The sequence below is a fragment of the Zootoca vivipara genome, chromosome 5, assembly GCF_965207765.1.
Source record: "Zootoca vivipara chromosome 5, rZooViv2.hap1.1, whole genome shotgun sequence".
Taxonomy (NCBI): domain Eukaryota; kingdom Metazoa; phylum Chordata; class Lepidosauria; order Squamata; family Lacertidae; genus Zootoca; species Zootoca vivipara.
Genome location: NC_142588.1, coordinates 90,993,431 through 91,065,519, shown reverse-complemented (window position 1 = coordinate 91,065,519; position 72,089 = coordinate 90,993,431). Strand labels below are relative to the sequence as shown.

The window sequence follows — 72,089 nt, the reverse complement described above, 5'->3', positions numbered from 1 at the left end:
AGCAACTTGGATACATTTGGGTGTAGGCATGAGCAGAGTTGCCAAGAAGCTCACACTCATAAGTTGATATGTGTTGCACAGGGGAAATGTTGGGTTTGCAAGCAAGGGGGAGTCTAAACTGCATGCAGAGTGTCAAGGATTAAGGATCGCTAATAACAATGTCAGCAGCTTTCTCCCCTAACAGAGCAACTGCAGCTACGACATGCAAACAATGGGAAATTGAGCAACCCAAAAGACTGAGTTTAAAAAACCTGAAGCAAGATAAGATAAGATATCTTTATTGTCATTGTCCCCTTGTGGGAACAACGAAATTACTCGGTTGCTACATCCACTCAGATAAAGCATTCCGCATAATCCAAAATTACAAAACCTAATTAAAAACAGTAAATATAATACAAATTACAAGTAAAATAAGATGACTTCAAAGTCCAGGCTTTCCATTTAAGGCCAAAATCGCTCTAGAGAAGAAACTGTTCCTGAGACGGCTCGTTCTTGCCTGCATAGTTCTATATCTCCGTCCTGATGGCAGGAGCTGAAACAAATGGTGACCAGGGTGCGTTGGATCTCTTGATATGTCTAGTGCTTTTCTATGGCACCTGGTGGTATAGATTTGTTCTAAGGTGGAGAGTGAGCAGCCAATAATGCTCTCTGCTGTTTTAATAATTCTACAACACCTGATTCTTAGGGCCTTGCTGGAGGCAAGAGCTTGTTTGAGCAAGACAAAGGCTGCACGCGTAGGCCTTCAAGAAAACTGCTACAACGCAAGGGCAGCTGGAGTAAAAGGGGAAAGACTTGAGTTTCTAGTCCCTGTTCACCAGCTTTCACAAGAGCATAATGTAAAAGCAACATATAACAGCAAGTTCATACATAAACCTTTAAACCAGGCATCCCCAAACTGTGGCCCTCCAGATGTTTTGGACTACAATTCCCATCTTCCCCGACCATTGGTCCTGTTAGCTAGGGATCATGGGAGTTGTAGGCCAAAACATCTGGAGGGCCACAGTTTGGGGATGCCTGCTTTAAACAATAGCTTTACTGTGAGTCTAGAGTTGATCAAGTTCAATTCCAAGTGTGCCATAAAGGCTGACCTCAGTGCTGCAAAAAGGGCAGGTGCCACCTTGAGATGCTCCTGCCACAACTTGTTCTTCCAAACAGCTTCAAGATCCATTGCCAGTTGCAAGGCCTCCTGGTTGGCGAGGCTCTCCACCTTCTACCCTGGCAAACTGAACTGAAACCAAGTGTGCACATTGAACTTTGGGACAAAGGCTGGGGGCAAGGGAAACTGTGACGGGGGAGACAACTTCTGTCAGCAGACCTTGCAGCTTGGGTGAATTAGATTGAAGGAATTACTTAAAGTTTTTTTGTAATTCAAAGCCTTTATTCATGCAGGAATTACTTACAGGATGAGTGGGGGTGAGAGAAAAAAAGCAGCAGGAGAATAGCAAAACAAAATGGCTCAGCTTTTAGGGGCAAAGTTAACTTAGACCAGGCATCCCCAAACTGCGGCCCTCCAGATGTTTCGGCCTACAATTCCCATCTTCTTCGATCACTGGTCCTGTTAGCTAGGGATCATGGGAGTTGTAGGCCAAAACATCTGGAGGGCCACAGTTTGGGGATCCCTGACTTAGACAAACAGCTGGATAGATAGTTGCACTAACAGTGCCCTCATGTGGTTTGAAGCAACACATGCATTAGCTAGAAGTTCAGTGAGAAGGAAAAATATTTGCTCTTCTCCTACAGCTTCTTCTCTCTGTAATACCTTCCATGTCCTTGGTCATACCCAGTTGTTCACAACAACCTTGGGCTCACTCCTCCTCCGGAGCAGGTTTCTGTTGCTGCTCTTTCCACTTCCACTCTTCCAGTGTCCATCTTCCTGGTCCTGCTCTTTCTCATTGGCTGCTAGGAAAGCTGTTTCTACAGCTGAGCACCCTTTGCTTCCCTCTTTATGTTTAACTGAAATACTTTTTAAAAATATGACTTGTTTCAGTGGGCATTTTGAGTGATTTTGGGGTTTACAGGTAATTTTATCAGATTTTAAGGTGCATCCTTTGGGTATCCTTCTGAACATCACTTAAACTATGATATTAAGTGGAAGTAAATGAATCAAATACAGTGGTATCTTGCTAGACGAATGCCTCACAAGACGAATTTTTTGCAAGATGAATGCGTTTTGTGATTTCAATGGAGACTCGCAAGATGAAATTTCCTATGGCGCGCTTCGCAAGACAATTTTTTTCGTCCCATAGGGTGCCTCGCAAGACAATTTTTTAAAATTCGTCTTGCGAGGCACCCTATGGGAAACTGCACTTCAATGCGTTCCTATGGGAGCTGCTTCGCAAAATGAATTTTTTGCTATACGAAGCGACTTGCAGGACAAATTAAATTCGTCTTGCGAGGAACCATTGTACAGTGGTACCTCGGTTTACAAACACAATTGGTTCTGGACGTCTGTACTTAACCTGAAGCGCACTTAAGGTGAAGCGAACTTTCCCATTGAAAGTAATGGAAAGTGGATTAATCCATTCCAGACAGGTCCGCGGAGTACTTAAACTGAAAGTACTTAAACCGAGGTATAACTGTAAGTAAGAAAGTGTCGCTGAAATGAATGCAAAAAGAGCCTTGGACCTGGGTCAGACGCCGCACATCTAGTCCTTTTAGAAAGAGTGGGGGGTTTTAATGCGTTCCACCCCCTTAGTTTTGATTATTATTATTATTATTATTATTACTACTACTACTACTACTACAAAGATACAGCAGCGCTCCAAAGGCATAATAAAGTATTAACTCACACAAATATTCCCTTTACAAAGTATATATTAATACTTTCTTTTGCTCTGTGCTTTCTAGGCATAGGTCTTACATTCCCAGGTCCAGGTCTGAGCGGATTTTGTGTTGTTCTTTTGTCCTGGCAGACGAAAGCGGTCCAAAAGTGGTCCAGGCACTTTCCTGCATTTTACTGCTGAATCAGAGCAAACAGCAGGGGGGGGAACAAACCCCTGAAAATCCTATAGCTGTTTGCTCCCACTCAGTGGTAAAGTACAGGGATTCCCTGGGAAAGTGCCTGGACCCCCCCCAAAAAACCCCCCACACTCAAGCACTGCTTTAAAACCCAGACTTGTGTCTAGAAACGCTGCACAAAAGGAAGTGCAGATGAACCCTTAAATGAGCCAGACACTTGCATGTATACATGGGTGACCATGTGCTTTGATATTTGTATAAAAAATTAAAAATTCTGGGGCCCTGCGCCTTCAATTCTTCATTCCTTTTACCCCCCCCCCCCAAAAATGTGAAAATGCATTAAGTGAGAGGATGCCTTTCTGCTTGGCAAATCGGGTCCTCCCTAAACAGAGGGCACGCGTTGCAGTGGGACCCGGCAATCAGGCCTTGTGTTGTGGGTGGGACATTGGAGCGGCCACAACACCCTGTTGGTGGTCCCTTGAACCCGGGAGCAATTGGGCTAGCGGGATGCCAATCAAAGCAGTTCGAGGGACCACTACTTAACCGAATGCACATGCCCTGAGCTTCTCTTTCGGGCTCTTTGCATCAGAAGACCCGCCCACCTTTCCCTAAATTTATGGCTTGCACGCATGACCTTGCTATGCTGTCGTGTGTTGCCTGTCATTGGGAAAGGGACACAGCAGGAATTTTCCCCACTTGGCTGATTGGCTGGTGCCACTTGGGTTTCGCCTGCCACGTAGCAAATCGTCACAACTTGTAAGGTTGCGGATAGGCCATCCCTATGCGTTGGGTATTCCTTTAAGAAGGAATCCACAGATTCATGGTTGGTCTTCCCCAAGCGGGGTTGTGCCCTGGGCCTGAGTTCAGGGCACATCTGGGTGGAGGGATGGCACACACCCCTGTCTGCCTCTGTCCCAGGTGTACACCTAAGGCTGACTTATGGTTGGTGCCCAGAGTCAGCACTGCCTGCAGGGAGTGGCCTAAATTCTGCCAAAAACCAAACCAAAATTTGAGTCCTGTCTGAATTTATTTCTAGGCCTGGTTAAAGGGTCTCCACAGGCAAATGCCTGTAACAAGGCTGAAATGAGATTTTAAACACACACACATACAGTCCCATGGCATCCACTGCTGTGAGGTACTCAGTGAACAGTGATGTGGAAACACAAAAGTCATGAGGCCAGTGTTTTCCATTTGTCTACCGCTAAGCCAGGATTGTGTAAGAGTCTGCCTCCAGGCAGGACATGATCCTTAATTGCCACCCCTTCGAGTACCCCTCCCCACACTTGAAACTCCCAGTTGTTCTGCTTAGCCCTGCCAAAGCAACAGTTTACATAAGAGCGGCTGTTTACAAAAGGGATTTTCATTTCTCCTCCTCAACCAATTCCAGTCCCTGTTTTGCAGAGTGAATGAGGGCAATTTCTTCAGGCCCAGCTTTAACCCACACACTATCAGGGTAGTTCAGTTGCTTAGAGGTGCTGATAACATCAAGCTTGCATTTGGGACAGCTGCAGGGAGTTGGAAGAGACGATCCTCAGGATCGCTTCCAACTCTATGATTCTACAACACACACAGCAACTGTGGGAAACTCAGTCCAAGCAGCAGGAAGCAGGAGGGAAAAGGCATCAGGGCCTTTATTTGAACTGCAAATTCCTTCAGTCCTGGAACACCACAAGAGAGAAGTGCAGAGCCAAGAATTCTCTCCCTTCTATACAACTGCAAAGAATATACACAGAGAGATGCACCCCTATTTTCAGAGATGGATATTGCCCTTTTACTCATACAATTGCAAGTGGTCTTACAGCAAAAAGCAAGGGGTGAACCCTGGAGAGACCTGGTCTTAAAACCATGGAGAGACCTGGTCTGAATAGAGATATTGGATTCTTATCTCATTATACATGATAAAACTATTTTTAGCCATCTCACCCCTTGCTTTTTCCTGTAAGACCAATTGCAGTCGTTAACAGTCGTCAACAGGTTTACCACACCTACCAGCCAATCACCCATTACCACCACCCTTCTGAGTAATACCCCTCCCCACCCTCTGACTATACATAAGGGTCTGGTGACTTGTGTTTCAGTGTATCTGAAGAATGTGCATGCACATGAAAGCTCATACCAATGACAAACTTAGTTGGTCTCTAAGTTGCTACTGGAAGGAATTTTTTTATTTCCTTTAGGCAATTAATTCTTTCTCGGTGGGGTTCGCCAAATCATGAAATAGCAAATATAACCAATACAAAAGTATAGCAGCTGTTCACCTCATTCATCAAAACGATTCTTTTTGAAGTCCAAAACTTGGCCTCCAATGACTGTGTAGTTTAGCAGATATTTCTTTTAACTCTCTCCGTCCAGAACATGCCTTTTTTTTTGTCAAATCTTTTAATTTTTAGGAAACATGGATTCCTGGCTGATGAGACTGACTTTGGAGAGTTGCCAGATTCGTGCCTTGGACATCACCCAGAGTCCCTGCCTCTGCATCTTGTTACAGAGCGCAGATAACAGACTATCTGCAGGTGGCTCATCCCCCCCCCCTTCCTGGGAGGGGGGTCAGGGTTAGTTACCCTCATTTAACCCTGAATTACTGGCACGACTGCCTATCTGATCTCTTGGGAGGCCGCCATATCTCATCGCCGGAAGCCCGGAGGGAGATTAGATCTTACAGCATGGTCATCTCAAACAGGGGCTTCTTCCTGATGGGAGCCAATGTAGATGTTTTAAGACCAGTATTATGTGGTCCCGTCAGCCACTCCCAGTCACCAGTTTGGCAGCCGCATTTTGGATTAGTTGTCGTTTCCGAATCACCTTCAAAGGTAGCCGCATGTAGAGCGCTTTGCAGCGGGAGATTACCAGTACAAAGCTGATTCCTGTGTTCCTTGATCGTGACGCATTCTCATAGAATGGCAGAGTTGGAAGGTGTCCTTGGGGTCATCTAGTCTGACCTTCTGCCACAGAGGAATCTCAACTAGATCAGACATGACAGGTGGCCATCCAACCTCTGCTTAAAAACCTCCAAGAAAGGACATCCACAATCTCCTGAGGGCATCCATTCTCCTCCAGAAAGCTCCTACCGACATTTAGTTGGAATCTCCTTTCTAGTAACTTGGATCCATTGTTTTGGATCCTGTTCTTCTATGCCTGTGAAAGGCTACCTGGGATTTTGCCTCTTGCCCTGCATTTCCTCCATCTCCAATGGCAGAACATGAACCCACCCACCCAAGAGAAGAGCAGCCACTTCCACAAAAACCCTCCCTCTCTCTAAGGCCCAGGACTGAAGAGAAGCAGGAGGTGAGGCTGCCCAACTGCTTTCACAGCTCATGAAGGAGGTGGACCAACTGCACCAAGTGTAGGGATAGGTGAGTGCTCTCTGCCACCTGCCTCAGAATCCAAAGACGAAGCTGGCCAAACAACGACCAACAAGTCCACACCCAGTAAGACATCAGACTCCACCAGTTCACAGGGGCCTTGACCAGTGGTGAGGACCCATCTTCCAGCACATCCATGCGCTTCTATGTCCTATTTTTCAGCAGAACTGCTTTATCAGCCCCTACTTCTTTGAAAACATCTAGCATGGCCTTGGGGGCAAAATCTCAATACATAAAGCCTTTGACTTCTCCCTCTAGCTCCAAGTAACACTCCATAGCGTAAAAAAGGAAACTGCCTCTAGCGCCCCTGCCCCGCCCCCAGCTTTCAAAGGATTCTTTTTCCTGGCAAACTCCAAAGGTCACTCATGGCAGTCATGATGGGTATCAATCAACAGGTGGGGCTGTTTGAATGGGTGCTGGTCCTTACTCCCAATGCTGCGCCTACCCAGCTTATCTTGTGCTCAGATCAGGGGGAAATTCAACAGGTGCTGCTTAAGGGGTAGTGACACATTTTAAAGGTTGCATCTGTGAATGTGGGGATGGGTTGAGCGGAGGGTGGGAAAGAAAGCCCTCCTGTTCTCCAGAGGCGGGCAGAGTTCCCAGCTCAGCACACCGCAAAAACAGGGCGGTACTGGAAGTGCGTCATGCAGTTACATGGGTAAACAACATGTGCTAGTCATTTGAGCAGGAATAAAAATGGGAGGGGGAGGGGGAGGGGAGGAATAAAAGAAAAAAGACAAAGCCCTCCATGCTTTGTTTGCTCACGCGCTCTGCGGGGAAGGCTCTTTGCTGCTCAAAATCTGCCTTCTCTGCAGAATCATTCCAGTCCCAGAGCTGCATTCAGCAGGAGCACCTGACAGGGTTGAAACTACACAGATGGGAGACGAAGCCACTTTTTGAAAAACATAATTTCCGGCGGAGAGATTCCAAAAACAAAAGCAACACAGGGAAGAGATGGGCCAGCCCAGAGGCCGCTCGTGCACAACCTCAACCGCTGTGCACAGTGAGGAGGAGAAGCCAGCTGCCTGCACTTTGCACTCCATCGGAAGGCAGAGTGCAGGGGCCGGTGTTTAGGGGGCAGGGGAGTTTGTGTGTTTTCCTACACATACAATAGTGGGTTATGTGCACACTATGCATATAAAGCACATTTCCTGCTGCCAAAGAATCCTGAAGCATGTTAAGAGTGCTGGGAATTGTAGCTCCGTGAATGGCAAACTATGGTTTCTGAGATTCAGGGGTTTGTGTGATTTAGATGTTTGGTTGTGTACACCGCTGTGGGTTCCCCCATATACATAAATAGAAACCTTTTGTTCTTCAGGTCTGTCTCCACTAAGGACCATTGTGAGAGCAACATGCCCCCCCCCAGTGTACATAACGGCACCCACATTTTAGAGCCATCATTGCAACCTTCTTGCATAGATGTAAAAAACCATTGACAAGGGAGGCGGCTTTTACAAAGCGAAAGGCAAAAGGGAAAAGAATCCTGAGCAGCTATTTCATTGCCATACCTTGAGGCATTTCTTAATAGTTGGCATTAAGGTGGCAATTATGCAAAAGGAGATTTTGTCAACAATTACCCCTCACCCAGTGAATCAAAGTAAGTATTACCGGTAGGTGTTTTTTGGAACAAAATGGAATTTTTTTTACATACACACGATGAGGGTTACAGCTTAATTGCCCCAGGAAGTGTTGATTCAATTTTACAGAGGTATCATTGAAACTGTTCTCTGTAATTCTATCACTGCCTGTTATGGCACAGCCTCCAAGATGGACAATAAAAGGCTCCAACAAGCAGTAAGAATTGCAGAAAAGGTAATTGGTGCTAGTTTGCCTTCAATGGAGTCACTTCATGCTATCCGAACTAGGAAGAGAGCAAAGCGAATTGTAGCAGATCTGTTGCACCCCGGTCACAATCTGTTTGATTTACTTCTATCTGGACGTCACTACAGGACTCTATACACAACGGCTAGGCACAGGAACAGTTTTTTTCCCTTGCACCATCAAATTGTTAAATTCGTAGTTGTGTAGCGTAAGAGGAGGCCAGTTATGGGTGGGGTTCCTTTGTTCTGTTATTGTATTGTGCAACAGTGTTTGTATAAAGTATGTTTACACAGTAGCGTAGCAAGGGGGCGGGGGGGCAGGCCGCCCAAGGCTCCACTCAGGGGGGCTCTACTCGGGGGGTGCCCCTCCCCTCCCCTCCCCTCCGCCCGCGCGCATAGTACGGACATACACGGTCTGTGCCAGCTGCCCCGTGAGCGGCACCCCATTATAGGCTGCTGCTCCCGCACGGCAGCCCATAACGGGCCACTGTGTGCTAGCGGCAGCCCATTATGGGCCGCCGTGCACCAGCAGCAGCGTGTACTGACTGCACATGTGCAGCATCCCGTGTGTGCGCACTCCATGCACCGTTTGTCCTGACACGTGCGTCGTGCATTGTGACATCACAATGCATGCATCACGCCGCCCCGCCCCCAGGGGGCGCCTCTGCATTTGCCGCCCTGGGCAGCCAAGCGGCTCAGTTCGCCACTGCGTTTACATTGCAATGTAGCCGACGCAAAATTCCAAGTATGCTGGTACTTGGCCAATAAGTTGTTGTTGTTGTTGTTGTTGTTGTTGTTGTTGTTAATGGTTTCTCTGATGAGGCACAACACTTTCAAACAAACACTCTTTACAGAGATAGCTAAGTACTTCTTTAAAATTCCCACTTTAAACCTGTCTCTGGATAGACTAATTCCTCCTAGAATGGCTATTGGTCTTACATTACCAGTGAAACACTCTCTATCTTCACCTCAGGGAAACAATCTGGGTTGCCTTGCCTGCTAATCCCTAATTCGGTCCTAACCACACTCTAAACTGAACCCTATCTAGGCATTTTCCAAGCCCTAAATGTTGGCTTGGAGCAAAGGTCCAAAATCATTGTCCCTTCCCAGCCAATAAACACAAAGGGGCTGTGGTTGGAAAGGTAAGAAAAGTTTATTCTGGCTGCAGCCCAGAGTCCCAGTCTGGATCACTCCAAAAGAACCAGGCCACAAACAAAGCGGGACCAAACATTTATATACTTGTAGCAAACACCCAAACGTGTTAGGAAGGAAAGCCTGTGATCAAGGCATGCTTGAATCACATTCTTCTACTTGGCTTCAGAACTGTTTCTACAGACTCAAAAGCTTAGCAGGCTGAAGTCAGCTGTGTATGTGATGTGATCAGTTCAGAGTCTTGGCACCTCTGAATTATAACATTCAGGTATTGCATAATTATAACATTCAGGTATGTCCCAGGACATTCTATACAAGATCTCAAAGCAGCTGTTTTATTACAGAAAAAATTCAGAAACAGACTGGAAAGAGAAGTTGCTGAATTGCAACTCATTACCAAGTTTAAAACCATGGAGACACCTGGTATAAACAGAGACATAGGATTCTTTTTTAATATATAATAATTTTTATTAGTTTTTATAGAAACAAGACAGACAAAACATACAAAATAAACTCTGTCCCTTCATTTTCCCTCCACCCCCAAGATCACTTCTGCCACAGTGGTACCCATGGGCATTGAGAAACAAAGGGGTCCATTTTAAGCTGGGTTTGACCTCCCCCCTCCCTCCTCCACCCCCATCCCCCCCCTGCCACTGAGAGGACAGAGGCGGAGGTTCTCTGAGGTTTGGTTTTTTTTTCCCCAGCTAATTCTTCAACATAACAATCTACTTAACAAAAAAACAACAAAAGAAAAAAAGAAAGAAAAAACAAGAAAAAAGAAAAAAGAAAAAATTATAAGTTCTCAAATCTTATTTTCTTAACAATATGTTTGTGGCTTCCTCGATTCTCTTCCTCCTGGTTTCCCTGACTTCTTTGATTGATTATGGCGGGTTTTCTATTCTAATTAAAAATCTTATTCTTATCATAATAACTTAATCCTCCTCCGTCTTCATGCTGCTCCCCCCCCGAGTCCCCTCCTGCCACGAGGATAACCCGAGGGGCTCAGCACTCTAAAGGTTCCATTTTTGTGTCTGGGTTTCCTTCTACCCCTCCCTCTCCCCTCAGAGCACCCCCTGCCACTGGGTGCAAAGAGTAAAGAGAGGGAGACAGGCAGCTCTCTACCCAAACACCTCTCTTAACACAAAAAATATTAGAAACAAAACTCTAAAATATTTCCTCAACCATTCTTCTAATCCCTCCAGAAAACTCCTAACCCTAAACTTATAAGACACTCTCCTTCCCCCCTCCCAATGTCTTTCCCCCCAATTGGATCAACATTTCCTTTAGCTAGCCAAGATTTCAGAAACCGTTATTCACCAGCCAGGAAAAAAAACCTTTAACTAAAGTTTTCACCCCACACCAATTCTTTCCCACTTCCAATTCCAGGCCTTTATTCCCCCCTCTCTCTGCCTTTCCCTTCCCTCACTAACACCACTCCACATTTCAGTCCCTCCAGGGTCCTCATTTCCATCAATCTTTATTTCACTTTGCTTCTCCTTGTCGGCCTCGTCTCCTTGTTCAAATCTTTGTTTTTCATCATCCAACACATATTTTTTTTGGTCCAAATCAGTCTCCAAATTATCATGAAATTGTTGCTCCTCACACACAGTCTCAAAATGAAAATTGTCCTCTAAATCTTGGTCTTGCACCTCAATCTCCGTTACTGTTGGATTCAAATATTGCCGTTCCTTGTAAATGTCTTCCCATATTTGTAGATAGTTCAACACAGCCTCCTGGAAGGCTCGAGAAAACTTTGTTTTCATACTTCACTTAACCACAGGCAGACAGGAGATAAGGGCCAAAGGGTACTGGAAAATTCCTCTCTACCACGTTGTCGGCGCCATCTTGGCTGATCTTCTCCTTTGTCTTTAACTTCATCACAAATCAAATTTGAATTCCAATTAAATTACTTCTGAATCATCTTCAACCAGTTTTTACAATCCACAACAATAAAATTGATTTTCTTAGTCTTTTAGCAGTTTGACAGCTTTTGATAGCTGTCAAGGCACCTTCCCCCTTATTAATGCTGAACCACCAGGGGCTGGGAAGGTTTGAAAAAGTCTTTCTTTCTCTCGGGTCCACAATCTGGAAAACTTTTCCCCTTTCAGCTTGAGAATATTTAATGCGCCTCCCGATTAGCCATTTGGAAGAGATCGGCTTCCGTTATTTTGGAATCTCTTCCTATCTTCAAAATTGATATTTTAAAAGTCCAAATAAAGATTTGACTTACTTTATAGAAATCTTTTGTTTTCTTAGAAGAATCTGCCGCTTGCAGGCTAAGGACTCGGAGCTTCACTTCAAGGAGGTAAGATGATACCCAAAAAATGGCTCCCGCGACTCCACTCCGCTGGCTCTCGATCGCTCTACGGAGCTCTCGGGCAGCGGAGGAATCGCGTCTGGAGCAAACAGCTGGGCGGCTATGTCACCGGGACTCTCTACCCGGTGTTTTTTCGGGGAGTCCGCTCGCTCTGCGGACTCCCCCCCCCCTCCACGAAGCCAGGGACTTCGTAGCGCGAAGTCCCTGCGTCCTATTCCACCGGCGCGATGGACCGGAAGCCAGAGACATAGGATTCTTATCTCATTATACATGATCAAGCTTTCTTTAGCACCTCAGCCCTTGCTCCCCCCCCCCCGGCAAGACCAATTGCAGTCATTAACAGTCGTTAACAGTCATCAACAGGTTTACCACTCCTATCAGCCCATCACCCATTCCCATCACCCCCCCACCCTCTGAATATATATAAGGGTCTGGTTACTTCTGTTTCAGTGTATCTGAAGAAGTGTGCATGCACACGAAAGCTCATACCAAAATAAAAACTTACCGGTAGTTGGTCTTTAAGGTGCTACTGAAGGAATTTTTAAATTATGTTCTGTGTAAGCAGAGTGACATCAGCATGTCAGCATAAGGGTAATCTGTAATCTTTAAGAGAACTTGGTATCTTCCCTGCATTCCTGCACAGCCTCTCCTGCTAGCTGCTAATAGTGGAGTCTAAAGCTATTATTCTTAGGAACTGTCACAAAGCTGTGAAAGGAATGTAAAACACTCCCAACACCTTCTAGCACCTCTACCTTCCCCTCAGGGAAACAATCTGGATTGCCCTGCCTACAAACCCCTAATTCAGCCCAAGCCAGGCTCCAAACTGAACCCTATCTAGGTACGTTCCAAGCCCTAAATTAGTTTTTCTCAACCTTTTTTGGGCCACGGCACACTTATTCCGTGAAAAAAATCACGAGGCACACCACCATTAAAAAAGTTTAAAAATTTAACTCTGTGCCGCCCTATATTATAATTATGACTGTAAGAAACACTTGCCAAATATTGCTTTCCGGCGGGTCAGTGTTGTGAATTGGCGGCCGCCAGGCTCGTTTGCATTGAGCTTTGGGAAAGAGGAGGAGAAATATTGCTTTCCGGCGGGTCAGAGTTGATAATTGGCGGCCGCCAGGCACGTGACAATGCAAATCGCCCTTCTCGTCGCCGCACGTCGCGGCACACCAGCCAGCGTCTCGCGGCACACTAGTGTGCCGCGGAACAGCGGTTGAGAAACGCTGCCCTAAATAACACCAAATAACAGACAAGCTCCACCTGATCTCTCATTGACAGTCCAGTCTTATCTGACAGCTAAACTGTAAAGTTATCATTTTTTACTCCCTGCTATCTCCTGATTATGGGATGCGGGTGGTGCTGTGGTCTAAACCACTGAGCCTAGGACTTGCCGATCAGAAGGTCGGTGGTTCAAATCCCCACGACGGGGTGAGCTCCCGTTGTTCGGTCCCAGCTCCTGCCCACCTAGCAGTTCGAAAGCACGTCAAAGTGCAAGTAGATAAACAGGTACCACTCCAGCGGGAAGGTAAACAGCGTTTCCATGCACTGCTCTGGTTCGCCAGAAGCGGCTTAGCCGTGCTGGCCACATGACCCAGAAGCTGTCTGCGGACAAACGCCAGCTCCCTTGGCCTATAGAGTGAGATGAGCGCTGCAACCCCAGAGTCGTTCATGACTGGACCTAACGGTCAGGGGTACCTTTACCTTTACCTCCTGATTGGATGACAGTCCACCCAACCCTGATTGGTTTCTGGGCTGCCAGGAGGCTGACCCAGGATCTGTCCATCACAGGGGACAAGACAGACCTGACCAATTTATGCACGTTCATAAATTGAAGGGCAGGGTGGGGCGGGGGTGGAGCAGGCTTGTGCATGCTCTGCCATCACACATGGTGACCTGGAACACAATCCCCACACAAACTGGGGGTTGCCTGTAGTACAACCCCATTGCTAAATTACTCCTGAGGATTGGAATCATCAGTTCCTTTGTGGCTGCTGTTTGTAGACTCCACTTCATTGACCCACACAGGTGGTCCAAAAGAGTATCATGGTTGATAATATTGAAGGCCATTGGGAAGCCCAGGGGAGGCAGACATGGAGTCAGAGGCACTTTCAGTCCACAATCAAGCCCAAGAACCAAATATTGATGGCATTTTTTGATGGCATGATGGAATGGCTGAATTCACAGAGGAGCAGTGCGAGGCACCAGCTAGGGAACTCCCAAGGGATGAATGTGGGTTTTATGAGGTTATATCCACGTCTTCAGTCCCTCTTCTGCCCCAACTGGGCTAACAGGACGACTGGAGCACCTTCTGCTTCAATAAACAATGGATACTGCGGCAGAGGTTTTTAATCCTCTTTATTACTTCAAGCTATTTACAGAATATATACATAGGCTGTGTGAAAGTTACAAACAGCTCTCACTGCAAACACACAGCATAACAGAGAGCCAGAGTACTCACAACAGCTACAGAGCAATATAGCAATACCACACCTTACTAAATTAGCTGAGTCAGGAAGGCAATTGAGTGAAGGAACAGTTCCCGCCCACTTCTCTCTCTGGAGACTTTTTGATTCTCACATTGGGAGGGGTGAAAATGCTAACAATGAAGGCTCAGAGCCCAGGGATTGGTCGTGGGACAATGATGAGTGATCAGAGCTGAAGAGGTTACAGGGTTTAGTGAGCAGGGAGAGTCTGTGGCAGATGTAGAAGCCTTCACAAATAAAGGAAGAAGAATAAAGAAGATTCAGAAACTAAGTCATGAACAGGAGAACTAATTTTTATAAGGAGTAAAATTATTCAGGCGTGTTACTCTTCCACTTCCAGTAGGGATCACCAACCTTTTTAGGTCCATGAACACATTTGGAATTTTGAATGAGTGATGTTGGCAGCACGTATAAGAAATGGAAGAAAGGGTAAATCACAAAGGAGTAGTGTACATGAGTAGCCAACAGTTGCAGGGGGGAAGTCAGGCTGGCAAAAGCTTAAAATGAGCTTGGACTTGTAAGAGAGGTTAAAAATAATTTTAAAAGGTTTATTTGCCTATGTCCGAAGTAAGAGAAAGAACAAGCAAGTACTGTAGTGGGGAACATGGAGAAATGCTATTGGGTGACAGAGAAAAGGCGGAACTACTCAACATCTACTTTGCCTCTGTATAAACCCAAAATTTAAGTGATGCCCAATCTGGTGATATAAAAATAAATGATGTAAGGAGGGAGCTGCAGCCCAAGATAGGAAAAGAAGGGTCTCTAAGGTGCTACTGGAAGGATTTTTTAAATTTTGTTTTGACTACGTCAGACCAACATGGCTACGTACCTGTAACTAGAACTATGGAAGGCACCACATTGAGCCACATGAAATGGAAGTCCATCAACCTCACCAAGAAACTTGCACAGGTACAGACTGACATTTTCTTTCTGACTAAATGCAAGAACCTGGACATTATACCTAAGGGTCTTAGAATTAATAAACCTCTACAATCCAGTTACAGGTAGGTAGCCATGTTGTTCTGAGTCAAAGCAAAATAAAAAAATTCCTTCAGTAGCACCTTAAAGACCAACTAAGTTTTTATTTTGGTATGAGCTTTCGTGTGCTTTCACACTTCGTCATGAAGTGTGCATGCACACGAAAGCTCATACCAAAATAAAAACTTAGTTGGTCTTTAAGGTGCTACTGAAGGAATTTTTTTATTTTGCCTCTACAATCCACTTATCCTACTGAATGTGCAAGGAAACTATGCCACACTTTCTCCAATAAGCTGCTGAAACATCTGATCGGCGTTCTGTACTCTAAACAGAAGCTAATAAAGGAGGAACTCTCTGTACTGGGCAACTCTTTCAGGAATCACCCAACCTGGCAAGAGTTCCACAAGGAAAAACAAACCATTTATACTCTCAACGGGAGTTACTGAAAAAACAGAAAAACAAAAAACTCTCTAACCTTTCCAACCTATAGGCTACTAATCAAAACAACAAGATCAACAATATTGTCAGTCTCTTGCAGCAAACATGCAGCCTAGCTGAGGAATCAGTCCTTTCACATGGACTATCATTCTGCCCTGCCAAATCCCCACACATGATTCAGTTCTTGGAAGCATTTTTCCACTGTTTACGCCTGAAGGAGTACTTTCAACACACACAAGAACAAAACAAACCGGCCAAACCCTACGCCAAAGGATAAATGGACATAAATCTGACATCAGGAATCACAAGACAGAAAAACCAGTAGGAGAACACTTCAATCCCCCAGGGCATTCTATACAAGATCTCAAAGTAGCTGTCTTATTACAAAAGAATTTCAGAAATAGACTGGAAAGGGAAGTTGCTGAATTGCAACTTATTACCAAACTTACAACCATTAAGAGACCTGGTCTGAATAGAGACAGTGGATTCTTATCTCATTATCTATATCTATATATATATAAATGTAAAAATCTTGAAATTGACTGCCGCTATGTTCTCCGTAACCGCTTGACCGATCGTCCTGAAATTTTGACACAGCGATCCAGGCCACTCTCCGAGGGTTGTACGGGACATGAAAAACCTCAAATCACACACCTCGACAGGATTTGACCCGCTTTCCCACCAAGTCAAACAGCACCCTCAAGTGGAATTCCTCCCACAGTACACCCCCTCCCTTCCTGTGAAATCTAAGCCACACCCACAAACCAAATGACATCATCATCAACCAAGCAACTTAAACACCAAGGCGGCCATTATCAGACCAACCACTAAGCTTTTGTTTTATGTAGGCCCCTGACAGGCCCCGGGGGGGGGGGGAACCCACAACAACGCACATGGGGGCAAGGGGTTTTTACTTTACCATTTAGCACCACTACCCCCACCAAAAAAACCCCCACCAAAAAACCAACATTGCCAAGTGGAGGTTGGGGCCTGCCCGGGGGGGGGGGAGGTGATGGCACAGGCCGCAGCACAGCTTTTGATTTATGTAGGCCCCTGCACGGCAAGGGCTTTTTACTTTACCATTTAGCAACACTACCCCCCCAATCCATTTTACTTTACCATTTAGCAACACTACCCCCCAAATCCACAAGACAACAAAAATAAATACCAACCTTCAAAACGTCATGAGATACGCCGGTCATGGAGGGGGGGGGACACAAACTGAATAGATCATGGATCGGAACACGTGGGGGCAGTCACAGGGATTAGGCACAACAATGCGCCACACCCACAAACCCCGCCTCTGCCACGAGAGGCCAAGACTCCATTTTACAGACTGGGCCTCAGATCTACAGCCCTTTAAATACTATCCCAAATGGAGCCCTGGGTGGGAGGTGGGGGGAGGAGGAGCCCAAATACGTCATGGGCTGACGTAGGGGGGGTAGATAACCCACAGCAATGCAGTTGGGGGCATGGCAAGGGGTTTTTACTTTACAATTTAGCACCACTACCCACCCCCCAAATCCACAAGACAAAAATAAATACCATCCTCCAGTCATGGAGGGGGGGGGGGAACAAACTGAATAGATCATGGATCGGGACACATGGGGGCAGTCACAGGGATTAGGCACAACAACGCATCACACCCACAAACCCCGCCTCCAAAAATAAGACACCGTCTTATACTTATTCCTAAAATAACCCCACATTGGCTTATTTTCACTTTATAATTTAGTGGGCGTTGTGTCACATGCGAGGTTCCGGCGGCCATTTTAAGTAAGGGCAGTCGTGCCCCTTTTAACTTAGGCTTTACCATGTTTCTCCAAAAATAAGACACTGTCATATATTTATTTTTCCTTTTAGAAACCCCCACATTGGCTTATTTTCAGGGGATGTCTTATTTTTTATTACGCGTCCAGCCTTGCCTCTTCCTTGGGGCCCTCCAGAACTGCGCCTATAACTATGTCTTATTTTGCGGGTATGGCTTATATTGCGCAAATGCTTAGGAAATCCTGCTATGGCTTATTTTATGGGTATGTCTTATTTTAGGAGAAACAACTGATTGTAAGCCTCTGTGTCTTTTTTAAAAATAACCCAACAACCATGCACTTTCTCTCCCCAGTTTAAGTCCTCAGATATTTGCAGTGGCCACCCCCCACCCCATTTACAATCCCCTACCTTCCCCTTGCCACTTCCTGGGTTTTTTATGGAACTGAACAACTCGGGTGCTTCAGAACGCGCCTACTGTTGCCAGGCCCTTACAGGGCCCGAGCCAGGTAGATAATGTGGCCCTGTTTTTAACCCTTTTGTTACTTTTTTCATTTTAATGATTGTGAATATGCTGACCGAGGCCCTCTTTAGATTCGGAGGCCCGCGCCAAGTGGCCCATATGACCCCCCCTCCTTCTGTCTGGGCCTGTCTGTTGCTACGGGGCTATGGGGCTTCACTATTTGACACCCCCCCCCCGGGTTGGGATTCTTTAAGTAGTTCTCTGGGTCCCAGGGCGCATCATCACCCCCGATCCTTAATCTAAATATATAGAAATGTTCATGATGTGTGCGCAGGGGCCAATGTATGGAGACACAGGGGGGAGGGGACAACAGAGGGCTCAGACAAAAGTAAATACTGGGAAATGCAACCCAGAAACTGACAGCTCCTTCTCCAAGGCTGGGGGCCAATGTAGGAAGATACCGGGGGTAGGGGCCAACACTGCCCAGGGACAACAGAGGGTTCAGACAAAAGTGCATTCTGGGAAGTAGAACCCGGAACCTAACAGTTCCTTTTCGAAGGGTGGGGGCCAAGGTATGGAGATACAGGGGGAGGGGCCAACACTCCCCAGGGACAACAGAGGGAAGGGTATCCTACCGAAACACAGGGATGAGCTGGGGTGGAGGGAGGAGGGGCAGGATACGTCATGGATCGGGACAGGGTGGGGGGGATCACAGGAAAGAACCACAGCAACGTGTGGCCTGGTCAGCTAGTATATGATACAGTGGTACCTCGGTTTATGAACACAATTGGTTCTGGAAGTCTGTTCATAAACTGAAGCGTTCATAAACTGAAGCGAACTTTCCCATTGAAAGTAATGGAAAGTGGATTAATCTGTTCCAGACAGTCCGCGGAGTACTTAAACTGAAGCGTTCATAAACTGAAGCGAACTTTCCCATTGAAAGTAATGGAAAGTGGATTAATCCGTTCCAGACGGGTCCGCGGAGTACTTAAACTGAAGTGTTCATAAACTGAAGCATGGGTGTAATTGGTTCCGGAAGTCTGTTCATAAACTGAAGCGTTCATAAACTGAAGTGAACTTTCCCATTGAAAGTAATGGAAAATGAATTAATCCGTTCCAGATGGGTCCGCGGCGTTCATAAACCGAAAATTCATAAACCGAGGTGTTCATGAACCGAGGTTCCACTGTAAAGTTATTTTTAGCCATCTCACCCCTTGCTTTTTCCTGAAAGACCAATTGCAGTCGTTAACAGTCGTCAACAGGTTTACCACACCTATCACCCAATGACCCATTCCCACCGCCCTTCTGAGTAATACCCCTCCCCACCCTCTCACTATATATAAGGGTCTGGTGACTTCTGTTTCAGTGTATCTAAAGATGTGTGCATGCTCACGAAAGCTCGTACCAATGACAAACTTAATGTACGTATATGTGAGTTTTGTACATGTACATGTGAATTTTGTACAATAAACTACGAAATTCATTGTTTGTTTCAATGAATTCGCACAAGGCTGTAAGGTTCTGTTTAAGAAGGAAGAACCAGATATACAAATATAGGGTGTGGGACACCTGACTTACTAGCAGTACATGTGAAAGGGATCTAGGGGCTTTGGTGGACCACAAGCTTAACATGAGTCAACTGTGTGATGCAGTAGCAAAAAAAAGCTAATGCTATTCTAGGCTGCATCAACAGAAATATAGTGTCCAGATCAAGGGAAGTAGTAGTATCACTCTATTCTGCCTTAGTCAGACCACACCTGGAGTTGTTGTTATTGTTGTTGTTTAGTCATTTAGTCGTGTCCGACTCTTCGTGACCCCATGGACAGAGCACGCCAGGCACACCTGTCTTCCACTGCCTCCTGCAGTTTGGTCAAACTCATGTTTGTAACTTCAAGAACACTGTCCAACCAACTTGTCCTCTGCCGTCCCCTTCTCCTTGTGCCCTCCATCTTTCCCAACATCAGAGTCTTTTCCAGGAATTCTTCTCTTCTCATGAGGTGACCAAAATATTGGAGCCTCAGCTTCAGGATCTGTCCTTCCAGTGAGCACTCAGGGCTGATTTCCTTAAGAATGGATAGGTCTGATTTTCTTGCAGTCCATGGGACTCTCAAGAGTCTCCTCCAGCACCATAATTCAAAAGCATCAATTCTTCAGCGATCAGCCTTCTTTATGGTCCAGCTCTCAACATCCTTGTCAACATCCTTCTTAAATTGTGGTGCCCAGAATTGGACACAGCACTCCAGGTGTCCAGCTCCTTCATGGATCACTGCCTTGTCGTGGCAAAGAGGCTTGAATAACTCAGAGAAGCTATGAGCTATGCCGTGCAGGGCCACTAAAGATGGACAGATCATAAAATCATAGAATCAAAGAATCATTGAGTTGGAAGAGACCACAAGGGCCATCCAGTCCAACCCCCTGCCAAGCAGGAAACACCATCAAAGCATTCTTGACATATGCCTGTCAAGCCTCTGCTTAAAGACCTCCAAAGAAGGAGACTCCACCACACTCCTTGGCAGCAAATTCCACTGCCGAACAGCTCTTACTGTTAGGAAGTTCTTCCTAATGTTTAGGTGGAATCTTCTTTCTTGTAGTTTGAATCCATTGCTCCGTGTCCGCTTCTCTGGAGCAGCAGAAAACAATCTTTCTCCCTCCTCTATATGACATCCTTTTATATATTTGAACATTGCTATCATATCACCCCTTAACCTTCTCTTCTCTAGGCTAAACATACCCAGCTCCCTAAGCCGTTCCTCATTTCCAGGCCTTTGACCATTTTGGTTGCCCTCTTCTGGACACGTTCCAGCTTGTCTGTATCTTTCTTGAACTGTGGTGCCCAGAACTGGACACAGTACTCCAGGTGAGGTCTGACCAGAGCAGAATACAGTGGTACTATTACTTCCCTTGATCTAGATGCTATACTCCTATTGATGCAGCCCAGAATTCCATTGGCTTTTTTAGCTGCTGCATCACACTGTTGACTCATGTCAAGTTTGTGGTCTACCAAGACTCCTAGATCCTTTTCACATGTACTGCTCTCAAGCCAGGTGTCTCCCATCCTGTATTTGTGCCTTTCATTTTTTGCCCAAGTGTAGTACTTTACATTTCTGTACTTTCTGTGCTTTAGCTTTTCTGACTTTGTCTAGTGGAGAGTTTTGACTAAGCGTGATCCACCTGGAGCAGGAACTGGCAAGCCACTCCAGTATCCCTGCCAAGAAAACTCCATGGACAAAGACAATGAGCTGGACACCTAGAGTACTGTGTCCAATTCTCGGCACCACAATTTAAGAAGGATGTTGACAAGCTGGACCGTGTGCACAGGAGGGCCACCAAGATGATCAAGGGTCTGGAAACCAAGCCTTATGAGGAGCCTTTGAAGGTGCTGGGTATGTTTAGCCTGTAAAAGAGGAGACAGAGAGGAGATATGTTAGCCATCTTCAAATATCTCAAAGGGCTGTTGCATGGAGGAGCATGTTTGTTTTCTCCTGCTCTGGAAGGTAGGGCTCAAACCAATGGCTTCAAGTTGCAAGAAAGGAGATTCCGACTAAACATTTGGAAAACCTTTCTGACAGTAAGAGCTGTTCAGCAGTGGAACAGACTCCCATGAGAGTGGTGGGCTCTCCTTCCTCGGAGGTTTTTAAACAGAGGTTGGATGGCCATCTGTCATGGATGCGTTAGCTGAGATTCCTGCATTGCAAGGGGTTGGAGTAGATGAACCTTGGGGTCCCTTCCTAGATTCTATGATTCTATGTGCTTGGATCACTCCCCACTCTCCCAGATGACACCCCCCCAAAAAAAAATCCCAAAAAGAATCAGAAAGTGAGAATGTGCACATGCACACCTTGCTTTCCCCCCAAAGGGTCTGAGAAAAGTTGGATCCAGTACACGTAGAGCAGAAAGACTGCCGCTCTTCAAACTTTCTTCTTCAGTTCTATGCACTTTTCAAGGGAGAACAGAGTTAACCACCTCACCATGACCTCACGACCAAGGAGGCTGCAAGAGGGGGAGGGGTGGAAGGGGTCAGGCTTTTCATTGCACCCATGGACAATGCTGGACTTCCAGGATCAGACGCTGCATGCTTTTCAGCACCCAATACTAGGGAGCAAAAAGTGGACGAGGGCTATTGCCTTCATGTCCTGCTGAGGGCTCCCCAGGGACATTTTGCACTAGAAAGGATTTTGGTGTGATGCTGCGGGGCTTTTCTCATATTCATTTTTATTTCATGAACATTCAGTACGAAATTCTTTTCCAAATATATCAAAACAAAACCAAGGTGATGTCTCTGCTTTTTAAGATGCTGTCTAGGTTTGTAATTGCTTTTCTCCCAAGAAGCAGGTGTCTTTTAATTTCGTGACTGCTGTCACCATCTGCAGTGATCAAGGAGCCCAAGAAAGTAAAATCTCTCACTACCTCCATTTCTTTCCCTTCTATTTGCCAGGAGGTGATGGGACCAGTGGCCATGATCTTGGTTTTTTTGATGTTGAGCTTCAGACCATATTTTGTGCTCTCCTCTTTCACTCTCATTAAAAGGTTCTTTAATTCCTCCTCACTTTCTGCCATCAAGGTTGTGTCATCTGCATATCTGAGGTTGTTGATATTTCTTCCGGCAATCTTAATTCCGGCTTGGGATTCATCTAGTCCAGCCTTTTGCATGATGAATTCTGCATATAAGTTAAATAAGCAGGGAGACAATATACAACCTTGTCGTACTCCTTTCCCAATTTTGAACCAATCAGTTGTTCCATATCCAGTTCTAACTGTAGCTTCTTGTCCCACATAGAGATTTTTCAGGAGACAGATGAGGTGATCAGGCACTCCCATTTCTTTAAGAACTTGCCATAGTTTGCTGTGGTCGACACAGTCAAAGGCTTTTGCATAGTCAATGAAGCAGAAATAGACATTTTTTTCTGGAACTCTCTAGCTTTCTCCATAATCCAGCGCATGTTTGCTTTTTGGTCTCTGGTTCCTCTGCCCCTTCGAAATCCAGCTTGCACTTCTGGGAGTTCTCGGTCCACATACTGCCTAAGCCTGCCTTTTAGAATTTTAAGCATAACCTTGCTAGCGTGTGAAATTAGCGCAATTGTACAGTAATTGCAGCATTCTTTGGCACTGCCCTTCTTTGGAATTGGGATGTAGACTGATCTTCTCCAATCCTCTGGCCATTGCTGAGTTTTCCAAACTTGCTGGCATATTGGGTGTAGCACCTTAACAGCATCATCTTTTAAAATTTTAAATAGTTCAGCTGGAATATCATCACTTCCACTGGCCTTGTTATTAGCAGTGCTTTCTAAAGCCCATTTGACTTCACTCTCCAAGATGTCTGGCTCAAGGTCAGCAACCACACTACCTGAGGTGTACGAGACCTCCATATCTTTCTGGTATAATTCCTCTGTGTATTCTTGCCACCTCTTATTGATGTCTTCTGCTTCCTTACCACTTTTGTCCTTTATTATGGTAATCTTTGTACAAAATGTTCCTTTCATATCTCCAATTTTCTTGAACAGATCTCTGGTTTCCCCCAATCTCTGGTTTTCCTCAATCTCTGGTTTTCCTCTATTTCTTTGCATTGCTCGTTTAAGAGGTCCCTCTTGTCTCTCCTTGCTATTTTTTGATAATCTGCATTCAGTTTCCTATATCTTTCCATATCTCCTTTGCATTTTGCTTGCCTCCTCTCTCCCGCTATTTTAAGGCCTCGTTGGACAGCCATTTTGCTTTCTTGCATTTCCTTTTCCTTGGGATGTTTTTCGTTGCTGCCTCCTGTATAATGTTACGAGCCTCTATTGATAGTTCTTCAGGAACTCTGTCCACTAAATCTAAATCCTTAAACCTGTTCCTCACTTTCACTGTGTATTCATAAGGGATTTATTTAGATTGTGTCTTACTACCCCAGTGGTTTTTCCTACTTTCTTCAGTTTAAGCTGGAATTTTGCTATAAGAAGCTGATGATCTGAGCCACAATCTGCTCCAGGTCTTGTTTTTGCTGACTATATAGAGCTTCTAGATATTTGGCTGCAGAGAATATATTCAATCTGATTTCGATGTTGCCCATCTGGTGATGTCCATGTGTAGAGTCGTCTCTTGTGTTGTTGGACAAGAGTGTTCGTGATGACCAGCTTGTTCTCTTGACAGAACTCTATTAGCCTTTCCCCTGCCTTTTGAACTCCAAGGCCAAACTTGCCAGTTGTTCCTTTTGTAGCCTTATTTGCTAACAAGGGTCCTTAAGGTGTGCCCAGGCAAGGACAGAGACAGTCAATAACGACTCTGAGGGTTGAATCCAGAGAAAGAATTTAATTCTTAAATTTAAGAGACCCTTGGTGATCAGCTTCACGACAAGAGTAAAGAAACACAAATTTACAAAGATTCTTATATACTTCTTGGGCTCCTTCCCCCCTCTGTAAGTAAATGCGCACGCAAGGGGATCATAAGTTACAAATACATATATGGATCTTCCTGTGTCCGGTCCTTCTTGTAAACACTTGTTGACTCAACAAAGCCTTCAATAAGGCTAATCTATGCATCAAGCTAGCAACTTCCAGCGTCAGGCTGGAAGTGCATCCGCTGATAATAAGCCTCTCTCTGCCCCTCATTCTGTGTTCCAGACAAGGCCAGCTTATTCAGCCTTGATAGCAAGCTGTCTCACTGTTGAATGTTTTCAATGCACTTTGACCTACTTTGGTACAGAGACGCAGAGGCACTGAGAGGCACTTGCCAGTTGGCACTGAGAGGCACTAAGAGGCACTAAGAGGCACTTGCCAGTTGTTCCTTTTATCTCTTGATTTCCTACTTTAGCATTCCAATCCCCTGTAATGATGTCATTTCTAGAAGGTGTTGTAATTCTTCATAGAATTGGTCAATTTCAGTTTCTTCAGCACCAGTAGTTGGTGCATAAACTTGGATTACTGTGATGTTAAAAGGTCTGCCTTGGATTCGTAACGAGATCATTCTGTCATTTGTGATATTGCATCCCATTACAGCTTTCGTCACTCTTTTGTTGACTATGAGGGCCACTCCATTTCTTCTACGGGATTATTGCCCACAGTAGTAGATATGATAGTCATCTGAACTGAATTCGCCCATTCCCTTCCATTTTAGTTCACTGATGCCCAGGATGTCAATATTTATTCTTGTCATCTCATTTTTGACATCCAGCTTACCTCCATCCATGGTTCTTACATGCCAGGTTCCTATGCAATATTTTTCTTTACAGCATCGGACTTTCCTTTTGCTTCCAGGCATATCCACAACTGAGCGACCATTCGGCTTTGGCCCAGCCGCTTCATCAGCTCTGAATCTACTTGTACTTGTCCTCCGCTCTTCCTCAGTAGCATGTTGGGCGCCTTCCAACCTGAGGGGCTCATCTTCCAGCGTCATAACTTTTATATGCCTGTTGTCTTTGTCCATGGAGTTTTCATGGCAGGGATACTGGAGTGGCTTGCTAGTTCCTTCTCCAGGTGGATCACGTTTAGCCAAAACTCTCCACTATGACCTGTCCATCTTGAGTGGCCCTGCATGGCATAGCTCATAGCTTCTCTGAGTTATTCAAGCCCCTTCGCCACGACAAGGCATTGATCCATGAAGGGGACCATTTCACATAGAAAAATAAAAAGTAATCACATATCAGAGGTTTGCCCCCCGCCCTTTGACTGTCCGTTATTCTACTGTTGGGGTCTAATTGCAAATTGTGGATTTCCAAAGGTCAGAGCACAGTTCCGATAAGTATTCCATGAAATCATCCAAAAGATAAGGTTTTCATGATATCCTGCACCTAATTAGTTTCCACACAATTTATACTTCCATTCTCGCTTGCCATAAATTAACGGATCTTATGAGGGCGTTTGCCAAGTCCCCCCCCCCTTCAGTTCAATGTAATATACCAAATAAATCCAGTTTATCTTCTTCCAGACAGTCTTTTGGGCATCTCAGTGGCTGGCTATTTAGAAGATTACATTCTCCCTCCTAACTCCCTCGCCAATGCAGCTTCCAGGAATGCCGAACTCTCTCGGGGGCTTTGCATCCAGTCCCTCCCCCCCGCCCCGGGTCAGTGGGCAGCTGCGGATGAGGCAGTGTCTTCCCATACCCCTGGGAAGATTTAGGGAGGCTGATTACTCCCATCTCATCCTCTAATTACCCCGTGAGAATTGGAGCGCTGGAATTTTCGGCCATCTCCGTGGCGCCACAAGCGGAACTCCTGCACCAGAGAGGATTTTGGTGTGATCCAGTGGGCCTTTCTCAAATCCATTTTTTATTTAATGAACATTTGGTACAAAATTATTTCCCAAATATTTGTATCACAAAATCAGTCTTAAGATAGCCTGGGGTAGAATTGCAATTCATATTAATCAAACACCCTCTCATTGGCGTGGACACATATAAGACTGATTATAGTGTTCGATTGTGTTACGTGACTTGCAATCACATTCCAAGGCTACTTGCAAATAATGTCACAACACTTGTTGCTCATTTGTTTTTAATAACTGAGCATATAAAAACAGGGAGTACTCCTGATGTCTTTAATGAAAGCAAAAACTCCTAAGAGAAAGAGAGTTGAACCTGACCAGGCAACCTAGAAAGAATTAAGGAGAAAGAGACAGCAAGAGAAGGATGGAGATATGGGCATTTTTGATTGCTCTGCTGGTGGTTCTTCTGATTATGCTCTACCTGAAACAGCTCCAGTCAAATAGGCATTACCCTCCAGGACCTCTCCAGCTTCCTCTCATTGGAGCCATATGGTTGTTTGGATTCAAGATTCATGAAAATGCTCTCATTCAGGTACTTATTTCTTAGTGATAATTCAGTCTGATTTCAGCAATTGTTTTACCTATTTCCTCCAACAGTTGTGATATTTAACCTTAAACAATACGTGGGTTAACATGGTAAATGCCATAAGCCTCCTTTATCAGCAGCTGTAAGCAATACAAATAATAGTAATAATATAAAGGATATTATTATTAATACTGCAAAGCACAAAACCATATAAAAGTTGAAAATATGCATTAAAAATTACTGATCAAAAATATTTATTGTATACTGTTAAACTGAGGAAGGAGGAGAGAACACCTTCAAAGGAAGAATGGTTTATTAAAATCTTGGAATGTGCAGAGATGGCTAAAATTGATAAAATATACAAATTTAGAATCCTTTAAAGAAGACTGGAAACCCTTTTCAGTCTATATAAAAAGTTATTTCCCATATGCAAAGAACACAGCGGGATTTGAAGTGTAAGAAAACAGCAGAAAATATAAAGAAATATGTTAGAAAGGATGAAATCAGATAAGATGGAACTTTAAAATGCAATTTTATGTAATTCAAGTTATAAACATTGATGTTGGGTGACAGAAGTCATTTGTTTTGTTGAATTGGAGTGTAATTGTTGAATGACAAATGTAACTCTCTATATGGGAAAAATAAAATAAAATATTATTACAAAAAAAAAAAAACCGACCACATACAGGTAGGTCCACAGCATTCATTCATGGCAGCCTCTCAACAGATACTACGGTAACTGTTGGAGATTCATTCCCCGTGTCTGCAGTCATGGGATTGTTGTCTATCACATGACGGTGTATGTTTTCATTCCACAGAGTGGGATGTGACGGAGACAGGATGGTTGTGTTACTGTGTTCCGTGAAATGGGATTATTGTCCTTTGTTTTTTCTCTTTGCTGTCTGATGCTAGAGAGAGAGGGAGCCATGTTGCAGTGCTCCGTGTGTAATAAAGTAGATTACAAAACAAAACAACAACAACACGAACTGGTGTTCGCAGTTCGCATAACAGAACTCAGCAGCTCAGCATTTGGCTACAGACTGGATTAATGAACCGTTCAACAAGTAACGTGAGTCCAAACACGGACGGCAATCCCGTGCCACCACAACGGTGAGGGTAGCACATAGGAAAATATTTAAAAATGTTCAAGGCCACTTGTCAAAGCTGAACTAGTTAGTTGGTTGAAATGTTCTTCAATGGGTCTTGAGCTAGAAACACAAAGCCGTGTACATGGATCAATCACGGGAAGGCCAATCAAAGCCACGACCCTGATGAGAATATCGCAGGTAGGCGAAAGAAAGAAGACCTGTTTTCCGGATATATTACAGGTTTTGCTACACGCTTCATCAGTCCAAAGAGCCAATCATATAAAACAGTTTACTTATGACCAGTCCCTAATGTTAAGAGATATAGAGAAAATTGAATGGAAGAAACAGTATAAATCCTATAGTTCTAGTTACAGGTAGGTAGCCGTGTTGGTCTGAGTCGAAGCAAAATAAAAAAATTCCTCCAGTAGCACCTTAAAGACCAACTAAGTTTTTATTTTGGTATGAGCTTTCGTGTGCATCCGTGAAAGGACGGATTCCTCAGCTGGGCTGAGTGTTTGCTGTGAAAGATTGACAATGTTGTTGATCTTGTTTTGATTAGTGGCCTGTAGGTTGGAAAGGTTGCAGAGTTTTTTATTTTTCTGGTTCTTCAGTAACTCCAGTTGAGAGTGGTAAATGGTTTGTTTTTACTTGTGGAACTCCTGCCAGGCTGGGTGGTTCCTGATAGAGTTGTCCAGTGCAGAGAGTTCCTCCTTTATTAGCTTCTGTTAATAAAGAAGCTAATAAAGGAGGAACATTCTGCCCTGCCAAATCCCCACACATTATTCAGTTCTGCGGGGACCTGGAAGCATTTTTCCGCCCTTTACGCCTGAAGGAGTATTTTCATCACAGACAAGAACAAGACAAAGTAGAACAAACAACATCCCCACAACACAACACCTCTCAACTTACTGGGGAACAACCATCACCCTCCAAACACATTAATGAACAAAACATTGACCACCAACTACCACCGAAAAGATGTTACACAAAAAGGGACTCCACGTGGACCCCTCCTGATGGACGCAGTGCCACACTAGATCTGTACATCGACTGCTTCCGCCGCAGAATCCAAACGGATGTGACCAGAAAACACCATCGCTTACAACAAAATCTAAACCATGCTGAAAGGAGAGCCATAGAAAATCTCAGGAACAACCGAGACATTACAATTAAGGAGGCGGACAAGGGTGGAGCTGTCGTCATCATGAACAAAACTGATTACATCCAGGAGGCCCACAGACAACTTTCCAATACCGCCTTTTACATGAAATTGGACTCAGACCCCACACAAGCATACAAAAAAGAACTGAACAAGATTGTTTAAGGAGCTACCCCTACACATCCAAGAACAGATCCTCACAAACACACCAGCGGAACCTTGACCAGGAACTTTCTATCTTCTACCTAAAATATACAAACCAGGAAATCCAGGACGCCCCATCATCTCAGGTATTGGCACCATTACAGTGGGTGTTTCCGGCTATATGGACTCTGTTCTGAAACCATATGCTATCAGTGCTCCCAGCTACGTACGTGACACCACAGATTTTCTGAGGAAAATACAATCTTTGAACAATCTTCCTAACAATACTATACTAGCCACTATGGATGTGGAATCTCTATACACCAACATCCCACACAATGATGGTTTATAAGCCATAAGGAACACCATTTCAGATAAAACCACAGCGGACTTTGCTACCAAACTCTGCCACTTTGTCCTTACCCACAACCACTTCAAATTTGGTGATGACCTGTTCCTCCAGATCAGCGGCACAGCCATGGGCACCCGCATGGCCCCACAGTATGCCAACATCTTCATGGCAGATTTAGAACAACGTTACCTAAACTCCTACCCACTCAAACCTCTCTTGTACCTACAATACATTGACAATATTTTTATTATCTGGACACACGCTTACCAAGCTTAAAACCACGGAGCCACCTGGGATGAACAGAGATATCGGATTCTTATCTCATTATGCATGATCTAGCTTTCTTTTGTGCCTCATTATGCATGATCTAGCTTTCTTTTGTGCCTTGCTCCCCCCCCCCCCGCAGGACCAATTGCAGTCATCAGCAGTCGTTAACAGCCATCAACAGGTTCACCACTCCTATCAGCCCATCACCCATTCCCACCCCCCACCCTTTGAATATAAATAAGGGTCTGGTTGATTCTGTTTCAGTGTATCTGACCAAGTGTGCATGCACACGAAAGCTCATACCAAAATAAAAACTTAGTTGGTCTTTAAGGTGCTACTGAAGGAATTTTTATAAATCCTATAATTTGTCTAAGGAAGAATATACTATCCTTAAAGAGATAGCTGAGAAAAAACATCTTGTTATCAAACAAGCTGATAAAGGAGGGACTGTTGTGGGTTTAGATAAAGTAGTATATGAACAAGAGGCCTTTGAACAATTGAGTAATCGCAACTATTACCAACCTGTTGATCACAATCCCACTAATGAGGTCAGACGTATGTTTTGATGATAGTTCAGAAGGCATTGACCCTTGGTATTATATCACAGGGGTTCCCAACAAAATTTTCTCGAGGACCCCTCATCGAGCCGCTATTGTGACAAGGACCCCCATTAATTCCTAATCCTAAAATTAAAAAGTGAGAGCCAAATTAAGAGTCTTTTTATATTTTATATTTATACGTTTTTTTACAGTTCTTCCTCTTCATCTGTAGGCCTTTGTCGTTTTAACGAACCACTTTTTAACCAACGGTCCATTTTTAACTACGCGAACTGTAGCTTCCGCGAAAAACAACACTACTGTTTTGCAAAGAGGCAGCGCGCGCCAGGGAGGAAGGAGGGGAATGGAGAAGACAGGGTACCTGCGCAGTAGCGCACAAATGAAGCCGACGCGCGCAAAGCATCTTGGGGAGGTGAGCGTTAGTAGAATGCGTGCACTGCCTCTTTGCAAAACAGTAGTGTTTGTAAAGCGCCACCTAACGGCATACAGCAGAACTACTGCCTCTATCTAATTCTAGTTTTGCACTAGACTCTGCTCATGCAGGAAGCGGCCAAAACAAAAATCTGTTATCATACAAAATATATTTAATTTTTTTTATTCTAATAGCATCTTGCGGACCCCTCTGGCATAGCTCGCGGACCCCTGGGGGTCCCCGGACCACCTGTTGGGAACCACTGTTATATCAGATCAGTTGACTGAATTTCTAGTGCCAGAACATAGTCGTGTGCCTATTTTTTTTATACCCTCCCTAAAATCCAAAAGGGTGTTTTACCCCCTCCTGGTCGCCCCATTATTTCTGGATTTGGGTCCCTCCTTCAGCCTGCTGCTCAATTTTTGAATTCCATTCTAAGTCCCTTAGCTAAGAGAACTACATCTTACATCAAAGATACTCAACATTTTATTTCTGTCATAGAAGGCCTTGATGTTCCCCAGAGTGCCATTTTAGCTACATGGGATGTTGAAGCATTGTACAGTATACCAATGTCCTAATGGACCCTTTACCTTTTATGAGTTTGAACACTAGCTGTGCCTGTGAATATCTCTTTTATCCTGAGTAAACTGCTTCGTATGATTGGGTAAGATATAGTATGGGATAGATGTTTTATAATTTCTTTGGCTTACCACACATTGTAATTGGAGTGTTATTTGTACCATGCAGCTCTTTGGACTGATGAAGCGTGTAGCAAAACCTGTAATATATCCGGAAAACAGGTCTTCTTTCTTTCACCCACCTGCGTTATTCTCATCAGGGTGGTGGCTTTGATTCGGCTTTGTGTTTCCAACTCAAGACCCATTGAATAACATTTCAAATAACTAGTTCAGCTTTGACAAGCGACCTTGAACATTTTTTATATTTTTGAAGAATTTTTTATATTTTGAAGCATTATATTTTTGAAGCATTTTCCTGAGAATGGAGAGCGGCAGAAAGCTATAGTTGGATTTGTGCTACGGCAAGACTTTCCCAGGACTTTAGCTGTGGATTTATTAGCTACTGGGGGAGGAAGAAATTTCCCCAATGCTGCGTAGAAGTAGCAGACATGGACTTTAAGACGATAGGATTCTTCGGTTCTGGTTTCGCTCGTGAGGGAAATGGCTGACCCCTGTTCCATCTCGCCAACCTTCATGGGGAATTTGGCGGCTGCTAGGGGAGTAATAGCAGTCTCCCCACCCCCCAGGTTTTGACGGGGGGCGCTGGCCCGCGGATGCCCCTTAACCCACCCCGACTATTTGAGGGGTGGGGGGGCCTGGGCCGAGCACCCAGGGGGGGCGGAAATCCCGGAGGCCACCCTATGCGAGCGAGATCTCCATGATTAAAGAGGATAATTGGAATTAAATTCATGGACATGCTTCAAAAGAAGGGGGAGAATATACTGCCAAGGAATTTTCAGCTGCTGAGTGTGAGGAGCTGAGGGAGTATTTCATCTTGAAGAAAGATTGATTGGGACAGAACGAAAAGAGAAGTGAACTTTTATTATTATTTTTTGATACTTTAAGAGGCACTTAACACCTTCCCGGACGCTCTGCCCTGGTATTTGGAACAAATGAGAAATGGAAACGAACTGTGTGATTATCGGACTTTATATAATTAGAGAATTGCTATTTAGTATGTTTTTAGAAGCTGTTTGCGTAAAGCTGTTAGTGAAAAAACCTCACCAGTCAGATACGTTGTTGGAGTGTGCCTGGAGCTGTCGGGTGGATTTACGAGGTGTGACGCACATTGAATTTGAACAGCGGTCTGAAGCAAAGTGCAGCTAAAGGGCAAGGAGAGCCATAAATCTGCTAAGAGACTGTGCATAATTTGAACCGGCTGTGCCTTGCCTGGAAAAGCTGTAATTTTGTGATAAATGGACAGTCTGAGAAGTTGGAGAAGAAAGTGGAAAACGATCTGAGTCATGCAAGATGGCGCCTGCTGTGCTTGTCTGTGCTGGACGGCCGACGCATCAGGAGAGGCACTCCAGATAAAGAGAGATTTATGGGGAGGTTGGACTGGATAAAATTCACATAGGAGAACGAACATGTGTTAAATCTCGTTTGATGCTTATCTCAGCAGCTGTGGCAAAATTGAAAGAAAGAAAACATCTAGAGGGAATGTTGGAAAAGATCAGGATAGACTTTGAGAGACTGTTTTTTAAGATTTGGACATTAGAATAAAGACGGCAGTGCAGACAGTTATCTAGAACCCTCAGATTTTGAAGCATTGGGAACTCAATTTTTTTAATGATTCGGCATACTATTTGGTTTAACTGATATGTATTTGTATAATTTGAAATATTGGAAATAATTGATGTGATATAATTGTGTTTTAATTGGAAAATTAATAAATATTTTTTTTTTAAAAAAAGAAGAAGATAGGATTCTTCTGATTCATTCCCTGTGAATTTGGCAATGTGGGGGAGCAGTGCTTTTGTTCCCAAAACTGCAAAAGTGGTTTGATGCTATGCCTGAGACCAACAGCCAGAGTGTGTGTTCGGCAGGAATTTCCTCTGCAACACACTTGGACATTCCAAGATGGCGATGAGCAATCTAGGATGCCAGAGAAGTTCGGAAGGCTGGACTTTGCTCTCTCAAATGCCCACATGAAGTGGGAGGCAATGGTTCCTGAAACCAAAACCTCCGGTCGTGTTTGAAGGCATTTTGGAGGAAAATTGCACTATTTCTTGTTCGGGGGAGAGAACTCTCCAGAACTGAAGGAGAAGAAGGGGAGCTGACTGCAATGTCGTCCCAAGCATCATGGCAAACTGCAGGTGGCACTGCTGAGGTCAAAGCAGTGGAAAGTTTGTCGTGTGAGAAGTTTTGACAGAGTCCAGAGGCAAGGATAAACAACAGCTGCAACGTGTCTGTTATGTACTGAGCTGAATCCTAGAACAATAGGATTCAGAATCAGCGGGAGCTACCCAATCCAACTCCAGGTGGAAGTGAATCCGCAACCTGATTGGCCTGCTGGAGCAGCCAATCAGGCGGCTGGCAGAAGTGAATCTGCTACCTGATTGGCCTGTAGGAGCAGCCAATCAGGCTGCAGGCAAAAGTCAATCCACAATATAATTGGCCCACAGGTGTAGCCCTGAAGTAGCCAATCACGCAAGGCCCATTGTGTAAATAATGTATATAAGCAGATGGTTTTGGGAAAAGAGCCATTCGTCTTCTCTTCTCCTCCTTGATGACTATGAGCTGAATAAAGAGCATGAAATTCACTCTTGACTCCGAGTATATTTCACTGGCGACGAAGGTGGGATCCTGCTGAGCTGACCGCCACCACGCACTGCACCGCAGCACCGCCACCTGCTGCACCGCTGCATCGCACCGTGCATCCAGGCTTCAGCTCCAGGACCCAAGGAACCCAGAATGGCAACCGACAGCAGCTTCTCGCCATTCAAACCAGCATCAGGAGACTGGGAAGGGTACGCCGCCCGTTTCAACTTCCTCCTGCAAGCGAAAGAAGTCACCAACGATGCCATGAAGAGGGCGACATTCTTCAGCGTCTGTGGAGAGGAGACGTTCGAAATCGCCCGGGCTCTCCTTGCACCTAGAGATGTCGCTACCGTCTCTTACAAAACAATAATGGAACGGCTGAAGGAGCACTTCTCACCACAGCCCTCGGTGGTAGCTTGCCGAAATGCCTTCTACGCAAAGCGGCAAGCCCCGGGGGAAACCATAACTGGGTTTGTGACCTCCCTCCGCCAAGCCGCCCGGCTATGCAACTTCTCAGAGTTGGAGAACATGCTTCGTGACCGCCTCGTTGGTGGCCTGAGGGATGAGATGTTGCAACGACGCCTCTACGCCAAAAAAGACCTCACGTTCCAGATTGCTCTGGAGGAAGCCCTGGCAACCGAAGCCGCCGAGAGGTCAACGCAAGAGGCACGACCGGCCCCGCCATCCCAACCGAGGGTCTACCACGAAGACCTCACCGACGAATCCGAATCTGACAGGGAGGAAGTACACCGAGTACAGCGGCGCACTCAAGCAGCACACACACCACAGCAGCCTCGACGAGAAGGAGGGAACTGTGCAAGCTGCGGGGAGAACCACGAGAGGAGGACCTGTCGTTTCCGCAACGCAGAGTGCAGGCAGTGCAGAAAATTGGGACACATCGCCCGGGTGTGTCGGGCTCGACTCACCCGTCGACAAGCATCAGATGACCGACCCAGGAGCCCCAGGTCACACGGCACCATGCACCAAGGCAACTCGACGGAGATCACGGACTACCAGGTATTCCAGATGCCCCATCCCAGCACAGAGAAAATTTATATAGAGGTACAGATAGAGGGAGCCCCATGCCGCATGGAGCTGGACATGGGTTCAACTCTATCCATAATCTCGGCCCGAACATTAAGAGAACTGTGCCCTAATGGGGGTCCCAAACTAAGGCCGGCCCCATTCACCCTCCGGGACTTCCAGAAACGTAAGGTCCCTACTATGGGCGTGGGGACCTTCAGGGTGCAATATCGAGGGCGAAAGCAACAATTGGACTTGCTGGTAGTTAATGGCCCCTATGTTAGCTTACTGGGACTGGCATGGTTTGGACCTCTGGGGCTAGCCGTTACCGGGGTGAACCGCACTAGCTTACAAGTGGACGTGGACGCCATATGCAAAGAGTTTCCAGGGGTTTTCGATGGGGCATTGGGACGATATACAGGACCCCCCATTGCCCTACAGCTAGACCCCGCTGTACGACCCATCAGGCACAAGGCCCGCCGGGTCCCGTTTGCCCTGAAACCCCGCATAGACGAGGAATTGGACCGGCTCGTGGAGCAAGGAGTGCTGGAGCCGGTGCCCAACGCCCCCTGGGAAACTCCAATTGTCACACCCGTCAAGCCTAACGGTTCGGTCCGCATCTGTGCAGACTACAAATGCACCATAAACAAGGCTCTCACGGCCCATGCATACCCAGTGCCAGTGGTCAGCCATGTCCTCGCCACCCTGGCTGGGTCAAAAATCTTTGGCAAACTGGACTTGGCCCAAGCGTATCAACAGTTGCCTGTGGACGAAGCCACAGCAGAGGCTCAGACGATTGTGACGCACAGAGGGGCATTCAGAGTAAAGCGGCTGCAATTTGGCGTTAGCGTGGCACCAGGCATATTCCAGAATCTAATGGACTCTCTCCTTAAAGGGATTCCTGGTGTCACCCCCTTCTTCGATGATGTACTGATCGCCGGGCCCACACCAGAGGAATTTGAGGACCGCCTCCGCTCCGTCCTGCACCGTTTCCAGACGGCGGGCCTCAAGGTGAAGCGGGAAAAGTGTTTACTGGGAGTGCCGCAGGTGGACTTTCTGGGATTTAAGGTGGACGCAGAAGGGGTCCATCCAACCGGTGACAAGGTACGGGCCATTTGTGAGGCCCCAGCGCCCAAGAGCAAGCCCGAACTTCAGTCATTCTTGGGACTATTGAACTTTTACCATGCCTTCCTTCCCCATAAGGCAGCGGTAGCGGAGCCCCTACACAGACTCCTAGATAAAAGGGCCCCTTGGGTGTGGGGCCAGCGACAAAGGGCCGCATTCCAGGCAGTCAAGGACTTGCTCGTCTCGAACTCGGTCTTAGCACACTTCGACGAGAGGCTGCCAGTGGTGCTGGCATGCGACGCCTCTCCCTATGGCATCGGCGCTGTCCTGGGACACCAACTCCCGGATGGAAGAGAGGTGCCGGTGGCATACTTCTCCCAGACGCTTGCTGCAGCCGAACGAAACTACTCACAGATTGACAAGGAGGGTCTGGCAATCGTGAAGGGCGTAAAAAAATTCCATGATTTCTTGTACGGGCGGCCCTTTACCATAGTGACTGACCACAAGCCGTTGCTTGGCCTGTTTGCCCCTGAGAAGCAGACCCCCCAAGTGTTGTCTCCACGTGTCCTCAGGTGGTCAATTTTCCTTGCTGGCTACCAGTATGCACTAATCCACCGCCCTGGGAAGGCGATGGGCCACGCAGACGCCCTCAGCAGGCTACCACTACCAGAAACAGGCCCCGACCCAGCGCCTGCGCAAGAGGTTATGACCCTGGAGCTGCTTCCCGACCGACCCATTCAGGCACAAGAAGTTGCGCACCATTCCACAAAAGATAGGGTCATCTCCCGGGTCCTGGACTGGGTGTGGCGAGGATGGCCCAGCAGCAGCCCCGGGCCAGAATTCGCTGGCTACACAAACCGCAAACATGAACTGTCGGCCCACAAGGGGTGCCTGTTATGGGGAAGCAGGGTTGTTGTTCCCCAGCCCCTCCGCAAAAGGGTCCTCACAGCCCTACACGAGACACACCCAGGGGTAGTGAGGATGAAGGCCCTTGCCAGGAGTTATGTGTGGTGGCCGGGGATTGACAGAGAGATAGAGGCCTGGGTCCAACACTGCCAGACCTGCCAAGAATCCCGCCCGGATCCCCCAAGGGCCCCAGTCCAGCCCTGGGAGTCCGCCCGACATCCATGGTCACGCTTGCACGTGGACTTCGCTGGCCCCTTCCAGGGAAAAACATTCTTCATAGTGGTGGATTCCTACACCAAATGGCTGGAGGTCGCACTGGTACCATCCACTTCTACGGCGGCAGCCATCCGGGTACTACGTAAGCTGTTTGCGACCCACGGGCTCCCTGACACCCTCGTCTCGGACAATGGAACCACATTCACGTCAGAGGAGTTCCAGACCTTCACAGCGCAGAACGCCATCCGCCACATCCGCTCAGCACCATTCCACCCTGCCACCAATGGCCAAGCGGAGCGCATGGTGCGGACCACCAAGGACAGCCTCCGCCGCATGACACAAGAGGACTGGGAATACCGCCTTGCCGCATTTCTTCTAGCACAGCACAGCACCCCAAGCACAACGACGGGCCGGAGCCCAGCTGAATTACTAATGGGCCGGCGCCTTGCAACTAGACTGGACCGACTTCACCCCGACAGAGCTCAGGATGAGGTAGTGGTGGGGAAAGGCAGGAACCCCCGGACATTTGTGGCCCAGGACCCAGTGTATGCAAAGAATTTTGGGGCAGGCCCAGCATGGGTACCCGCCACAGTCACCAAGGTGACCGGTCCCGTGTCGTACGAGGTACTAACGGAAGGGGGGCAATGTTGGCGCCGCCACTGCGACCAGATACGGCGCCGATTCCCAGGAGGAACCCGGGAGGAGAGCGGGACAGAGGGGTCCCAAGGGGACAGCAGGGCAGTGAGGCCTGTAGAGCGAGAGGGGTGGGCAGAGGAAGCAGAAGCAGTAGGCACAGAGGGGTGCCCCGAGGCTGGAAGGACACCGGAACCAGAGCTACAACCTAGTGGTTCAGTGGCGCCAGACCAGACAGCCCCGGCACAGCCAGCAGCCTCGGAACACGAGCCAGAACCAGAACCCCTGACCAAGGAACACCCCAGGCCACAACGCACACGGAGGCGGCCAGCAGACCTTGGGGACTACGAATGCAACTTCCCGGGCAGGACTGGAACTTAGAGGGGAGGGGTGTTATGTACTGAGCTGAATCCTAGAACAATAGGATTCAGAATCAGCGGGAGCTACCCAATCCAACTCCAGGTGGAAGTGAATCCGCAACCTGATTGGCCTGCTGGAGCAGCCAATCAGGCGGCTGGCAGAAGTGAATCTGCCACCTGATTGGCCTGTAGGAGCAGCCAATCAGGCTGCAGGCAAAAGTCAATCCACAATATAATTGGCCCACAGGTGTAGCCCTGAAGTAGCCAATCACGCAAGGCACATTGTGTAAATAATGTATATAAGCAGATGGTTTTGGGAAAAGAGCCATTCGTCTTCTCTTCTCCTCCTTGATGACTATGAGCTGAATAAAGAGCATGAAATTCACTCTTGACTCCGAGTATATTTCAGTGTCCAAAGGCACCCCTGGCGAGAAGCAAAGGGAATGTTTGCTAAGAGCACAGATTTGGTGATTGGCTAATCCTGTACAGAGGTACAAGAATCTTTTGTGCTAGATTATGAAGCAAAGGCACACCTTTGTGACAGAAGGAACTGATCCACCAGTTGGGTGGAGACTCCTTGAAGGTGCATAGCACTTGGACCAGTGGAACTGAAAAGCGTTTTGTTGTTTGATGTGTTTTTCATTCCAGGTCGGAATTGCAGTGTGCTGATGGAATTCCAGCTGACGCAGCATGACTGTTCTGTTTCAGGCTGTAAACAGAACGCAACCATCCGGAAGAACGAGAGTGACATTTTACATTATGATGTTTATTGTGTAAATGGCTTGTTCTTGCTGTGTTATAATGTAAACATAGGGGATGGTGTAATGGTTCAAGAGAGATGTAATGTTTTGCCTGTTAACCATATTTTTCATGAAGATTGTAAGCATGAAGCTCCCAGATTGCTTGTGTCTAACACGAAGATGGGCAGGTGTTCCAAATGTGTTTGAAGGCAAAGCAATGGGGGAGACAGTATGGGTATCCTAGAAAGGCACCCTATTGGTGACAATGTTTCTGATGGTAAAGAAACAGAGTCAGTGTCAGAAAAGGTTTCTGATAGGAACTGTGACAAGATAAACCCAGAAAAAGCCAGGGTGCCAATGGATGGGTCTGACATGCGGGTTGAGATGTCACGAGGCAGGGAGCATAGATTCTTTCTGTGGTATAGAAGCTTGTACAGAGTACTGAGTTCTAACACCGAGATGATTTTACTCACAAAAGATGTTGAGTGCAGTGCAGAAGGGGGGGGGAAGAGATAAGGTTATTTTCCAAGACTACCCCACTGCTGGAGGAGACTCTTGAGAGTCCCATGGACTGCAAGAAGATCAAACCTATCCATTATTCAGGGAAATCAGCCCTGAGTGCTCACTGGAAGGACAGATCGTGAAGCTGAGGCTCCAATACTTTGGCCACCTCATGAGAAGAGAAGACTCCCTGGAAAAGACCCTGATGTTGGGAAAGATTGAGGGCACTAGGAGAAGGGGACGACAGAGGACGAGATGGTTGGACAGTGCTCTCGAAGCTACGAACACGAGTTTGACCAAACTGCAGGAGGCAGTGCAAGACAGGAGTGCCTGGTGTGCTATGGTCCATGGGGTCACGAAGAGTCGGACACGACTAAACAACTAAACAACAACCCCACTGCAGAAGGCTCTGATACAGAGTCTGCTGCTGCTGCTAACACTGAGGTGAGTTCCACTGATACAGTGGAGGAGATGTGCCAGATGCACAGATCAGGAGGAGCTACAAAGGATGAAATGCCCACCAGGTATGCTCAGGAGTTTGCTAACACAGCTGTTGCAGATTTAGCTGTGGTTAGCGGCTTGACACAAGTCTTGAAACCTGGAGTCTTGAAAGGGGTACAGGATTTGTCCTCAAGGGATGGGAAACCATGCCCAAAGGCCACATTATAGGAAACCACAAAAATTGTTGAACCTTGTCAATCGTGTTGAAATACACCTGGGTGTTTCCTGGCATTTTGCCAATTCTTGTCAGGACATGTCAGGAATTTTCCTGATGTATGGCAAGCCTACAGTAAATGTTAATCTCCAGGTAATACTCTCACTAAGATTACAAGGCCAAGGCTGTGAAATCAGCTTCAAAGATTCATTTAGAAAGCACCAACTGCATCTGTGACAACTTTTCAAAAAATATAAATTACTCAACCATCAGATATGAACGTATTACCTTTTAAAATGTTGGAATTGGTAATAACCTCTAGCCCAGACAGGTATCTTCTTAATGCTTTGCCATATATATGTATGGTGGCAATGTTCCTGTTGTGGCCCACCGTGGGTCTGAAACCTGACCCAGTGCTCTAGCCCAGCCTATGCCAACCTGGTACCCTCCAGATGTTTTGGACTATGATGCTCATCTGCCCCAACCAGCATGGCCAACAGTCAACAACGATAGGAGTTGCTTGAAAAACCACTATACAATCATTCAGGAAATTAGAGTCTTTTTTATTCTTTGGGCCTACTCTATAGGCCCTCAAGATAGTGGATTTTATCTCTTCCTGATCCAGGCCCCACCAACTAGCAAATTCTTGTGCAATTAAGTCTCTTAAATTTCCTTTTCCCTTCTCCAGTTCCGGCAAATTCCTGATTCGTAGTTGATTCTCCTTATCTCTTAATTCCAAAAAGGCCAACTTTATTTGTGTCTCTTCCTGCAATTTTTCCAGATCTGTTAATTTTGTTGTTTCAATATCTGACACTCTTGCCTGTAATCCAGTGACCTGTGTTTTCACTTCTTGAAGATCTTTTTTCAATACGCCAAATTCTTCTTTAAATTCCTGGAGGCACTTTGTGGTAGCTTTCACTTCTGTGGTCAGACTTTGCAAACTCTGCTTATTTTCCTTCATAAACTCCAAAATTTGTTCTTGAAAAGCCTGATCTCTAGATTCCCGCCGCAGTTGCATTTTTTTATCTGTGCCTGACATTTCCTTATTTGGGGCTTAGCCTTTGTACTCCCAAAATAAGAGCAAAGAGATAAGATATTAAGTCACCACTACCAAAAAAAAATTGAAGTTCTCCAACATTCGATAATTTTATTTAAAGAAACGCCTAAAAAATTTTTGGCCAAGAGAAATAGATATACAGATCTGACAACGATTTTGACAAGGAAAAATATTTTCTTCAAGTGGAAATTTCCAGAGGGCCTGGCATTTAAATATAAACAAAAGGAGCACAAGATCAGATCGGTGGAGGATAAAAGAAGATTCTTGGAAAGGTACGCGGAGGACTTTAAGATACCAATTGGAGGAGGCCAAGACTTGGAAGCAGGGGCAGGACCAGGAGCTTTCGATTTAGATTTGTTTGCAGGAGCAGGACCGGGAACAGGAGCAGGGCCAGGGGAAGGCGAGCCAGCCACAGAGTAAGACAAGATGGCGTTAAGAGTGCTTTCATGGAACGTGAATGGACTAAATTCATGCTTTAAAAGAAGGAAGATATATCATGTGGTAAAAAAGCAGAATTTGGATATAATTTGTTTACAAGAGACTCATGTAATTAGGACTCATAGAAAAATTCTGCAAAATAAATCATTGGGTCAAGAATTCATATCTTCCGACAAAGTTAAGAAAAGAGGAATAGTCATATATGCAAAGGAAAAATATAACCCTAAACTGTTGTTAAAGGATAAAGCAGGAAGATATATTGCAGTGGAAATATCTATGCAAGGCAAAAAGTGTTTGATACTGGGAATATATGCACCAAATGAAGCTAAATCAGAATTTTTTAAAAATATACAAACTGCGTTGCTGGACTATTTGGACTATAAGATTATAATGATGGGGGACTTTAATGGAGCTGTATCAACTATGATGGATAGAACTCAAAGACAAAAGCTATCTAATGATGGTAGGCTTCCAAAGACATTTTTTGATTTAGTGGACAATTTAGATTTAGTAGATGTATGGAGGCTGAGAAATCCATTGGAAAAAGAGTTCACCTTTTTTTCGGACTCGCAAAAGTCAGGAAGTAGGTTGGACTACATATGGATCACAAAGGACTTGTGTCCAAAAGTGACGAAAAGCGAGATATGCCCCAGAACCTATTCAGACCACAACGCTGTATTATTGGAGTTAAAACAACATCTGCAGAGTTCGTTTAGATGGAGAATGAATGATTCTCTGCTGAGAAATGAGCAGATAAATAATAAGGCCCAGAAGACATTGAAGGACTACTTTGAATTAAATTTAAATAAAGGAATGGACATTCGAGTGGTTTGGGATGCTAGCAAAGCAGTAATGAGAGGATTTTTGATCCAGCAGAATGCAATATGGAAAAAGGCGAGAAATGAGAAGAAGGAAAATATTTTGGACAAGTTGAAAGATAAAGAAAAAAAGTTGAGAGACAATCCGAAAAGTCAGGAAATTCAAAAAGAGATAAAAGCCTTGCAAGTACAGTATTCCCAAATAATAAATGAGGAAATTGAATGGAAAATTAGAAGAATGAAGCAAAGATCATTTGAATCGGCTAATAAATGTGGGAAATTGTTGGCCTGGCAATTGAAGAAAAGGCAAAAAGAGAATACTATTATAAAGATTATGGATGAAGGAAAATCTATTGAGAACTCTGCAGAGATAAGGAAATGCTTCACAAAATATTATAAACAGCTGTATAAAAGGGAAAAAGAAGACATAGACGGTATAGAAAAATTTATAAAGGAAAATGGATTACAGAAAATTCCAGTTCAACAAAAGAATCTACTGAATGAGTTGATTACAAGACAAGAGGTTGAAATAGCAATCCAAGAGTTGAAAAATGATAAGGCCCCAGGACCTGATGGACTGACCTCCAAGTACTATAAAACACTAAAAAACTGGTTGATACAGCCATTAATGGAGGTAGCAAATGAGATTTTAGGGGGGGGGGGCAAGGCACCAGAGTCTTGGAAAGACGCTTTTATCTCTCTGATACCAAAACCAGATGTGGATAGGACTCAGGTTAAGAATTATAGACCAATCTCATTATTGAATGTGGATTATAAGATATATGCTAGCATTCTGGCATTGAGACTGAAAAGGGTGTTGAAGGACCTGATACATAAGGACCAGGCAGGATTTTTGCCTGGGAGGCATATGAAGGACAATATAAGAAATATAATAGACATTTTGGAGAGACTGGAAATGAAAATAAACACCAAAGCAATGTTAATTTTTGTGGATGCTGAAAAAGCTTTTGATAATGTTTCTTGGACTTTTATGAAACGAAACCTTGCAAAAATGGAGGTTGGTCAAAACTTTGTTAATGGGATTAATGGTATTTATTCTGAGCAAAGAGCGAAAATTATTGTAAATAATGTGGTTTCAGAAGAGATAAGAATTGAGAAAGGAACAAGACAAGGGTGCCCACTTTCCCCCCTGCTATTTATTTCTGTCTTAGAGGTCTTACTGAATATGATAAGGAGTGATGAAGGTGTTAAAGGAATCACAGTAGGCACAAAACAATACAAGCTAAAAGCCTTTGCAGATGACTTAGTACTAACTCTGCAGAACCCTGAACACAGTGTTGTAAGAGTATTGCAGATAATCCAAGAGTTTGGTAAAGTGGCAGGTTTTAAGTTAAATAAAGGGAAAACTAAAGTATTAGAAAAGAATTTGACGATGCAAGAGAGACAAAGAGTAGAGGACTGCACAGGACTGAAATGTGTGAAAAAGGTGAAATATCTGGGAGTAAATATGACTGAAAAAAATCTGAATCTCTATAAAGATAATTATGAGAAGTTATGGAATGAAATCAAAAGAGATTTGGAGATATGGTCAAGGTTGAAACTGTCCTTAATGGGCAGAATAGCAACGGTTAAAATGAATGTATTGCCAAGAATGTTGTTTTTATTTCAGGCCCTTCCGATAGTGGATAAGTTGAAATGTTTTCAAGAGTGGCAAAAGACATTGTCTAAATTTGTCTGGCAGGGGAAGAAACCCAGAATCAAATACAAACTTTTGACAGATGTAAAAGAAAGGGGAGGATTCTCACTGCCAGACTTAAAGATTTACTTTGAAGCCGCAGCTTTCTGCTGGTTGAAGGAATGGTTTCTGCTAGACAATGATGATGTGTTAGATTTGGAAGGCCATGATAATGCATTTGGGTGGCATGCGTATTTATGGAATGATAAGGTAAAGCTACATAAAGGTTTCAAAAACCATATAATCAGGAAATCATTGTTTAATGTATGGATTAGATACAAAGATTTGTTGGAAAGGAAAACTGCTAGGTGGATTTCGCCACTTGAGGCGAAAAAACCTAAAAGGACAAATATGGATGAGAACAGGCTGAAATACAAAGACATTTTGATGGAGGTGGAAAACCAATTTAAGTTAAGGCCGTATGAACAATTGAAGGATAGGTTAAGTGATTGGTTTCAGTATGTGCAGATAAATGAAGCATTCAAGATAGATAAAAAAATAGGATTTCAATCAGAAAAATCGAAACTAGAAACAGAGTTAATAGAGACAGATAGCAAGAATTTGTCCAGAATGTATAATTTATTGTTAGAATGGCATCTGAAAGATGAGCAAACAAAATCGGTTATGATTGATTGGGCCAAGGATTTGGGTCATAATGTAATGATGTCGGACTGGGAAAAATTGTGGAAGAAGGGAATGAAATTTACGGCATGCACGGCGCTGAAAGAGAATTTAATGAAAATGATGTATAGATGGTATTTGACTCCGGTAAAATTAGCGAAAATGTATCACAAAGGTGATAATAAATGCTGGAAATGTAAAGAAGAAGTTGGTTCACTCTATCATATGTGGTGGACATGCCCCAAGATAAAAGGCTTCTGGGAAATGATTTATAATGAAATGAAAAAGATATATAAAAATACGTTTTTGAAAAAACCAGAGGCCTTTTTACTTGGAATAGTAGGGGAAGAAATCCCCAAAAAAGATGTCAATCTGTTTATGTATGCCACCACAGCTGCGAGGATTTTTATTGCAAAATATTGGAAAAAAGAGGAATTGCCCTCTTTACAGGAATGGCAAATGAAAATGCTGGACTTTATGGAACTGGCAGAGCTGACAGGAAGACTCCGAGATCAAGCAGGGGAAAGAGTGGAGGAAGACTAGAGAAAGTTTAATATATATATAGGGAATTACTTTTGAAAGTTGAAAATTTGAATATCTAGGGAAATACAGAAGTTAAGGCAATAGGGAGATAAGAGGAGTTTATAAGGTTGAAAAATTGATATGCAAATATAAAGACGAGATTAAGAGGAATTAAGGAGATTATAGTATGAAGGAAGTAAAAGAGATGAAATAGAAACTGCTACAGTGACATTCAAAATGAAAATCAGATAGTGGGGAGTTGGGGAAGCCAAAAAGACAATGATTTAAAAAGTTGATTAAAGATGATATGTTTATGTTTCTGTTTGTATTGATGTTTTTTTTTTGTTGTTGTTGTAATGATGTTCTTTGTATTTTTGGTATTTTATGTATTTTTTGTTTGTTATAAAATGTTTAATAAAAAATATTTTTTTAAAAAAAACAATGATAGGAGTTGCAGTTCAAAAGCATCTGATGGGCTACAGTTTCCACATCCCTGCACACACACACACAAATTGTGGCAAGATCATTTTCTGGCACAGAAGGGTTTGTCACTATGAAGTGCCTGTGCTGCTCTGATCCTAGGCAGAGACAACATGGACGGCAAATAGAAGAAGGAGGAGGAGGAGGAGGAGTTTGGATTTGATATCCTGCTTTATCACTACCCGAAGGAGTCTCAAAGCAGCTAACATTCTCCTTTCCCTTCCTCCCCCCCAACACACACTGTGAGTTGAGTGAGGCTGAAAGACTTCAAAGAAATGTGACTAGCCCAAGGTCACCCAGCAGCTGCACGTGGAGGAGCGGAGACGCGAACCCGGTTCCCAAGATTACAAGTCTACCGCTCTTAACCACTACACCACACTACACTAATGGGTTGAGAGGGATGGAGGGAGATAATAGGAAGAGAACTGCACATAGTGAGAAGCTGCAGAGGTGAGGGAGACTGAAGCTCTTGTATTAAGTTGAAATATCCAACTGCGTTTTTTAAACTCATCATTCATCTCCTCTCTTTTGACCCAAATGGTAGCTGGGAAAGCAATATGGAAATATTTTCACCATATGGGTAGGACATGTACCCATTGTAGTACTGTCTGGATTCCAAGCAGTGAAAGAAGCGCTCACTGACTACTCAGAAGAATTAGACGAGCGGCCACAGTCTCCTTTCCTCCTATCTTTGACAAAAGGAAAGGGTAAGTAGTGAATAATAAGAATGTCTACTGGTATTTGCTTGTTCAGACCCAGAGACCTACCCCCCAAATAAAAACAAATTTGACTCAAATTTTAGTTTGGTTTTTGGCAGAATTTAGGCCACAACTTAATTGATTACAAAAAGTGAGTGATTGTCTCCCAAGAAGCAGGCGTCTTTTAATTTCGTGACTGCTGTCACCATCTGCAGTGATCATGGAACCCAAGAAAGTAAAATCTCTCACTGCCTCCATTTCTTCTCCTTCTATTTGCCAGGAGGTGATGGGACCAGTGGCCATGATCTTGGTTTTTTTGATGTTGAGCTTCAGACCATATTTTGCGCTCTCTTCTTTCACCCTCATTAAAAGGTTCTTTAATTCGTCCTCACTTTCTGCCATCAAGGTTGTGTCATCAGCATATCTGAGGTTGTTGATATTTCTTCTGGCAATCTTAATCTTAAGGCTTGGGATTCATCCAGTCCAGCCTTTCGCATGATGAATTCTGCATATGAGTTAAATAAGCAGGGAGACAATGTACAGCCTTGTCGTACTCCTTTCCCAATTTTGAACATCAATTATTCTGCATCCTGTTCTAGCTGTAGCTTCTTGTCCCACATAGAGATTTTTCAGGAGACAGATGAGGTAATCAGGCACTCCCATTTCTTTGCATAGTCAATGAAGCAGAAGTAGATGTTTTTCTGGAACTCTCTAGCTTTTTCCATAATCCAGCACATGTTTGCTACAGTGGTACCTCGACTTACGAACGATATCGACAACCGGTTTTTTCGACTTACGAATGGGGCAAATGACCGCACGCTTACTAATTTCTCGACATCCAAATGGAAACCATGGCGTTTTTAGATAGGGTTTTTTTGACTTACGAATTTTTAGATGGGGTTGCTTAGACTTATGAATTTTTCCATTTCCAATGCATTCCTATGGGAAATCGCGTTTCCAACGGCGCTTTTCAACTTACGAATTTTTCGACCTACGAAGGTGCCTTCGGAACGGATTAAATTCGTAAGTTGAGGCACCACTGTATTTGGTCACTGGTTCCTCTGCCCCTTCAGAATCCAGCTTGCACCTCTGGGAGTTCTCGGTCCACATACTGCTTAAGCCTGCCTTGTAGAATTTTAAGCATAACCTTGCTAGCGTGTGAAATGAGCGCAATTGTGCGGTTGTTGGAGCATTCTTTGGCACTGCCCTTCTTTGGGATTGGGATGTTGTAACGGTCACTCTAAGTCAGGCATGGTATAGAAAGAGTTAACAAGGGATGACAGTTAGAACCTAAGGCCAGCGGGGTCAGAAGGCCTATAAAAGCCCATCCCAGAGAGGAGAGAGGGTGGTTGTTGTTGTTGTTGGTTGTTTGAGTGGAGAGCTGGGAGTTAGAGCTGGGTTGGAGTGGCTGAGAGAGATATCGTGGCTTAGAGTCTGAAGGGAGGCATAGGTGGTTAATTATCAGAAAGGATAGAGTGTTTGAAAGAATCATTAGTAGATTTTAGAGGTAATAGGCTGGTAATATAATTAGAGGTAATAGGCCGGTATAGGAAAAACTGTTAAAGAAGTATTTGATGACTTTACTATATTGAAACCATATGCGTATGTACCTTTAATAAAGAAACCTCTTTTATTCCAAACCTCATCCTTGTCTGGAGTAGTGTACAGTTACCAGTCTGATTACTGGTTGGTGGTAGCGGGATAAAAAGTCGTTTGGCAGGCATCAACAGACCGTGAAATGTCTGGGGGTCCTGCACAAGTCTAGGCGACCGCCACCGATGTAAACTGATCTTCTCCAATCCGCTGCCCACTGCTGAGTTTTCCAAACTTTCTGGCACCCAATCAGATGGGTGGTTTTTTTTATTGAGGTTGAATTCTGCACCATATTCTTGACAAGACCATAGTGCATCAATGGTGGATTTATTCCGCTTTGTTAGTTCTTCTGCAATGCTTCCTGAACACTCCTGCATTATTGCTGTCTGGGGAAACTATATATATTGCAACAAAAGTGGGAGAAAAATAACTTTGTGCATTTGTAGTTTTCAGCAGAAAGTTAAAGGAGTGACAGAATGGAAATGAAACTGCAATCCAGTCAGGGCAAAAGGGAGGCAGACTATGTTTAGGGCACCTTTTCTAGCCCCTGCCCCTTCTCAGGGTGAGCAGAGTAGATCCTAAAAAGGGCTGCTCAGTCATGGATACATCTGCCGAGCTGCTCAACTGCCTCGTTCCTTGAGTCAGAACGACTGAATCTGTATTCACTGCCCATGTGCAGGTTCATGACTAGGGGCTTCCAGATTTCACGATCCTGCCCCCGTTACCATTTGCCGATCACCATGGGACTTTTGGGGTTTGGGTTGGGTTTTTGGAAGACGCCTGTGCGTGAATTTGTTTTATGTGTGTAGATCAGTGTGTACGCTGACCAACGCACAGTCTTCACAGTAGGGCTCTGTTCCGATGGCATGAAGTAGTCACTATCTGCTGCAGCCTTCGTCCGCCTTCACAGCCGTTGTAACATACCGCTTGTTATCATCTGCCTGTTCTGCCATTGAGGACTTCTTGGATCATTCTTTGTCTAGCTCCTTCTCTTTGACCTTACCACCTTGGGTGACCCTGCTGGGAGAACGAGATTCCCGACAGCTTCGCTCACAAGGGTCATAGGAACATGCAAGCCCACTCACCACGACAAGGTGATGATTCAGCAAGTGGGGGTCAAGAATAGTCCTCTTCCAATCCAGTATGATGACTTTATCTCCCCCCCCCCGCAAAATTCCACCCACTCCTCCATGTTTAAAAACAATAAATCCTTCATTTTTATTTAAATAGGAAACTCTCCTCTGTAGTAATTAATAAGAAAAATAATCCATAGTTATTCACGTGTTGTATACTCATTATTTTATACCCAGTTTGATTTATCCCATTTCTTGTAGGGAAATTTATCAAGAGAAAAAGAAAAGCACTTCCATTTCTACCACTTCCATTCTTTCCCCAATAGTATCATCAAAAGCTTGATAGATTTTTCCTCTAAATTTCCTCCAAATTGTACCTAGAATCCTTTCTGCATTGTCTTGTAATTCTCTGCTTAAGAGAGACTAAGCAGCTCTTACATGCAGGGGCATGAACTTCAGTAAACATTGTTTGTTCTGAGATAAAATCTTTTCACATTGATTTCTGTAAGTAATAATTTCTCCTTGATTTTCCATAGGCATTGCATTATCAAATGGTCACACCTGGAGGCAACAGAGAAAGTTTGGTGTAATTACTATGCGGAAGCTGGGCCTGGGGAAGAAAGGCATGGAGCACCAAGTAGCAGAGGAGGCCCATCATCTCGTGGAGGTTTTTGCACGTTCAAAGGGTATGTGATGATGGGTGATGGTGTTGAGCCGGCATATGAAGATATATTTGTGTACTACCGCTGTACATTTTAGAAAGGAATGTGATATGCTTTTCTTGGTTCCTAATGGAGACCCCAGCAGTTTCTCTTGGCCACCATGAAATCCCACTCTCAGTATGAACAGGAGCAGCTGAACTCACATTAGTATAACTTTTTTTTGTAGGACAACCACTTGACCCCTCCATGCCAATCAGTAATTCAGTCTCCAACGTCATATGTGCTGTGGTTTTTGGGCACCGGTTTGATCTTGAAGATGAAAGGTTCCAGAAGCTGATGGAAGCCATGGATTTTATCCTAACATCTTTATATGGCTTTGTTCATGCTGTGAGTAGTTATTTCCATTTCTACTAAGCCAAACAGGTCTCCTAAGAGCCTTAATACCACAAATCAGTATTCTGGAATGCATTCTGATAGAGGGTAGAGGGTTGAAGAAGTGAGATCAGGCTTAAATTGATCTGAGAAAAGGGCCACTTACTATCTCACAGCCTGATCAATTTCTCATGATTATCATTGAGATTTTTTTTAAAAAGAAGAGTAAGAAGACTTTGTCCACCACAGGAGACTCTTTGCAGGAAAGATGGGATAAAAATGGAACAATGACCTTCCAAATAGGTCATCAAGAGCCCACCAAGGGGAACAGAGGGGAACAAACTAATCTTCTCAAGAAGGGAATTACATAGTTTTGTTGCCATCATGGAAACCTAAATGTGTCTACTCTCTACTGATTTAGCAGCGGCAATCATAATGGTGTCCCTAGTGAGGCCCCTGCAGCCACCACCTTGGCTGGAGGTTTTTTTTTTAATGAAAGAGAGACCTGCAGCTCAAACACTGTCACTTCTGCTAAGGAAAGCAGCTCCCTTCTGTATAACCCTTTTCCTGCCTCCTCACATCCAGCCACTCTCTGAAGACTAGAGAAGAGACTCTCTTAAAAATATTAGTGGGTCAGGTAGGGGAAGCATGGCTTTGTTTTCTGCAGTCTTCAGGTGAGGACTAGACCATGTGAAAAATGAATATAAGATTTTAGCTGCGGTTCATTCATTTTCAGCTTTGTATTCTTGTTATTAAAAAGGAACACCTAAACATTCCGTTGCTGCACCCATAATCGAGGTCTGAGGTGCCATTTAGCTCAGAGCTTTCATATCTCAGTTTCTAACACTGCTTCATATTAGTGCAAGTTTTATTTTCTAGCTCCTTATATATTCAGAAAATGTAAGTAATTGATCATTAATGAAAAAACAAGGAAGGAGAAAAAACATCCTTCATCAAGGTTTCGTTTTTTGTGATGAAATATCAGAATCACTGGACTGGCAAACTGGAGGATTTAAAAAATACAATTAAAAATTGGAGGAGTGTACATTTTGAACGATGGCTGTCTTTCCATTTGTGTATTAGGCAAATTTGCTTTTAAATGTGAGCTTACTTTAATTCCCACCCCCATCCCTATTCTTCACCTACCAGAAAAGGCCACTAACATGTTCCAGGAGGGGTCCTGTGATTGTGCCCAGTTTTGGAATAATGCTTGGAAGCTGGAAAAATATTTTGAGCTATAGTTTTCTTTAACATTTTCAGCTAGGGATAATTCACAGAATCCAATCATTGTGGGATTCCAGAGAAGCTATAGACACCTTCCTTCTTCTTAGTGAGATTCAAACTAATATGCTAGCCCTGAAGAAGAATGCAGATCATGTTTTTAAGTGCTAATCCAAAGCACAAACAGTGTGACCAAGCTTCCTCATGGTAATGACAGCATTTCTGCTATCTTTCGTTTAGCTTTATGAAACGCTCCCATGGCTCATGAAACATCTTCCAGGGCCCCACAAGAAGGCCTTGTCCTATGCAGACATTATGCGTTCATTTGCAAAGGAGGAGATAGAGAAGCATAAAGAGAATCAGTCTCTGCATGAGCCACAGGATCTCATTGATTACTATCTACTTCAGATGGAGAAAGTAAGTTCCAGTATCTGCTTTGAAGCCGAATGATGCTCATCCAAGGAATCATTATATTACCTGTTAAAAGTGACTACTAATCATTTTTCCTGAATCTCAGTTGAAAATGGCATTGAGTCCTCCCACCCCCCAAAAAATTCTCATAGTCATTTTAGTTGCTAAACAGGGTTGACATCCATCCATAAGCATCTATAGAAATGGTTAAGAAATGTGAGCTTAAAGGAGTGGAAATTTAAGTGTGTTAATGGGTCTTGCTTTGGAGCATTCCTTCTGTACATACATTATTTTGGATTGGTGTTCATCTGACATTCAAATGTGGATTGAGAAAACAGAAAATCCCAAACAAAATGCTCTTAAACTAGAGTATGACTTCAAATCCTTGTCTCAGCCATCTTTATATACTAGAAAGGACAAATATATTTTCATCTTTCACTCTTTGAACAATGCTTATCATGATGACAAATGAAAGGTGAAATATGTTTAGTGGTAAGTACCTTATTTCACCATACTGTAATTGTCACATTTTTATGCCAATTATTCTTTTCCCTTTCTCACCCTTAGACTTGTATATGGAAATTCCCCCACCAATCCTATCACAGCTCAGTTTTTATGTTCATATAAAATGAACATAAACCAATTCATTCCCCTACCAATCCTATCACAGCAGTTTCACTTTTAAACAAATTTCATAGAGTTCAGAAATAATCCAAAATAGAAGAAAAAATCACACATATATGCACAATTTAACAACAACAACAACAACAAAGGAGACCTGGTCTCACCAAAATCTTTCAAGATCTCACCTGGTTGTTATCACACTCCTCGAGTGGTGTTATGTTGTCCTCTTGGTGGTAGTCTGATGTTTTCAAAGTCTCTAGTCATATCTTATAGTTCACGCTGTATCTTGTAATCCAAAATATTGAAGTCCAATATATTCCAAACATAGGTTAAATTTGTAATCCAATTTGTATTTATATTCCAGATGATATTTGTAATCCGAATGGTATTTATAATCCAATATATAGTGTTCTCCTCAGTTTTTATTCCAGTATGTGGCCCTGCTCTTTTAAAGTTCTCTTTTTCTTTTCCTACTCCCACTCTCCTAGGCACTTCTCCTCCCTGAGATTTCTCCCAGTTATGGAAAAGTGTTCCCAGGTTGAGCTTTGGTAGGGTTTTCCAAGATCCAGGGTCCTTTAAAGTTTATTTAGATCCCCCCCCAAAAAATCCTTTAGTCACTTTCATTCACAAAACAGCTCCACCATTCACAAAAACTGAGGATACTCCACTTCATTCATGAATACTCTTTCAAAGTTCACAGAGCAACAGTTTATTATTTTATAGCCAGCAAAGAGATGGTTGCTAGTAAATATCTAAGTGCAGTTTAAAAAGTAACATAAGGCTGATGTATCTATCTATAAGTATCTCTGATCCCATTCACAAGTCTGTACTGCAGAATCTGTCTTTCAAAAGACGGAAGTTGACTTCCTTTTTAGAGACCGTCTTTGCCAAATTGATTTTAATGCAAAAAAATTCTAATTTAAAATTCAAATAATCTTGGCAATAGATACAGTGGAACCTCGGTTTATGACTACCTCTATTTACGAAAACCTCCGTTTACGAACACCGTGGACCTGGAAGTGTTTACATCCAGGTTCCGCAGTGTCGGATGCGCAGACGCGATCTGCGCAGTGCATTCATGCGCAGAAGTGCTCTATTGACGCTTCACAAACGCGCAGAAGTGTGCCTTCGGCGAGCGAATACCTCAGCGAGCGAACGCCTCCGCGGAACAGATTGCGTTCGCAAACCGAGGTACCACTGTACCTTGTTTAGAAAGTCTGCTGCTTCAGGCGGTGGTTCGTGGTTTCGGACTTTCAAGCTGCATTGGAGCCACAGGCATACTCTAACCGGTCCCCCCCCCCCCGCGCTAGCTGCCAATGCAGCCACAGGGCTCCGTGAATGCAGCAAGTCTATTCCAAGCCTGGCTGGTCCCCTCAAGACCCCGCTTATCTGCAGGGCTTTTGGGTGTGTGTCTCCCCTGTCTCTTTAAAATCCTGGTAGCGGTTGTCTCTTAGTCGGACGACCGGCTCGTGCCTCCATTTCCCTTCACAGCCAAACCAGAAGCCGCTGGTCCCTTACCTTTTTTGCCCTGATCTAGCCACAGTGATCTGTGTGATGGTCACATCCAGGCTTGATTATTGTAACTTGCTCTAAGCGGGGCTGCCCTTGGAGCTGACCCAGAAACTCCAGCAGGTGCAGAATGGCGCTGCGAGGCTCCTTACGGGGTAATTGCCGTGTGACCACATTTATCCAGTGCTATACCAGCTGCACAGAGTACAGGGTCAGGTTTAAAGTGCTGGTTTTAACCTTTAAAGCCCTATACAGCCTAGGACCCTCATACTTATGGGACCGCCTCTCCTGGTATGCCCTGTGGAGGACCTTACGGTTTGCAAATAATAATATTTTGGAGGTCCCAGGCCTCAAGGAGGTTAAACAGGCCTCAACCAGGGCCAAGGTCTTTTCGGCTTTGGCCCCAGCCTGGTGGAACACTCTATTGCAGGAGACCAGGGCCCTGCGGGACTTGGCACCTTTCCGCAGGGCCTGCAAGACGGAGCTGTTCCACCTGGCCTTTGGTCCAGGCCAGGTCGACCCCCCTCTATGGGACCCTGTAAGTTACCTCTTTGGCCCTTTTATCGGCTCATGCTTGACCAACATGGATAGCTAGCTGGCCCTGATGAATACTTGAGGTTCCCAACCCCTATGGTTGTAACTCATGGGCAATCATTTAATTTTATCTTTATTCTAATTTTAAAGCTGTATTTTAATCAATTGTTTGATTGTGTTTTAATGCATTTGATATTTGGTGTTAGCCGCCCTGAGCCTGGTCTTGGTGGGGAGGGCAGGGTATAAATAAAAATTTACTTACTTACTTACATGTCACTTTCCCCATTTTCAACACCAGAGCAGGAATGACCCAGAGTCCACCTATGATGAAGAGAATATGGCTCAGTGTATTTCTGAGCTCTTCATAGCAGGGTCGGACACAACCACCGGTTCTCTGAAATGGGCACTTCTCCTCCTGGCAAGTCATCCAGATATCCAAGGTGAGAGAGGAGAGCCAGGGCTTCTCTTCATCACTAAGGTGGAGCATAATTCTTTAAAGGGTTCATATCGGAAATAATTAAAAGTGAATTTATGATGGAAATTATGGAAGGCAAATGTTATTGAAATAAGTTAATGTTTTTAACTTCCATGTCTGGAAATATCAGTTTTCCCCACCAACATTTCCCTACAAATTTTCTGGAACCTATAAATAACAGAAGCAAAAATGTAAAATGCCCAGAATGCCCTGTCCCCATAGGACATTTCTAATCTATGATTACTGGGACAGGAAGAGATGGAGGGTCTGAATGTGTAATGGAATTGGGATAGGAGAAAGTAAGATACAAAAAGACTCATTAAGAAAAAACAAAGGAACTTCAGGAGCTTATCTTGAGATATGTCCTTCGGCTTGTTTCCTCCCCCAGAAGTCTGAAATAAGCTAAATGTTTTTGACTTACATGTCTGGAAAGATCAGTTTTTCCCACCAATATTTTCCTACATAGTTTGTGGAACCTAAAATCAAGATCAATAGAAGCAAAAAATGCAAAATGCCTAGAATGCCCTCTCCCATAGGATGTTTCCAATCTATGATTACTGGGACAGGAAGAGATGTAGGGTCTGAATGTGTAATGGAATTGGGATAGGAGAGGGTTGGGGCAGAGGATGGGCCTCTGTTGTGAAACTAAGGTGAGTCAATGAAAGGTTTTCTGAAGGAATGGCTTAGTGTAGCAATGGGCAACGCAGTGGAGATGAATCAACTACTCTCCTGCAGTCTAAGGCACGTCTTAGGGTTGTTGCGAGCATGATAAGCTGGGACTGGGGAAACCATGGGCCTTTTCCTAAATTCATTGAATGAGCAGAATAGTCATGTAACAAAATAAAATGTCTCTTAGAAGCTTAAAGTTGGACATGAGTTTAATGGCAATGCTCTGTCATTTGTCATCATGGAAGCCTACAATTGTAGGGTTGGAAGGGACCCCAAGGGTCTTCTAATACAAACCCCTGCAACGTAGGAACACATGCTCAACATCCAGGTTGATACCATACCACAAGCTGCTTTGCTTTGCAGTTTCTTTATGCAGCAAATGTACAAGAATGCCCCTGCTGTGAAATAAGTGACTGAGCCTCATTCCTGCCTCTACATGCTGCATTACATGAGGGATGTGCGTGGCACTGTGGTCTAAAGCATTGAGCCTCTGGTTCTTGCTGATTAGAAGGTCATCAGTTCGAATTTGCGTGACAGGGTGAGCTCCCGTTGCTCTGTCCCAGCTTCTGCCAACGTAGCAGTTCGAAAGCATGCCAGTGTAATTAAACAGTGGGAAGGTAATCAGACTTTCCGTGCGCTTTGGCACTCATCATGGTGTCCACTTGTGCCAGAAGGGGTTTAGTCATGCTGGGCACATGACCTGGAATGCTGGACAAAACACTGGCTCCCTACCGTAGGCATGAAAGCATAATGAGCCCCACATCCCATAGTCTCCTTTGATTGTACTTAACCGTCCAGGGGTCCTTTACCTTTACCTTTACCTTTACATGAGTGATGCTAGCCAAAGATCAATTGAGGAAATGAGGATTAATGAAACTAAGTAGGAAATATTGAGGGCAGGGGATGGAGAATACACACACACACACACACACACACACACACACAAGAGAGAGTGCGTGGGGGGGGCAGCCTTTGATCCCAGTCCTTCAGCAAATACAGCCAACTCTGGTAACCAGAAACAACTGAGATTAGCTTCACTTTCAACCTTTTCACACCTGGATCTAGAGTGGGGAAGAACCATGTACACAGACTTGAGCTCTTTTGAGGACCAGGTGAGCTAAAAATGCAAGAAAGTAGGATGCATTCACAGAGATTTATGTAATATGTTCAAGGGAAATAAATGTCCATCTGAAATAAAATGCAGTATTCACAATAAACCTTTTGTTTCCATCATTCTCTTCAGATAAAATGCACAAGGAAATCGAAGATGTCATAGGTTCTGCTCACTCAATCTGCTATCAAGATAAGAAGAAACTGCCCTACACCAATGCTGTGATTCATGAAATGCAGCGCTTTAAATATATCATTTTTTTGGGGTTGCCTAGGCAATGTACAAAGGATGTGAAGCTGTGTGGTTTTCTCATTCCCAAGGTATAAATGTGTGATACAGCTGCACTCATGTAGCCCAAGAACAAAGAGCAGCAAAAGGTTTCATATTGAGAGATAACAGCCAGCCATACAGGAACTTCCTGTCTAGTCAAAAATCTGAAGGGCAAGAGCAGGAGCTCCACCTGCATGTTTCACAATCGGCAAGTGCCATTCCATGGGGCCTTTGAGGCAGGGGAGGAGCATGAAGTGGACAGAGGTCCAGTTGCAGAGGAAGATGAGTGCGGTGGAAGCACACTGCCCCCAGCAGTGCAATTCCGGTGGGGCGCCATCGCAGCTGCCGCCCTGCCTGTAGGCAGCGTGCCACGCCTCCAAGATGAACACTAGCCCCCCCCCGCCTGCTCCCCCCCCCCCAGTGCCGGAGCATGAAGCTCCACCACTGCAGAGGTCTGAGCCTGGCTGTGAGCTTTCATTTTAAAAGAGGTGGGGGAAAGTCCTCTTGTGTTCCTGCCTATTCAAAAAGTTTTTGTAGGTGATGAATACAACCCTCCCCCCCCCCCCCCCGCAGTAATAAATCAGATTGGTCTCTGCAATTATTAGTCTTGGTATACTGTGGGACAATAATAATAAAAAAGTATTGATCTGAATGCATTCCAAGTCAATTGTTTCTTCTTTGCAGGGGACTATTATTGTTCCTGATCTGCGCTCTGTTCTTCTTGATCCAACACGATGGGAGACACCTTCAGAGTTCAACCCAAATCATTTTTTGGACAAGGATGGACAATTCGTGAACAGAGAAGAATATCTGCCATTTGGTGCAGGTAAATGCAGAAGACCAAGCTATCTTGTGATCTGTAGATGTGCTTATCTGTCTGCTTCCAGGAAATGACATCAGCAGCAGCACATGAGAGATTGGGTCAGAGCAGAAGCAGCGTCTTCTGGCTTGAGTGGCAATGCTGGTCAGCAGAATGGGGCAAGGCAGTGGCAAGTTAAGGGGATCGCGGGGATAATGGCTTGGGACCAGAGCCGTAGGTAGGTGATCTTGCGCCCCTGACAGAACTGTCCAGAGTGCACTCCTTAGCCATGGACAAATGAGCTCTTCTTTCTGCCTCTCCTCCAATCCCCCCCACCGCCCATTCAATTCCTCACACACTTTACTTTGTATTGAATTCTTTCACCAAAAATCCAATATTTAACTTATTATTTCTTAATAAAAGGTTTCATTAAAAATGACATTATGATGGGAGTTGGCAGGGGTTTTTTTTATGCAATTAAGTGGTAAAACAATACACAGATAGGCCTAAATAGATAAAGCCAGCATGATGTAGTAGTTAAGAGCGGTAGACTAGAAATCTGGGGAACTGGGTTCACGTCCCCGCTCCTCCACATACAGCTGCTGGCTGACCTTGGGCTAGTCACACTTCTCTGAAGTCTCTCAGCCCCAATCACCTCACACCACTCACCTCACAGAGTGTTTGTTGTGGGGGAGGAAGGAAAAGGAGATTGTTAGCCGCTTTGAGACTCCTTAGGGTAGTGATAAAGCGGGATACAAAAAATATTATACTGATTTGTTCCACTATGATAACTTTACATTATAATAATATATGATACAAAATGGCATTACTTTCACAATATCTTCCACGCCACTAGTTTGAAGCATCCCTCTTAGAGGTGTGACAAAATGTTAGGCTAAAAACCAACTGTAACAGAGAGCTTACAAAATGCCTGTTAAAAATAAATTGCAGGACACTATTGTAGTGTCTATTCTACTATTGTTGAAGGGGATGACAGAGGACGAGATGGTTGGACAGTGTTCTTGAAGCTACGAACATGAGTTTGACCAAACTGCGGGAGGCAGTGGAAGACAGGAGTGCCTGGCGTGCTCTGGTCCATGGGGTCACGAAGAGTCGGACATGACTAAACGACTAAACAACAACAACAAATTGTAGACATGCTTCCAACTCTTCAAAAGAAAAGAACTGCTGCTAACACAGATAAAACATTTACCTAGATCAGACATCCCCAAACTGCGGCCCTCCAGATGTTTTGGCCTACAACTCCCATGATCCCTAGCCAACACGACCAGTGGTCAGGGAAGATGGGAACTGTAGTCCAAAACATCTGGAGGGCTGAAGTTTGGGGATGCCTGACCTAGATCATTTCTGACAGTACCCAGTTCTCTTGGAGTATTCTATGATACTTCACATAACAAAGCAGACCAAAGTACTACTAAAGTATGCAATTCTCGTAAATCACCTGAAGTGTCATTCAGTATGGAATTTAGGGGTACTTTCCAGATGCATATACTCAGCTAAAAGTGCTACAAATTATGCAAACCTCCAGCTAGCTGTTTATTGTTCATTTACTGATATATTTAGCACATTTAGCTTACAGAGTCCTTGGCTGTGTGCTTCACTAATCTTGAAAATTAGTGCTATGGATTCACTGAAACAAACAAAAAATAAATCCAATTTTGGAATCAGGGAAATTGAAAGTTGAGAGATGTTGATATTCCCAGTTGGTGGACAATCTTCCTAAGTCTGGGAGGTAGAAAATAAGAAATAGAAACAGAAAATAGTCAGCTTTTAATAAACATGTGTTTTCATTGATATATATAGGTATGGAACAACAAATTGTTTCAAAAAAATTATTTTCAGGATACTGTACGTGCAAATTGATGGTATCAGACAAGGGTTTAGGAAACTGAGCTCAACTATTTCCAAAGATATGCTTGGGTCTTGGGATATTGGCTTGGGGCTTGACTCACCTGATTATTGCAAGGATATTTGTGGATTAGATCATGCCTAACTGCTCAGTATTCAAGTGCTAAATAATGATTACACAGATATCATTGGTTCAATAGGCATTGAGTATTCAGCAATTTGAAAACATCTGATAAGACCAGACCTGCTTCACTTTTGTAGGCTCTTCAGATGCTGTTGGACTACAACACCCATCATCCCTGCCTTTGGCTGTGCTATCTGGGCCTGATGGGAGTTGGAACCCACCTACATCTGGAGGCCACTTTAGATTCTAAGGCATGAAAATGACCTTTCGGAAACATATAGGGCTTTTCTTCTCAAAATAGATTTTGTTTTCAGTGAATGTTTCAAATTAAATTAGCTTATGCACATCAGCAGTCTCCACGTTGCAAAAGAATATTTCTATCCACATCACATGAGAAAAAGCATAAACAGCTAGCAATGCCATTTGCACCGTGCAATTCCGTATAAATAGATGGCCGTCGGAAACAAAACATTTCCCTTTCTCAGAAAGGCTACTGGATTGCCGATGAATCCCCCTGCTTGGGATGTTTCATTTCAGAGAAGAGGTCACGGGACTGATTTGTGACTTAGCCAGTTTGTGCGAGGGCGCGTTTGTGCGTGTCCGCAGAAGTTAGGCACTGAAGCATTATAACTTGAACAGTTGATGCTCAAGGCAAATCTCCACTCTCTCCTCTCCTCTCCCGCCTGTCTCCCACCCCTTTTTCTTTTCATTTCCCATTGAAGTGCTTGGAGCAAACACCCTGCCCCACCTGCTACCCCCAAGGTAACGATTAAGCCGTGCGATTGGAGCCTGCATTCTTCAGAAGTCGCGCAAAAACCAGGAAGTGAGAAAGGCAGAGGGGTGGATGGAGGGTGGAGTGGAGAGAAGCGCTCTTAAGTAGCCAGGGAGGAAAGCAGCGTCCCTTCTACAGGTGGCGGCAGAAGCAGGAGGATCCCCTATGACTGGGGTTCCAAATGGCCCGTTCCAGCTGAGGTGGGAAAGCGAATGTGCTGTTCGAGGGAGCCGCGCTGTGCTCCATTCAGCTCTGTTCCTGTTGTGGCGCTGGGCTGCAGGATCCAGCTGCTGCTGCTACTGCTAGGGAAAGAGAAGGCGACATATTTTTTAGCCGATTTTGCGCCCCCCCCATGCCTGCACCCCTGGAGGGGACCCATCTCACCTAGTTATAGCTCTGCTTGGGACCACACGTGCACATACATCCATGGGGCCTCCATCCATGGGCATACCCAGGATCAAAACTATGGGGGGGGGCAGGCAAGCCACGGGGCCCGGCACGCCCCCTGAGCCATCCGATTGGCTGGCTGGTAAGGACGTAACCAGGATCCCCCAGGAGGCGTGGTCAACGTCCACGCCCCCCGGAGGGGAGGGGGTGGTCACCGAGAGAGAGACCGAGAGAGAGGCGGACAGGAGCCTGGCAAAGGTGGCAGGGAAGAGGAAACGCGTGTGCGCTCTCCCTCGCACACAACACAACTCAAGCGCTTTGTCTCCCGCCCTTGCCGCCGCTCCTCAGACTCACTCCGCTCCGCTTCTGCTGCGAACGCCAAGTTGAGACCATCGATTGCCGCCAAACTTGCCCGCAAGTACAAGGGCAAAGAGGGCGAGAGGAGCCGCTACAGCCGCACACACACACCCCTCCCCGCCGAAGCAGCTCAGGAGCTGGGTGGGAGGGGAAAGAGGCGGGAACGCGCGCCGCCTCCTCGCGGGATTGGCTGGCTATGATGTCCACGCCCCCCGAAGGGGAGGCAGTGGTCACGCGGTTCTCCGCAACCACTTTTTCCCGCCGGCCACTTTTTGCACTGAAAAAAAACCTACAGTGCGATGCTACAGCTCGCAGTGCGAGCTGAAATTTATACCCTTTCCCCCTTCCTTTTTAGCTTCTGGGGGGGGGTAGCTGCCCCCTGCCCCCCCCCGGGCATGCCCATGCCTCCATCTGGACCTCCCTACATTTCCCACCCCTCCCCTGTCCCTGAGAGAAGCAGCACTGCCAGAACCAGGATACTGCTGTTCCCTGTCTCACATCACCACTGCAAGCCATCCAACTTCTTTTCAGGCAGCAAGGATAAGGCTATCTTTTCATGGGGTGTTATTTAGCCTGGTTTGAAAGCACCCTCATAACTCAGTGTGCAATGAAACCATCCTACTTCCTTACTTTTCCTACTCTGAACTCAAAAGAATATTATTCCTGCAGAAATTCAGCAGACATCCTCACTGCTAACTTACAAATTCTCCAAACGTCAGATTCATGTGCCTTTCCATACAGCATTCAGAAAGCATCACACAGGCAGTAAAGCGTAACCCCATTCTGCATTGTCGATTTGGGCAGTTGACCAAAGTTTTCATCTATTGAAAGTTTTATACATTAGACACAATAAAAATCATACTAGGGAAAATAGAAAAAATATAGGGAACGAAAGAAAAGAAGAAAAAGAAATTACAAAGTCCTCTATCAAAATTACATCTTCACCCATATTGTTCACACAGAAAAGTGAGCCCCCGAGTTCTCACTTGGGAGCTAGACCCTCTTACCCCAGCTTCTAGCCCTGGGCAATCCTCTCTGCCCTGCCCTTCACACAGGCCCCTTCATCTGCAATCCATCCCCTTCCTCAGTGTATCTTCCTTGATATGAGATAGGGAACTTCACATTACAGAATAAAACGTAAGTATAACAAGAAGAAAGGAAGGTTAGGAAATTGACAGCAGCCTTGATGATTTCTGTATCCTAACTATTTCTAGTTTGCCAAAGTGTTATGTAGAACAGTGTTTCTCAACCAGTGTGCCTCCAGATGTTTTGGGACTACAACTCCCATCATTCCTGACCACTGGTCTTGCTAGCTAGGGATGATGGGAGTTGTAGTCCCAAAACATCTGGAGGCACACTGGTTGAGAAACACTGATGTAGAATGTTTATAGCAACTAAGCAATGAACACCGGAAAGTAAATTATTGCTCACTTGCTCCCTTCTTCTTATCTCCTCTTCAGGGGCTCGTGTTTGTTTGGGAATGCAGCAGGCAAAGATTGAAATATTCATCTTCCTGACCAGCCTGCTAAGGACATTTAGCTTCCAGCTGCCAGAAGGAGTCAAAGAACTCAATCAAGAGGCTATAATAGGGACTAATGTACATCCCCATCCTTATAAACTCTGTGCAGTTCCCCGTTGCAAAACATAATAAAATAGGAAACTATTAGGAGGTGCACCCCTGCTTCCTCCACTCGGTGACCCCTTTGCCACTCTGGACACATGAACCCCCTAGAACAGCGTTTCTCAACCGCTGTTCCGCGGCACAATAGTGTGCCACGAGGCGCTGGCTGGTGTGCCGCGACGTGCGGCGGGGAGAAGGGCGATTTGAAGCCGGACGGGTCACGACGCTGCTTCCGTTCCCGCCGCCGCCGGCCGACTCGGGTCGGGTCCTGCCTGCGCCTCCCGCCCAGCCGCCGCTCGGCCTAGTCGCGGCCGCCTCCGCTCTTCTCCCTCTTTCCCGCCTCCCGCGCTGCTGCCCTTTATGCCACCTGGGTGCGAGCGCCGCGTCCCCCACCCCCGATGCCTGAGGCTCCGGGTAAGGAAGCGACAAAGCAGAGCTCTCTGCCCCTTCCCGCCGCCTCGCGTCTTTCTCTCCTCCTAAGCGGGAGGCGGCCTCGGCGGCCTGTTTATTAGAATGCAAGGCCCGGGATGGAGAAGGGGGGTTCCCTTTGCATTTGCTGGTGGGGGTGGGGGTTTCGCCGCAGCCGTACGACCCAGCGGCTGCGAAGAGCCTCCTTCCGGCCCCCGACGAGGTTTGCAGAACAAACTTGTTTTAGTCCTGTGTTGGCCTGCTGGGATCTAGATTTTAGGTATAGGCTGTAAGATTCAGAAACAGTTTTGTGAGTCTACTGAGCTTTCTACTTGGAATTTGTGTACTGTATCATTTCAGTCCCTAATTTACAGTTTGCTTTTCCCAAAAACTTATGGTGGGAGTAATACTGAGCATTAATTACTTGTAAAATATTTGGGGAGTGGAGTGGAAAGTCAGTCTTTTGCTGCTGGTAATTAATTTAATCTGTACACACACTCAGAGTAATCAACATTAAAAGACTACATGGAAGCTGTTTCAATACGATACACAAAATAATACATCTGATCATGTAGCACAAATCATTTCTAAAAACACTGTTCACTTCATTTACTATTTGGTGAAAGACAACAACAACAAACATTGGTGTCCCTGAAATAGAAATTGTCAGCTTTGATCTTAAAGATGCTATGAATGTGTGCAGGGAAATCTTTTAAATACCATTGTTTAAGAAAAATTATTTTTAATGGAAAGTTAATAAAGAACAAAGGTTACTGACAAGGCTGGATACTGAAAATTGTGTAAGTAATGCACACCAATAGATTTCTAATACAGTATGATGTAAAATGTCAAGCAGGTAATACCTTTCTTTAAAAGAAAACCAGAAATGGGTATTCAGCTCTTAATGAGATATGCATACAGTCATAATTATATAGTCAATATAGGGCGGCACAGAGTTAATTTTTTTAACTTTTTAAATGGTGGTGTGCCTCGTGATTTTTTTCATGGAACAAGTGTGCCTTGGCCCAAAAAAGGTTGAGAAACACTGCCCTAGAATTTCTCCTTCCCTTCCCTTCCCATCTCATCCCATGCATCTACTGAGGTCACATTTGCAGCTCAATTTCTGAAGCCACTTCTCTCTTATCTTCTGCAGCTCTGCTTTGCATCCATTTTCCCCTTCACCCCATCTCCTCTTTTCCTTTAAGCCCTTTCATGCTGCTGCGTCCATCTTCATCCCTATCCCCATCCCTCCTTACTCCCTCCTCTTTGGCGCCTTTCTTTGCATCCCCATTCTTACTCTCGCTCCCTTTTCCCATCCCCCTTCTTGGAAAAAGAATGGAAGAAGTATAAATGGAACAGCTATTTTCGCCCACAATCAAGATGGTAAATCACAACAAACACAACAGGTTCAGGTTGTACCCTCCAGAGCAGGAGAAAACAAGCTTGCTCCCTCTTCCATGGGACAGCCCTTGAGATATTCGAAGGTGGCTCTCATATCTCATCTCAGTCTCCTCTTCTCCAGGCTAAGGATGGGCAGATATTTCTGTCTTGGCCTGCGACCCTTTAAGCAGAAATCCCAGAAATTTTAAGCATGCAAAGTATGCCTCTTTCCTTATGCCCCGCTCCCAATCAGTGTATCATTTTGAACATATTCAGTTGGATGGGTAGGAGGGAAAAGTGAATTTAGAGCAGGCATAGGCAACCTTGGCTCTCCAGATGTTTTGGAACTACAACTCCCATGATCCCTAGCTAACAGGGCCAGTGGTCAGGGATCATGGGAGTTGTAGCTCCAAAACATCTGGAGAGCCAAGGTTGCCTATGCCTGATTGAGAGTATAAGCTGTCGTGCCAGAACCCTCTCTTGGGCTCAAGGGAGAGAAACATTTTGCATTCATGAATTTATATGTAAATAATGCTTGTGCTTTAACTGTTACCAGCCTGAGAAGTAAAGATTTATCTTCAACTACTTGTGTAAAACATTTTTTTTAAATCGCGGGTGGTGCTGTGGTCTAAACCAATGAGCCTAAGGCTTGCCGATAAGAAGGTCGGCGGTTCGATTACCCACAATGGGGTGAGCTCCTGTTACTCGGCCGCAGCTCCTGCCAACCTAGCAGTTCGAAAGCATGTCAAGTGCAAGTAGATAAACAGGTACCGCTCTGATGGGAAGGTAAACGGCGTTTCCATGCACTGCTCTGGTTTGCCAGAAGCAGCTTTGTCATGCTGGCCACATGACCCAGAAGCTGTCTGCGGACAAACACCGGCTCCCTCGGCTAGTAAAGCGAGATGAGCGCCACAACCCCAGAGTCATCTCAATTTACAAATGGAACACACTCAACAGGAAGTGGAACATGTTCTGCTTCCAAAGCAAAGTTCACAAACCAAAACACCTACTTCCGGGTTTGCAGCATTCTTAATCCAAGTTGTTCATAAACTAAACTGTTCTGAAATCAAGGTACCACTGTACTCCAGAACTCTGGCTTCCCCCCTGCACAAACATTCAAATTCTTCTGGGGAGGGGGCATTCTGACTGCTTTCTTAGGGCATCTTATGAGCTTTTCTAAACACAATTCTGGGCTCTGAAACCTCCTCCCCCCTCCATCCCTTTGATGCTTGTCGTGGAGAGAAAGCTAAGGGTGTAGCAAAAGCTGGATACTTAAAAAAAAAAAACCACACAGCTGTTTCGCCAATGGAACTTACCTGTATGAAGTTTACAGTGTGTTTAACTGAAACACTTATTTGATGTGTCTTCTGCAGGGTAGGACTCTAACCAATGGCTTCATGTTACAAGAAAGAAGATTGCAGGGAAAAACATACAGAAAAACTTTCTGACACTAAGAGCTGTTTGACACTGGAATGGTCTCCCTCGGAACGGTCTCCGAAAAAGCTGGATACTTCCAAACAATAACCCCACATAGATGTTTTTCCACTGGATTTTTATACAGACAAATTTCTTTCTTCTGTCTGTCATACTTCAATAAAAAACAACTGCAGAGCAGGAAGAGACCCCTGATGGTCATCCAGGCCATCCCTCTGTAATGCAGAGAATGTCTACCAAAGCATCTTTTTGTGTGAACCGCCCTGAGACCTCCAGATATAGGGCAGTATAGAAAATAAATAAATAATAAATAAATAAATAAATAAAGCAAATTCCCATTTCTTCCTTAAACAATCTCTGCTGAAAGCCTTCAATGAAGCCTTCAAGTCCACAATCTGGTTAAGTGTTCCAGCAAAAGTGGATCATTTACAGTACCTTTTACCAGAATGCTAATCTTTCAGCTCATATCATTGGTGATTACTGTCTATTCAATCTCTGGGGCAGAAACCTCAGGGTTGGGGGTGTTCCAAGAAAACTGCTTGGCTCCTTGACCAGGCAACAGTTAATATGTGGAGCAAATGAATTTGCCCTGGGCTGAATGAAACTTGCTGCTTGCAGTTTGCAAAGCACATTTGCAAAGCAACTTTCTCCTGTACGCTTTATCATGTACAGGAAGCTGGTGAGACATTGTTGTGTCTCCTGTTTCACAATTTTGGGACTGAAAAAAATAAAAGTGTAAAGCACTTTGCTTTTCTGAAACTTCCTCTTCAACAACACTGTCTCCTTCACTTGGGGTCTTGGTGGAACGCAAGCTGAACATGAGACAGCAGTGTGATGCAGCAACAAAAAAGCTAAAGCTGTTCTAGGCTGCATCAACAGAAATATAGTGTCCAGATCAAGGGAAGTAATAGTTTTCTCCTGTGACTCAGGTACATTTGTAAAGATAAATCTCCTTATGTGCATTATAACGCTATGACACCAGATGGCGCAGTGGAGTCCCATTTTTCACCAAAGGAATTTTCCCATATGAAGTTTACAATGCGTTTAAGTGGGGAACGACATTGGTAACAAAAATGAATGTATTGCCAAGAATGTTCTTTGTATTGCAATAGTCAGTGGAGCAGGACATTTCAGGCAATGGCAAAAACATATTTCTAAATTTATCTGGCAGGGAAAGAAGCCAAAGTTCAAATACAAGGTTCAAATGCCAGAGTTGAGGTTATATTGTGAAGCGTCCTGTCTTTACTGGCATAGGGAGTGGGCAACTTTAAAAAATGTAGACATTTTAGACTTATAGTGTCATGATAACAGATTTGGTTGGCATGGATATCTTTGGTATGAAAAGACAAAAGGGCATAAACCACTTTTTTAAACCACTTGGTAAGAAAATCAATTTATGCAGTATGGGAGAAATATATAAACAACAATCTTTATTACGGTCCATAGACCCATCAATTCGTTACCAAGCGATACACAGCTGGGACACCCCGCCCTCAAACCACTCAGACATCTTACTCAAATTCGGAATAGGAAACATTAGTTCTTGTGACCACCGATAAAAACTTTGCCACTGCTAGTGTTCTGGCATTTGACCGGTCTTCCAATAGGAACCTGATATAGAAATCCTCTGATTTTCCTGGGAGCAAGGCTAGCAGGGGTGAAATCACTTCAGCCCTAGCTTGCTCAAACTTCCCACAGTGCAGCACAATGTGTTTTATAGAATCTACATCATGGGTGCACGAGCACAGTCTTTCCTGGTAGGGTACTCCTCTCATCCTGCCCTCCAGCACTGCAGAGGGGAAAACATTCAGTCTTGCTTTTGTGAACAGCCTTCGGTAGTTTGGCACTGTCAAGTTTTGAATATAGGCTGCTGGCTTAAAGACATGCCCATATTGTACTCCTACTGCCAATGGACTGCAGATCGCAAGTGATTGATGTCGTAGATCACTGTGTGAATTATCCCAAAGTCTTTGCTTTAAGGTCTTTAGGGCACCTTCATATCCCAGGCAATGGAGTTGGGTGGGTGACAGACCTAAAGCAGTGGCTTTTCTCGCCATGGTTTTCTGCCATTGGCTGATGTATTCCTCATTGTTCAGGTATTTATACAGTCCCTCCCCAAGTTCAAATACTACAATCTTGAGCCAATGTTTTAGTGCAGCCCACCATGCCTTTGTTGAAATTGGGCATTCACCCGTTTCTAGCAGGAGTATGGAATTTCGCACACAATTGGGCACCTGAAGCAAGGATCGAATAAATTGTGCTTGGAAGCCATCTAGCTTAGGCAGGTCCCCATTCTGCCAGACATTTGCTGCATACAGGATTTGGGGGACAGTTTTTGCATTGAATACTTTTAGAGCTGCCGGTACATACTTGCCGCCCTTTGTATGGAAGAATCGGAGTATGGCTAGTTTTGTAATCTCCGCCTTTTGAAGGGAGGTTTTCCAGTGGTACTTCCATGATCTTGTATGGTGGAATGTTAGTCCTAAATAGCTGAAATGTTTAATCTGTTCAAGTTCATGGCCATCCAGCGACCAGTTTAACCGGGAAAAGCTTCTTTCAAATACTAAGATTTTTGATTTTTCATAATTTATTGTTAAGCCATTTCCAAGACAATATTCAGAAAATTTCATCAACAGGTGTTTCAAACCCGGTCTGGTGCGTGAAATTATGGCCGCATCATCAGCATAAAGCAGCAAGGGGGTCCTTCTTATACCTATTTTTGGAAGGTGACCATCTGCGTCCATTAGGCACTCTTCTAGATCATTTAGGAATAAGCAAAACAATGTTGGGGCCAGGACACAACCCTGTCGAACCCCCCTACTCATTTCGATATTATTTGATAGCTGTCCCTGCTGACCGCATCGGACCTGCAGTTTGGTTCCGTTATATAGGGCTTTTATAAGAAAGAGGAGACGCTTGTCCTGTATTATCTGATCTAGCTTGGTCCACAAATGGGATCTGGGGACAGAATATATAAAAAAATTAGAGCAGAAAACACCATGGTGGCTCTCCCCATTAGAAGCAATGTCCTTGAAAAAGCTAAATGCAAAAAGTGAATGAGCAACTTATAAAGAGTTATTAATGAAAGCAGAACAACAGTTGAAAATGGAAAACAAATTGAGGATATAAGACATTTAGTAGCTGATTGGTTACAGCATCACCAATTAAATGATATATTCAAAATGGATAAAAGAAATGGTTTTAATAAGGAAATTTCTTTCTTTTTTAATATTAAATAATCTTTATTGAAATTTCGCTCAAAAGCATACAACTAAAAATACATACAAACAATAAACAATAATATATATAATAAACAATAAACAATAATATATATATAATAAACAATAAACAATAAAATATATAAACAAAACAAATTCTACATAGCATGTCTCGTTATCCAATATATACGGCACTACTAACAATTACTAACAAGGATCTAAATCAAATACCTAACACAATTAATCTTATCGTAACCATGACCAATGTAATAACTTCTATTAATTACAAATGATTCTTACCTATATTGACTTCCACTTGTCTTCCTCCCAGGCTAATCTTTTTACCCACCATTGTACTGCTATCTTTTGCTTTTCATCTTGGGATCTTTACAGAATATTGGAAATAAATCCAAGCTTTATTAGATAGTCTCTAAATTTTCCCCAATTATTTTTGAATTTTTGAATACTCCCCCCTCTAATTGAGTTTGTTAATTTGGCCAAATCAATATAACTGATCACCTTTTCTTGCCATTCTCTAATAGTAGGGATTTCTTCTTTTTTCCAGTTTTTGGCAATTAAAATCCTCGCCGCTGCCACTGCTTGAAGGAAGACCTTTTCATCTTGTTTATTTATATCTTCTTCTACCATTCCCAGTAGAAAAGACTCAGGGTTTTTTTGATATTGTATTTGAATATTTTGTTCCAAAATGGTTTTATTTTTTCACAATGCCACCAAATATGAATAAAGGTCCCCACCTCCTTATGACATCTCCAGCAGCAATTGTCCTTGGTCTTATACATTTTATGGATCTTTACTGGCATCAGATACCATTTATAAAACATCTTAATCATGTTTTCTGATTCCTTCTGATGCTGTAAACCTCCATAATGTTTTCCATAATCTCTCCCATTTTTCCATTTGTATAGATTTCCCCAAGTCGATTGCCCATTTTATCATTGTCTCTTTCACCATTTCATCTCTACTGTAATTATCTACTGTAATCTCTACTGTAATTATCTCTACTGGTGATAACCATTTTGGGGTTTTGGGTTCCAATAAACGTCTTATGTTTCTCCCACACTTTCAATAGTGATTTCTTAATATGTTTATTGAACCCTTTATGTACTTTGATTTTCTCGTCTTCCAAATAGGCGTGCCAGCCGAACTTATTATCAAATCCCTCTAAATCCAATAATTTATTATTTTCTAGGATGATCCATTCTTTTATCCAAGGAAACTTGCCGCGTCATGATATAAATTTAGATCCGGCAATGCCAGCCCCCCCCTCCTTCAAATTGATTAATAATTTAAATTTTATCCTGGCTGGCTTGTAATTCCAGATAAATTTCATAAGATCTTTTTTCCACTGTTTAAAAATATTATTTCCTGTTCCCAATATTGGTAACATCTGAAACAAAAAGAGCATTCTGGGCAAAATATTCATTTTAATAGTTGCGATCCTACCTAATAATGTTAAATTCAATCTATTCCAAATTTCTAAATATCTTTTCACATCTTTCCACATTTTTATATAATTATCTTTCACCAAATTGTTTGTGTTATTAGTAATCCAAATTCCCAGATATTTAGTTTTATTTACTACTTTCAATCCAACTTAATCCTGTAATTTGACAATCTCCTCCTTTGTTAAATTTTTTACTATCATATTTGTTTTATCCCTATTAATATCTAATCCTGCTAATTCCCCAAATTCTCTTATTGTCTCCAAAGCTTGGGGAGGAATACTTTCAATTGGATCCTCCACTGTAATTATAACATCATCAGTGAATGCTTTTAATTTATGGACATCTTTCCCGATTGTTATACCCCTGACCTGTCTGGTGCCTCTTTGAATCTGTATTTCTCCTGTTATTTCATTATTCAATATTAATTTAGCCCTTTGTCTTGTATAATAAGGAAATTTCAAGGTTGGAAAAAGATTTTCTGGAAAAAAATGTGAAGTTACTTTCGAAAATATATAAACTATTGCTAGAATGGCGTACTAAAGATGAAGAAGTTATATCAGTAATGATACAATGGGCAAGAGATATTGGGCACAATTTACAATTCTCATCTTGAGAAAAGTTATGGAGGGAATATTTAAAATTCACAGCATGCTATACATTGAAGGAAAACTATATAAAAATGATGTATCATTGGTATCTAACACCTACTAAATTAGCAAAAATGTATAGAACTGCTACAAATATTTGTTGGATATATAAAGAGAAAAAAGGCACCCTCTACCATATGTGGTGACCTGCAAGATAACAAAAGCATGTTCGGAAATAATTTATAATGAGTTGGGAAAAGAATGTTTAAAATAACCTTTGTGGGGGAAAACCAGAAGCTTTTTACTAGGAATTTAAGGTGCAGAAATACCAAAGGAGCAGAAAAGACTATTTATGTATGCGATGACAGCAGCGTGGATATTTTTGGTGCAGAGAAGGAAAGAAGATAAAGTCCCTACCAGAAAAGAATGGCTGATAAAGATGATGGACTACGTCAAAATGGCGAACATGACAGGAAAGATTAGAAACCAAGAAGAATAACTAATAAGGAATAGGGAAAATTTATAAGTTTGCTGGGAGAACACTGTGAACAATTAAAACATTGGCAGGATTCTAACAACATTTGTAATGAATAATAAATGCTAAAAACAAAAATAAATATTAAAAAAATAAATGAATACTATGTGTTTATCACTTCTTTGAGGTGTCGAGATCCAGCCCTGCTCTGGAGGGCTTCATGTTACAAAAAAGAAGATTCAGAATTAAACATACGGAAAAACTTTCTGACAGTAAGAGCTGTTTGACAGTGGAATGGTCTCCCTCGGGAGATTGTGGACTCTCCTTCCTTGGAGGTATTTAAGCAGAAGTTGGATGGTCATCTGTTCTGGATGCTTTAGCTGAGATTCCAGCATTGCAGGGGGTTGGACTAGATGGCCCTCAGGGTCCCCTCCAACTTTACAATTCTGCAATTCAATAAGACCCAGGTGAATGCCATG

General features: G+C 44.2%; 1 protein-coding gene and 1 long non-coding RNA gene across 5 annotated transcripts; one reads left to right on the top strand and one right to left on the bottom strand.

Annotated features, from left to right (window-relative positions):
* The first annotated feature begins 26,213 nt into the window (after nucleotides 1-26,213).
* LOC118078840 (cytochrome P450 2J5) lies at nucleotides 26,214-66,191 on the top strand. 3 transcript variants are annotated; one of them, XM_060274307.2, is made up of 10 exons: nucleotides 26,214-26,510; nucleotides 46,036-46,198; nucleotides 49,392-49,541; nucleotides 49,744-49,904; nucleotides 51,351-51,527; nucleotides 54,487-54,628; nucleotides 56,576-56,763; nucleotides 57,398-57,539; nucleotides 62,482-63,273; nucleotides 65,804-66,191. In XM_060274307.2, exons 1-9 carry the CDS (start codon nucleotides 26,343-26,345, stop codon nucleotides 62,667-62,669), a joined length of 1,479 nt encoding a protein of 492 aa, XP_060130290.2. In that variant the 5' UTR covers nucleotides 26,214-26,342; the 3' UTR covers nucleotides 62,670-63,273; nucleotides 65,804-66,191. The 3 variants fall into 3 exon arrangements, with proteins under 3 accessions (XP_060130290.2, XP_088525405.1, XP_088525406.1); XM_088669279.1 differs by lacking the exon at nucleotides 26,214-26,510 and adding an exon at nucleotides 38,373-39,648; XM_088669280.1 differs by lacking the exons at nucleotides 26,214-26,510; nucleotides 62,482-63,273 and adding an exon at nucleotides 38,373-39,648.
* Nucleotides 59,285-61,233, bottom strand: LOC132592140 (uncharacterized). Of its 2 annotated transcripts, none has more exons than XR_009557555.2 (2): nucleotides 60,662-61,233; nucleotides 59,285-60,579 (listed from the first exon to the last, which is right to left on the bottom strand). It is a non-coding gene; the product is annotated as an uncharacterized LOC132592140 (long non-coding RNA). The 2 variants fall into 2 exon arrangements; XR_009557556.2 differs by having other exon boundaries at nucleotides 61,019-61,233.
* Nucleotides 66,192-72,089: the final 5,898 nt, after the last annotated feature.

What these genes read in the sequence shown, in the direction of transcription:
- LOC118078840 (XM_088669279.1), top strand. Translation starts at nt 39,460, where the DNA reads ATGGTTGGACAGTGCTCTCGAAGCTACGAACACGAGTTTGACCAAACT. An exon ending in ATCTTTGACAAAAGGAAAGG is followed by an intron (nt 46,199 to 49,391) that starts GTAAGTAGTGAA and finishes GATTTTCCATAG; the next exon opens with GCATTGCATTATCAAATGGT. An exon ending in ATCTACTTCAGATGGAGAAA is followed by an intron (nt 51,528 to 54,486) that starts GTAAGTTCCAGT and finishes TTTCAACACCAG; the next exon opens with AGCAGGAATGACCCAGAGTC.